General features: G+C 36.0%; 2 protein-coding genes, 1 non-coding gene and 1 pseudogene across 5 annotated transcripts; 2 read left to right on the forward strand and 2 right to left on the reverse strand.

The window, feature by feature from the left end:
• The first annotated feature begins 23006 nt into the window (after positions 1-23006).
• On the forward strand, positions 23007-26876 carry LOC130968393 (probable serine/threonine-protein kinase PBL17). Its single transcript, XM_057893635.1, has 6 exons — positions 23007-23530; positions 23600-23874; positions 24412-24547; positions 24980-25116; positions 25952-26075; positions 26153-26876. The coding sequence occupies exons 1-6, from the start codon at positions 23455-23457 to the stop codon at positions 26680-26682; spliced, it is 1278 nt and encodes a 425-aa protein (XP_057749618.1). The 5' UTR covers positions 23007-23454; the 3' UTR covers positions 26683-26876.
• Positions 26877-28408: 1532 nt separating this feature from the next.
• Positions 28409-33576, reverse strand: LOC130970530 (26S proteasome regulatory subunit RPN13). 3 transcript variants are annotated; one of them, XM_057896643.1, is made up of 14 exons: positions 33449-33576; positions 33180-33246; positions 32063-32155; positions 31867-31926; positions 31639-31677; positions 31459-31533; positions 31294-31360; positions 30842-30923; positions 29833-29948; positions 29721-29741; positions 29180-29274; positions 29011-29088; positions 28873-28927; positions 28409-28783 (listed from the first exon to the last, which is right to left on the reverse strand). In XM_057896643.1, exons 2-14 carry the CDS (start codon positions 33216-33218, stop codon positions 28656-28658), a joined length of 948 nt encoding a protein of 315 aa, XP_057752626.1. In that variant the 5' UTR covers positions 33219-33246; positions 33449-33576; the 3' UTR covers positions 28409-28655. The 3 variants fall into 3 exon arrangements, with proteins under 3 accessions (XP_057752626.1, XP_057752625.1, XP_057752627.1); XM_057896642.1 differs by having other exon boundaries at positions 33180-33243; positions 33449-33574; XM_057896644.1 differs by having other exon boundaries at positions 28409-28780; positions 33180-33243; positions 33449-33562.
• Positions 33577-37571: 3995 nt separating this feature from the next.
• On the forward strand, positions 37572-39851 carry LOC130966516 (uncharacterized; annotated as a pseudogene).
• A 10278-nt stretch (positions 39852-50129) lies between these two features.
• LOC130971494 (small nucleolar RNA R71) lies at positions 50130-50237 on the reverse strand. The gene has a single exon (XR_009082710.1). It is a non-coding gene; the product is annotated as a small nucleolar RNA R71 (small nucleolar RNA).
• Between the last annotated feature and the right edge of the window lie 21852 nt (positions 50238-72089).

The raw sequence follows: 72089 nt of genomic DNA on the forward strand, positions 1-72089 counted from the left end.
AGCCAAGCCTTAGCAAATCACTGCTCCAAAAGCAAGATTGATACGAAATCAACAAGCTCTTGTGGTGATAAGTTGAAACCTCGGTCCAATCAGATTAGACATGGCTTCTCAGCCAGCCAGATTTCAACAAATCATCATGAAACTCTAGAATTCATCTTCAAGAATTTCGAAAAAAAATACCTAATCTAAGCAACAAGATGAACCGTCAGTTGTCCAGCCTAAACAATCCCGGGCAATAACACCAAAAATTTGATGTTGTTGCCGGATCTTGGCACTGATGTTACCAAAGGCTTGCTCAAAACTAGAACAATCCCCGGCAACGGCGCCAAAAACTTGGTGCGCGAAATTGTGAACTATACTTTTTCACAACTCTCATAATCCCTGGTAATGGCTCCAAAACTTGGTGCGCCCAATACCATGGCATTACACAACTTCGCACAACTAACCAGCAAGTGCACTGGGTCGTCCAAGTAATAAACCTTACGTGAGTAAGGGTCGATCCCACGGAGATTGTTAGTATTGAAGCAAGCTATGGTCATCTTGTAAATCTTAGTCAGGCAGACTCAGATATATATGGTGATGAACGAAAATAACATAAAAGATAAAGATAGTGATACTTATGTACTCATTGGTAGGAACTTCAGATAAGCGCATGAAGATGCCTTCCCTTCCGTCTCTCTGCTTTCCTACTGTCTTCATCCAACCCTTCTTACTCCTTTCCATGGCAAGCTCGTATAGGGTCTCACTGTTGTCAGCAGCTACCTCCCATCCTTGCAGTGAAAGCTAATGCTCAATACTCTGTCACAGTACGGCCAATCACCGGTTCGGTTCCCTCCCCTACCGGAATAGAATAACTCTTTTGCGTCTGTCACTAACGCCCAGTAGGTTACAGGTTTGAAGCACGTCACGTCATTCAGTCATTGAATCCTACTCAGAATACCACAGACAAGGTTAGACCTTCCGGATTCTCTTGAATGCTGCCATCAGTTCTTGCCTATACCACGAAGACTCTGATCTCACGGAATGGCTGGCTCGTTTGTCAGGCGAGCACTCGGTTGTCAGGCGATCAACCATGCATCGTGCAATCAGGAATCCAAGAGATATTCACCAAGCCTCAGATGCTTGTAGAACAAGAATGGTTGTCAGTCACCTTGTTCATGGGTGAGAATGGTGATGGGCGTCAATCATCACCTTCATCATGTTGAAGAACAAGTGATATCTTGGACAAAGAACAAGCGGAATTGAATGGAAGAACAATAGTAATTGCATTAATACTCGAGGTACAGCAGAGCTCCACACCTTAATCTATGGTGTGTAGAAACTCCACCGTTGAAAATACATAAGCATAAGGTCTAGGCATGGCCGAATGGCCAGCCTCCCAATGATCTAAGAACTAAAATGTTCAAAGATGATCTAGAGATCTAAAAGTGATCAAAAGATTTCTATACAATAGTAAAAGGTCCTACTTATAAGAAACTAGTAGCCTAGGGTGTACAGAAATGAGTAAATGACATAAAAATCCTCTTCCGGGCCCACTTGGTGTGTGCTTGGGCTGATCAATGAAGCAATTTCGTGTAGAGACTCTTCTTGGAGTTAAACGCCAGCTTTGGTGCCAGTTTGGGCGTTTAACTCCCATTTAGGTGCCAGTTCCAGCGTTTAACGCTGGGATTTCTTGAGGTGAATTTGAACGCCGGTTTGGGCCATCAAATCTTGGGCAAAGTATGGACTATTATATATTGCTGGAAAGCCCAGGATGTCTACTTTCCAACACCGTTGAGAGCGCGCCAATTGGGCTTCTGTAGCTCCAGAAAATCCACTTCGAGTGCAGGGAGGTCAGAATCCAACAGCATCTGCAGTCCTTTTGAGTCTCTGGATCAGATTTTTGCTCAGGTCCCTCAATTTCAGCCAGAAAATACCTGAAATCACAGAAAAACACACAAACTCATAGTAAAGTCCAGAAAAGTGAATTTTAACTAAAAACTAATAAAAATATACTAAAAACTAACTATATCATATCAAAAACATACTAAAAGCAATGCCAAAAAGTATACAAATTATCCGCTCATCAAGCAACTATGACAAATCTTATATCGTTTCGAAGCCCCGGATGTTAGCTTTTCAACCCAACTGAAACCGCATCATTTGGACCTTTGTAGCTCAAGTTATGGCTGATTAAGTGCGAAGAGGTCGGCTTGACAGCTTTTGCGATTCCTTCATTTCTTCATGAGTTCTCCATTTTTGCATGCTTTTCCTTTATTCCCTTTATCCAATCTTTGCCTCCTAAATCTGAAATCACTTAACAAACATATCAAGGCATCTACTGGAATCAAGGTAAATTACATTTAGCTATTTTAAGACCTAAAAAGCATGTTTTCACTCTTAAGCACAATTAAAGGAGAATATACAAAACCATGCTATTTCATTGAATAAATGTGGGTAAAAGGTGATAAAATCCCCAAAAATCAATACAAGATAAACCCTACAAATGGGGTTTATCAACAAGGTTGATAAAACCCAATTTGACGGTTTATCTTGTATTGAATTTAGAGTATTTTGTAGACCTTATCTCACATTTACCCAATGAATTAGCATGGTTTTGTATATTCTCCAATTCCTTTCCATTTGGATTCTATCCGTTTGTTTTGTTGCAAATTCAAATTTGACCCGGTTGAAGCGTAATGATCATACGTCTGGATTCTCTTATATAACACAACACATTATATTTCTTTTGATACAAAATTTCTAAGAAATTAAGTGGAGCGTTCCGCCTTAGAGGAAAGGACCCGCGAGAGCAGTGGTGGACGAAGCGGAAGCGAGAATAATTGTGCTTAAGAGTGAAAACATGCTTTTTAGGTCTTAAAATAAATAAATTTAATTCACCTTGATTTCATTAGATGCCTTGATATGTTTGTTAAGTGATTTAAGGTTTAGGAAGCAAAGATTGGATCAAAGGAATGAAGAAAGAAAGCATGAAAAATTGGAGAACTCAAGAAGAAATGAAAGAACTGGAAAGCTGTCAAGCCGACCTCTTTGCACTTTCCATTTGTAGGGTTTATCTTGTATTGATTTTTGGGAATTTTATCATATTTTACCCACATTTATTCAATGAAATAGCATGGTTTTGTATATTCTCCTTTAATTGTGCTTAAAAGTGAAAACATGATTTTTAGGTTTTAAAATAGCTAAATGTAATTTACCTTGATTCAAGTAGATGCCTTGATATGTTTGTTAAGTGATTTCAGATTTAGGAGGCAAAGATTGGATAAAGGGAATAAAGGAATAGCATGTAAAAATGGAGAACTCATGAAGAAATGAAGGAATCGCAAAAGCTGTCAAGCCGACCTCTTCGCACTTAATCAGCCATAACTTGAGCTACAGAGGTCCAAATAATGTGGTTTTAGTTGGGTTGGAAAGCTAACATCCGGGGCTTCGAAAAGATATAAGATTTGCTATGGTTGAACTGCGCATGGTGACGCGTACGCGCATAGTACGCGCACACGCCGTTACTGCCACCTGGTTCACTTAAAGCAAAACGTGGCCAGCGAATTCTAAAGCATTGTGGGCCCAATCCAACTCATTTCTGATGCTATTTAATCCAAGGAATGAAGAGGGAAACACAAGTTAGTTACCATTAGTTTAGTTTAGCTTAGTTTAGTAGTTAGAGTTAGTTTCTAGAAAGAGAAGCTCTCACTTCTCTCTAGGATTAGGATTAGGATTAGGCTTAGTTCTTAGATCTAGATTTTAATTCACCTTCTTCTACTTCTATCTTCTCAATTCCTTGTTGTTAGATTCACCATTCTTCCATTCTTTTGTTGTAATTTCCTTTATGTTGTTCTTATGTTTTGTTGTAGATCTACTATTGTTCCTTCCATTTTCTTTCAATTCAATAAGAGGTAATTCATGTAGATCTTGTTTCCTTTAATTGTTGTTGTTAATTCTTTACATTTGATTGTTGTTAGAATTAATTCTTGTTGTTGATTTACGATGCTTTTCTTTTGTGCCTTCCAAGTGTTTGATGAAATGCTTGGTTGGATTTTAGAATAGAATTTTATACTCTTGGCTTGGAAAGGTAACTTAGGACCTCTTGAGTTACTAATGTCCAAGTGATTGATGATTGGGAGCCATTGACTCTAGTTCTCACTAATTGAATTAGTGGAGAGTTAGGACCTATAGACTTGGATTGATATATCTTATTCAACTTTCCTTTACCATTAGTTAGAGGATGATTTAGTGAGATTAATCCTTGCCAATTCTCATATTGTGGTTAGTAATTAGGATAGAGATTCTTGACCACCAACCCTTGCCAAGACCTTTTTAGCCATTAGTTTACTTTTTAGCATTTAACTTCCATGTTTCTTATCAAAACTCCAAAAATAACTCATAACCAATAACAAGACACTTTATTGTAATTCCTAGGGAGAACGACCCAAGGTTCAATACTTCGGTTTTTAAATTTCAGGGGTTTGTACTAGTGACAAACAATTTTGTGTATGAAAGGATTATTGATTGGTTTAGGAACTATACTTGCAACGAGAATTTATTTGTGAAATTCTATACCATCAAAAATTCAATCATCAAAATGGCGCCGTTGCCGGGGAATTGCAATGGTGTTTTGTTATTGGTTATTGTATATATGTGAATATTGTGAATATGTTTGCTTTTTGCTTCTTTGTTAGTTTTTAGTTTGTTCTCTTTATTTGTTACTATTTTTCGTTTTTGCCCTCTCTTGCTATCATGAATTCTCACTTTGGCTATGAGTGTAGTTACAACTATGTTGTAGGTGATGAGAATTATAATGAGAATGTGTATCAAGAATGGGATAATCAAAGGTGGGAAGAGCCATATGCTTATGATCAATCCTCATGGCAACAACCCCCACCAATGCACTATGAAGAAGAGCCATTCTATGATGCATACCAATCAAATGGCTATGGTGAATCTCCTTGTGACTTTCAAGAACCACCACCATATGCCTATGAATCATATCCTCAACATGATCATCAACTATACTCACAAGCCTCTTTTCACCAAATACCTCCATATGACTCTAATCCTTATCCACCATACCAACTACCTTTTGAACCATATGAGCCATACATGAAACCACAATTCCAAGATTACTACTCCCAAGAACCACCTCAATACACACCACCACCTTACCAAGAAGAACCACCTTCCTATAATGAACCCTTTCTCCAAGACAATGAACCCTTTTATCCACCCCAATCCTCAATGGATGAAATCCTTAGCCTTATACTTCAAGGGCAAGGAGAAATGCAAAGGGAGACACTAGAATTTATGGCTACCTTGGCCAAGGTAGTAAGCATTTTATCCTCCCAATGCTTGAGCACTCAAAGCACTCCCATGGTCATATGTGGAGAATCAATTAAAGAGCATAGCATGAAGGAGACATTGGGAACTCCGGTGGAAAATGAGGAATGCCACTTTGTATTAGAACAATTGGAGAAGCCTATGATTATTGAAGAAAAGGAAGAAGTGGTTGAAGACTTAGGAGATGCGGAACTTCCATGGGAAGCTAAAATCAAAGAAAATCCCTCCAAGAAGAGTAAATTTGATGTTGAGGAGGAATGTGCACAACCTCCGAGGCATATTCTATATGAAGACTTGGAGAGAATGAAGTAAGAATTGAGTTTCCTTGGAGATGAAAATCAAGCATCAAACCTTCTTGGTGGTGAATCCTTTGAATTTGAAGAACCTTCTCCCAATAAATTTGAAAGTGATGTGGAGGTAGATTTTTCTCGTCCTCCAATTTATGACTTGAGTGATGGAGAAGAAGTAGACAAAATTGATGAACAAAGGATTGAAATTGAAGAAAGTTGTCAAGAGGTGGAGATTGACAAGGAAGAAAACAAGGGAGTAAATCTTGCTAGCACATTGGGAATACCTCTCCCCAAGCCACCACCATCCATCCTTTCATTCAAGTGGGTAAATTCTTTATACTTAAGTTTTATTATTCCCCTTGAATATGGTTTGATTGAAACAGATGGTCAACTTAGACATGTTTGTGGCTTTAAGAGTAAAAAGGAGATGTTTAGTGGTTGGAAACATCATTCTAGGTTCATTATGGTTGCATGTTCAAAGCTCAGTTGCAAGGTTTGGTATAGAGCTAGATTGCTTGGGTCTAGGATGATGTTTGGTTGCTTAAATGAGAATTCCAAGATTATGCCACCCAAGTGGAATAATGATAATCAACTCAAAGATGGGTGTAGAAACAAGATATGGGATCCCGAAATACATGAGGATTGCCTTTGGGAGCTCATAGCTTGTGAGGAACTCCACCCATGCTTGAAGTTATTAATCTTGAATGATGGAGCTTATTGGAAGACCAAGCATTGGTGGATGTTCCAAGATGAGTACAAGCACAAGCCACCTTGATAAGAAGCTCCCCATAAGTCCAACTTAAGGACAATAAATAAAAGTGCTAGGTGGGAGACACCCCACCATGGTAAACTCTTTCCATACTCTTTTAGTTTTGTTAATAAGTGAATTGAGTTGCCATTGTAGGTAGATCCTCATTTTCATTTTTATCTTTTGTAAATATTGGTAGAATTAGTTTAATTTCTTGTTTTTATTGTTTTATTAAGTTTAGTTAGTAGTATAGTATGTTGAATAAGGTTCTAGGGTGTTTTGGTAGCTGTTTGGAGGTTTGGAAGGCTTGAATAGGTGCAAGAACTTGAAAAAAAAAATTGAAAAATAGAGCACCAATCCACGCACACGCGCACTGTACGTGTACACGTGGATGCAAACTTTTACCTCCAGCCAGAAAACCCGAGAGTTAGGCCTGCATTGTGCGAACATTGGGCCTAAGGCATAAGTCTGTGCACGCGTGTGCGCACCTGGCGCGTACGCGCACATGATCTTAAATTTGCAATGCACGCGCACGCACACTGTGCGCGCGCGCGTCGATTGCACAATCTGCACCCCCGGTACTTTTACCCGAGAGTTGTGCCACTTTTGGGCCAACATTATGCCTCTCGCCTAACTCGACGCACGCGTGCGCGCACCTGGCGCGTACACGTCCTTAGGCCAATATGCACATCGACGCGTAAGCACGCATGACGCGTACGCGTCGGTAAAAAAAAAAAATTCTCCCCTTCCATTTTTTTTTGCTTATCACATTCGCATACTTCTACTCTTCCCATTTTCATTTAGTTTTTGTAGCATGTTTTCATTTTTTTTTAAGTCTTTTTAATAATGGTGTTGCATCTTCCTACTCAATTGTTGAGGATTCCTTGCATTACTTTGGTGCCTCTTGACTTGTTTCATATTGTTGGGTGATGTTTCTCTTCAAATCAATGCTCAATTTTTTATGCACTTGTGTTCTTTGTGCATTGATATGACCTTATATTGTCTTTCATGGCTGACAAACCCCGATTTGACGGTTTATCTTGTATTGATTTTAGGGGATTTTATAACCTTTTATCCACATTTATCCATTGAAATAGCATGGTTTTGTATATTCTCCTTTAATTGTGCTTAAGAGGGAAAACATGCTTTTTAGGACTTAAAATAGCTAAATTTAATTCTCCTTGATTCCATTAGATGCCTTGATATGTTTGCTAAGTGATTTCAGATTTAGAAGGCAAAGATTGGATCAAGGGAATGAAGAAAGAAGCATGGAAAGTTGGAGAACTCATGAAGAAATGAAAGAACCGGAAAGCTGTCAAGCCGACCTCTTCACACTTAAACGACCATAACTTGAGCTACAGAGGTCCAAATGATGTGGTTCCAGTTGGGTTAGAAAGCTAACATCCGGGGCTTCAAAACGATATAAGATTTGCCATAGTTGCTACACGTATGGTGGCGCGCACGCGCAAAGTACGCGCACGCGCCGTTGCTGCCACCTAGTTCACTTAAAGCAACATGTGGCCAGCGATTTTAGAAGCCTTGTGGGCCCAATCCAACTCATTTCTGATGCTATTTAAGCCAAGGATTGAAGGGGAATCAACATACTTTCATACTTTAGAAGTTAGTAACCATTAGTTTAGTTTAGTAGTTAGAGTTAGTTTCTAGAGAGAGAAGCTCTCTCTTCTCTCTAGAATTAGGATTAGGATTAGGATTAGTTCTTAGATCTAGGTTTTAATCTTTGCTTTCTTCTACTTCTACCTTTCAATTCTTTGTTGTTACATTCATCTTCCTCTATTCTTTTGTTGTAATTCCCTTTATGTTGTTCTTATGCTTTGTTGTGGATCTACTTTTGTCCCTCCTATTCTCTTTCAATTCAATTAGAGGTAATTCATAATAATTGTGTGCATTTGATTTGTTGTTGTTTAATTCCTTGCAATTGAGTAGTGTAGATTTACTTTTCTTGCAATTTTACTATGCTTTCCTTTTATGCCTTCCAAGTGTTTGATGAAATGCTTGAGAGGATGTTAGAGTAGAATTTTATGCTCTTGGCTTGGAAAGGTAACTTAGGACCTCTTGAGTTACTAATGTCCAAGTAATTGATGATTGAGAGCCATTGACTCTAGTTCTCACTAATTGAATTAGTGGAGAGTTAGGACTTATGGACTAGGATTGATATAGCTCATTTGACTTTCCTTTACTACTAGTTAGAGGATGATTTAATGAGATTAATCCTTGCCAATTCTCATATTGTGGTTAGTGATTAGGATAGAGATCCTTGACCACCAACCCTTGCCAAGACCTTTTTAGCCATTAGTTTACTTTCTTACCATTTACTTTCATGCTTCTTATCCAAAACCCCAAAATACATTTCTAACCAATAACAAGACACTTTATTGTAATTCCTAGGGAGAACGACCCGAGGTTTGAATACTTCGGTTTATTAATTTTAGGGGTTTGTTTTAGTGACAAACAACTTTTTGTATGAAAGGATTATTGCTTGGTTTAGAAACTATACTTCGACGAGATTTTATTTGAGAAATTCTAAACCATCAAAAATCCAATCGTCAAAATGGCGCCGTTGCCGGGGAATTGCAATGGTGTTATGTTATTGGTTATTGTACATATGTGAATAGTGTAAATATCTTGCTCTTTGCTTTATTTGCTAGTTGTAGAATTTTATTTCTCTTGTTTCTATTATCTTTTGATTTTTGTTTTCTCTTTCCACTATGAATTCTCATATTGGCTATGAGTGTAGTTACAACTATGTTGTAGGTGATGAGAACTTCAATGAAGAGATGCATCAAGGATGGGACAACCAAAGGTGGGAGGAGCCATATGCTTATGATCAATCCTCATGGCAACAACCTCCACCAATGCACTATGAAGAAGAGTCATTCTATGATGCATACCAATCCAATGGCTATGGTGAATCTCCTTGTGACTTTCAAAAACCACCACCATATGCCTATGAACCATATCCTCAACATAACTCTCAACCATACTCACAAGCCTCTTTTCACCAACCACCTTCATATGACCCTAATCCATATCCATCCTACCAACAACCATATGAGCCATATGAACCACATATGGAGCCACCACCACCCCAACATCAACATTTTCAAGAGCCACCCCCTCCATATTATTACCAAGATGAACCACCTCCAATATATGAAAATTTTCAACCACAAGATGAATACTACTTTCCACCACAACCTCCCATGGAAGAATACTCATATCCATTGATCCAAGAGCCACATGATCCTAATCATATTATCCAAGAGGAACAAGAGTCAAGGGATCATCTCAAGGAAGCATTGGATCAATTTCAAGCAACTATGGAGTGTGTTGTGCAACAAGTGGAAAGAATGGAAAACATTGAACCACCACAACTCTACCAAGAAGAACCGCCTTCCTACTATGAACCCTTCCCCCAAAATGATGAATCCTTCCAACCACCCCAATCTCTAATGGATGAAACCCTTGGTGTTCTTGTTCAAGGGCAAGAAGAGATGAAAAGGGATGTGCAAAACTTCATGGCCGCCTTGGATGTGGTAACAAATCAATTAGCCTCCCAATGCTTGAACACTCAAGGAACTCCCACGGCTACATGTGGAGAATCAAATGAAGAACATAGCATGAAGGAGAGATTGGAAACTTCGGTGGGAAATGAGGGAAGTTGCTTTGTATTGGAACAATTGGAGGAAGCTTTAATTGTTGAAGACAAGGAAGAAGCGGTAGAAGACTTAGGAGATGCGGAGCCTCCATGGGAACATAGAATTGAAGAAAACCCCTCCAAGATGATTGAAGTTGATGCTAGGGAGGAAAGTGCACACCTTCCAAGGCATATTCCATATGAAGACTTGGATGGGATAGAGCAAGAATTGACTTCCCATGGCAATGAAGAGCAAGCATCAAGTCCTAATGGTGGAGAATCCTTTGAACTTGAAGAACCTTCTCCCGGTGCATTTGAAAATATTGTGGAGGTAAACTTCTTTCACCCTCCCAATTATAGTTTGATTGAGGGAAAAGGCTTAGATAGTATTAATGAACAAAGGATTGAATTAGAGAAATCTTGTGAAGAGGTGGAAGTCCTTAGAAATAGAAGGATGGGAGTGGAATACCTTTGTCAAGATCGTTGGAAGCATCTTTGCCTAGGTTGTCATCTACCCCTTCACTTGAGTGGGTAAAATTCATTTCTATTAGCTTTATTGTCCCACTTGAGTATGGTTTGCTTGAAACGGATGGTCAACTTAGGATGCTTTGTGGGTTGAAGCGTAAGCGAAAGATGTTTCGTGGTTGGCGTTGCAAATCAAGGCTCATTATGGTTGATGCATCAAACATGAGATATAAATGATGGAGTAGTTCTCAAATAAATGGGTCTAGAAGGATTGTTGGGCACTTCATAGAGAATTCACCTTACTCACCACCCGGTTGGACTAATAATGATGATCAACCTCAAGACGGGTGTGAAAACAAAGTGTGGGACCCCAGATCACAAGAAGAGGATCAACTTTGGGAGCCCCAAGCTTGTGAAGAACTCCATCAACACTTGGCTCAATCCATGAGGAATCTTGGGGCACAATGGAGAACCAAGCATTGGTGGGAGTTCCAAGATGAATACAAGCACAAGCCACCTTGATAAGAAGCTCCCCATAAGTCCAACTTAAGGACAATAAATAAAAGTGCTAGGTGGGAGACACCCCACCATGGTAAACTCTTTCCATACTCTTTTAGTTTGTTAATAACTGAATTGAGTTGCCATTATAGGTAGATTCTCATTTTCATTTTTATCTTTTGTAAATATTGGTAGAATTAGTTTAATTTCTTATTTTTATTGTTTTATCAAGTTTAGTTAGTAGTATAGTATGTTGAATAAGGTTCTAGGGCGTTTTGGTAGCTATTTGGAGGATTGAAAAGGCTTGGATTGGTGTAAGAACTTAGAAAAATATTTTTTGAAAAACAGAACACCATCCACGCGTGCGCGCACCTAACGCGTACGCGCACCTGAGCATTTTTCGACCACCCACGCGGACGCGCACTGTACGCGTACGCGTGGATGCAAAAAAAAAAAATTCGACTCCAGCCAAAAACCCGAGAGTTAGGCCTGCACTGTGCGAACATTGGGCCTAAGGCACCAGTCTATGCACGCGTGCGCGCACCTGGCGCGTACGCGCATATGATCTTAAATTGGCAATGCACGCACACGCACACTGTGCGCGCGCGCGTCGATTGCACAATCTGCACTCTCGGTACTTTTACCCGAGAGTTGTGCCAGACTTGGGCCGACATTATGCCTCCGGCCTAACTCAATGCACGCGTGCGCGCACCTGGCGCGTACGCGTCCTTCAATCAATATGCACATCGACGCGTAAGCACGCATGACGCGCACACGTCGGTAAAAAAAAAAGAGTTTTTTTTCTCATCTTCCATTTTCTTTTGTTCACTGCATTCGCATACTTCAACTCTTTCCATTTTCATTTTGTTTCTATAGCATGTTTTCAGTTTTCTTTCTAAGTGTCATTTCAATAATGGTGTTGGATTCTTACACTCAATTGTTGAGAAATTCTTGCATTATTTTGGTGCTTCCTGACTTGTTTGATATTGTTGGGTGATGAAACTTTTAAATCAATGCTTCCTCTTGTATGACTCTTATGTCTTTGTGCATTGATATGACCTCATATTGTCTTTCATGACCCACTTCTTCTTATGTGAACTTGATGTGCCATATGCTCTTCATGCTTCGATTTTACTCTTGCATCAAGTATTAGTTCATATGCCATTAGCTTATATTGTTTTCTCACCTACATGCGTAGCTAACATGTACTGAGAACCTTACTCTTATTTGGCATTAACCCCCGCCTATGTTCTATTTGCTTTGATACCTTTGTCATAGGCTTAATATTCCTTTCCTTTTCTATCCTTTTAGGTTGGCCACCAAGGAGGGAGAAAGGAAAAGCTTTTAAAGGGGGCAACAAACAAGTCCTCCGCACAACCTTTTGAAGGAGCTCATCAATTGTAGCAACCCATCCACCTTGCTCTTCTTTGAGTGCACCGAGGACGGTGCAAACTTTTAAGTGTGGGAAGGTCGTCCGACCGTTCGGCGATCTTGGGTGACAAGTTTCTAATCCCAACACTTTTGCATTTCATTCTAGGATTTTAGGATTTTTACTTGCACTTTCTTGTTTTTGCATATATATACACAATAAGCTTAGTCAAAATAATGAAAATTTTCAAGATTTCTATCTATAGGGCACCAATTGATTTGAGTGAAAACTTTTCATAGAACTTGCTTGAATTATATATATCGTGGATCATGTTTTTGAGCTAAGAACACAAGCAAGTGAGATTTGAGCCTAATGGTGTGGTTACATCTTATAACCACTTATTTTCCTTCTTGTGTGCATTATTCTCTTTCTATGATTGTAATCTTTGCTTTGTTTGATTCTTTATGTCCATTATTTTGTGTATACATACATTTATATGATTGAGGCCATCATTTCATTAGCTCACTTATCCAAATAGCCAACCCTTTTATATTCCTTTGTTAGCCAAATTTGAGCCTACGATTAACCCACTTGTTCTTATTTTAGCACATTACAAGCCTTAAAGCGAAAAACAATAAATGTCCTTATGTGGATCTTTGATTAGCTTAGGCTAGTGTGTGTGAGCATCATTCAAGTGTGGGAACCTTGGGACATTGGGTGAATAAAAGGGTAGTTTTGTATTTTTACTGAAATTATTGGGAATTGGGTACATGCTCGTGTATTGATCAAATGAATAGACCTTATACATTGATGCTCTTGTATAAAAAAAGAAAAAAAATGAGAAAAACAAAAGAAAAAGAAAAAAAAATAATATGAAAAAGGAAAATAAAAAAAAATAGAAAAAAAAAGAAAGAAAAAGAAGAAAAATAATAAGAAGGGGACAAAATGCCCCAAAGTGAAGCTCAATAAGATCAATGCATAAGTGTTGTGAAATGAAAAAGGAAATGCATGAGTATGTGAAAAAGTGAGAAATGGGTAGTTAGGTTAGCTTTGAAATTGTATAGGATGTCATAGGTTAGGTGGGAAGTCTAAGCTTATCAAAGATTCAAACTTCAAGCTCACTTAACCATATATGCATCCTACCTTGACCCTAACCCCATTACAACCTATGAAAAGACCTCATGATACATGTATGCATGCATGAAATATTTGTTGATTGTGAGAAGAAAAACAAATCTTAGAAAGCATGAAATAGAGGAGAATTGAGAGAATCAACCCTAAACACTTGAGCGAATAGAGTGCAAACACTACCGGTGAGGGTTTGATGCTCAATTACATGTTTTCACCTATGATCATAATTTTCATGCAAGTTTGTAAAAATATTTAATAACTTAAATCAATTGTGGATTAGACTTGTTAGTCCTTAGCCCTTGTTCATATATGCTTCTTGGGAATTAATTTATTTTGACCAAGCAATTGCATTCATCTAGATAGTTGCATATAGGTAGATTGCATTTAGTTAGTTTCCATTGAATAAATGCCATACCCTTACTTCATTCTTGGTTTAAGCATGAGGACATGCTTGGTTTAAGTGTGGGGAGGTTGACAAACCCCGATTTGACGGTTTATCTTGTATTGATTTTAGGGGATTTTATAACCTTTTATCCACATTTATCCATTGAAATAGCATGGTTTTGTATATTCTCCTTTAATTGTGCTTAAGAGGGAAAACATGCTTTTTAGGACTTAAAATAGCTAAATTTAATTCTCCTTGATTCCATTAGATGCCTTGATATGTTTGCTAAGTGATATCAGATTTAGAAGGCAAAGATTGGATCAAGGAAATGAAGAAAGAAGCATGGAAAGTTGGAGAACTCATGAAGAAATGAAAGAACCGGAAAGCTGTCAAGCCGACCTCTTCGCACTTAAACGACTATAACTTGAGCTAGAGAGGTCCAAATGATGCGGTTCCAGTTGGGTTAGAAAGCTAACATCCGGGGCTTCGAAACGATATAAGATTTGCCATAGTTGCTACACGTATGGTGGCGCGCACGCGCAAAGTACGCGCACGCGCCGTTGCTGCCACCTAGTTCACTTAAAGCAACATGTGGCCAGCGATTTTAGAAGCCTTGTGGGCCCAATCCAACTCATTTCTGATGCTATTTAAGCCAAGGATTGAAGGGGAATCAACATACTCTCATACTCTACAAGTTAGTTACCAATTAGTTTTAGTTTTAGTTTAGAAGTAGTTTCTAGAGAGAGAAGCTCTCACTTCTCTCTAGGATTAGGATTAGGATTAGTTCTTAGATCTAGGTTTTAATCTTTGCTTTCTTCTACTTCTAGATCTCAATTCCTTGTTGTTAGATTCATCTTCTTCTACTCTTTTGTTGTAATTGCCTTTATGTTGTTCTTATATTTTGTTATAGATCTAGTATTGTTCCTTCTACATTCTTCCAATTCAATAAGAGGTAATTCATAATAATTGTTCTTCTTTGCTTTTCCATTGTTAATCTCTTGCCTTTGTAGTTAGATCTCTCTTTAATTCTTGCAATTTATTTTGTTTACTTTTATTGCACTCTATGTGTTTGTTAAAATGTCTCTTTTAGTTTTAGTGTAGATTTTGTTCCTCTTGGCCTAGGTAGAGTAATTAGTGACACTTGAGTTATCTAATTCCTTTGTTGATTGATAATTGGAGAGATTGCTAATTGGTTTGGAGTGCACTAAAGCTAGTCTTTCCTTGGGAGTTGGCTAGAACTTGTGGCTCAAGTCAATTCATCCACTTGACTTTCCTTTATCTAGTAAGGGTTAACTAAGTGGTAGCAATGAACAATTCTCATCACAATTGAGAAGGATAACCAGGATAGGACTTCTAATTTTCATACCTTGCCAAGAGCCTTTTATAGTTGTTAGTTTATTTTTATTGCCATTTACTTTCATGCCTCTTATCAAAACCCCAAAACAACTCAAACCAATAACAAGACACTTTATTGTAATTCCTAGGGAGAACGACCCGAGGTTTGAATACTTTGGTTTATAAATTTAGGGGTTTGTTTTAGTGACAAACAACTTTTTGTATGAAAGGATTAGCGATTGGTTTAGAGACTATACTTGCAACGAGAATTCATTTGTGAAATTCTAAACCGTCAAAAATCCAATCGTCAATGGCCCACTCTCTCTTGTTCGAACTTGATGCTCATCATGCTCTTCATGCTTTGACCTTACTCTTGCATCAAGTATCATTGATATGCCATTTTCTCTTATTGTTTCCTCCTCTACATGTTGTAGCTACCATGTAGTAGAGAACCATAGTCCTACTTGGCATTAACCCCCGCCTATGTTCTATTTGCTTTGATATCTTTGTCATAGGCTTAATATTCCTTTCCTTTTCTATCCTTTTAGGTTGGCCACCAAGGAGGGAGAAAGGAAAAGCTTTTAAATGGGGCAACAAACAAGTCCTCCGCGCAACCTTGTGAAGAAGCTCATCAATTGTAGCAACCCGTCCACCTTGTTCTTCTTTGCATGCACCGAGGACGGTGCAATCTTCAAGTGTGGGGAGGTCGTCTGACCGATCTCCGTGGGTAACAATTTCCTTGTCCAACACCAATTCTTAGTTTTCTTTGTTAGATTAGTTATTGCATTGCATGATAGGTTGCATGTTAGTTAGAATTTGTACATATTTTTACCACTTCTTTTTTTTGTTAGGACTACTTGGTTAGGGTGATGATTTCTTTCCCAAGAAACCGTTTTAGGGCAACCTACCAATTTGAAAAATTTTTGTTGAACTTGCTTGAAAGAATGTATTTTGGAACATGATTTTTGAGCTAAGAACACAAGCTTGCGAGATTTGAGCCTAATGGTGTGGTTACATCTTATAACCACTTATTTTTCCTTCTTGTGTGCATTATTCTCTTCCTATGATTGTAATCTTTGAGTTTTTTGATTCTTTATGTCAATTATTTTGTGCATTCATGCATTTATATGATTGAGGCCATCATTTCATTAGCTCACTTACCCAAATGGCCTTACCGTTTATCTTCCTTTGTTAGCCAAATTTGAGCCTACGATTAACCCACTTTGTTCTTAATTTAGCACATTACAAGCCTTAAAGCGGAAAACAATAAAAGTCCTTATTTGGATCTTTGATTAGCTTAGGCTAGTGTATGTGAGTATCATTCAAGTGTGGGAACCTTGGGACATTGGGTGAATAAAAGGGTAGTTTTGTATTATTAGTGTAAATATTGGGAATTGGGTACATACTCATGTATTGATCGAATGTAAAACCTTATGCATTGATGCTCTTGTATAAAAAAATGAGAAAAACAAAAGAAAAAGAAAGAAATATATATATATATATATATGAATTTGAAAAAGAAAAGAAAAAAATATATAGAAAAGAAAGAAGAAAAAAAACAATAAAAAGGGGACAAAATGCCCCAAAGTGAAGCTCAAACAATAAAGAATCAATGCATATGGAATGTGAATAAAAAAGAAAATGCATGAGTATGTGAAAAAGTGAGGAATGGGTAGTTAGATTAGTACTTAATTGTATTAGGTCATTATATAGGTTACGTGGGAAAGTCTAGGTTAATCAAAGATTCAAACCCTAGTCCACTAGCCATATATGACCCTACCTTAACCCTAGCCCCATTACAACCTAAAGAAAAGATCTCATGATAATTGTATGCGTGCATTGAATAATTGTTGATTGTTAGATGAAAAACAAATCTTGGAAAGCATGATTAGGCGAGAATTGAGTGAATCAACCCCAAATACCGAGCGACTAGAGTGCAAACACTTCCGGTGAGGGTTCGATGCTCAATTCCTTGATTCCCGGCTTTCACGAGTGTTCTTCTTGCAAGTCTATGTGAACTTCATGTTTATACTTCAATTGGTAGGACTGATGAATCGTTATATGATCTTAAGCCCTACTTGTGCATGTATGTCTTGGAGATTGATTTATTTTTTAACCAAGTAGGTAGAATCATTTTGCATTTAGTTGCATGCATATAGTTTCTTTGCTTTGAATAAGTGTCATATCCCTTATTTCATTCTTGGTTTAGTATGAGGACATGCTAAGGTTTAAGTGTGGAGAGGTTGATAAAACCCAATTTGACAGTTTATCTTGTATTGAATTTAGAGTATTTTGTAGACCTTTTCTCACATTTACCTAATGAATTAGCATGGTTTTGTATATTCTCCTTTAATTGTGCTTAAGAGTGAAAACATGCTTTTTAGGTCTTAAAATAAATAAATTTAATTCACCTTGATTCCATTAGATGCCTTGATATGTTTGTTAAGTGATTTAAGGTTTAGGAGGTAAAGATTGGATCAAGGGAATGAATAAAGAAAGCATGAAAAGTTGGAGAACTCATGAAGAAATGAAAGAACTGGAAAGCTGTCAAGCCGACCTCTTCGCACTTAAATGACCATAACTTGAGCTACAGAGGTCTAAATGATGCAGTTCAAGTTGCGTGGGAAAGCTAACATCCGGGGCTTCGAAACGATATAAGATTTTCTATGGTTGAACCGCGCATGGTGATGCGTACGCGCATAGTACGCGCACGCGCCGTTGCTGCCACCTGGTTCACTTAAAGCAAAACGTGGCCAACGAATTCTAAAGCCTTGTGGGCCCAATCCAACTCATTTCTGATGCTATTTAACCCAAGGAATGAAGAAGGAAACACAAGTTAGTTACCATTAGTTTAGTTTAGCTTAGTTTAGTAGTTAGAGTTAGTTTCTAGAGAGAGAAGCTCTCACTTCTCTCGAGGATTAGGATTAGGATTAGGCTTAGTTCTTAGATCTAGATTTTAATTCACCTTCTTCTACTTCTATCTTCTCAATTCCTTGTTGTTAGATTCACCATTCTTCCATTCTTTTGTTGTAATTTCCTTTATGTTGTTCTTATGTTTTGTTGTAGATCTACTATTGTTCCTTCCATTTTCTTTCAATTCAATAAGAGGTAATTCATGTAGATCTTGTTTCCTTTAATTGTTGTTGTTAATTCTTTACATTTGATTGTTGTTAGAATTAATTCTTGTTGTTGATTTACTATGCTTTTCTTTTGTGCCTTCCAAGTGTTTGATGAAATGCTTGGTTGGATTTTAGAATAGAATTTTATACTCTTGGCTTGAAAAAGTAACTTAGGACCTCTTGAGTTACTAATGTCCAAGTGATTGATGATTGGGAGCCATTGACTCTAGTTCTCACTAATTGAATTAGTGGAGAGTTAGGACCTATGGACTTGGATTGATATATCTCATTCAACTTTCCTTTACCATTAGTTAGAGGATGATTTAGTGAGATTAATCCTTGCCCATTCTCATATTGTGGTTAGTAATTAGGATAGAGATTCTTGACCACCAACCCTTGCCAAGACCTTTTTAGCCATTAGTTTACTTTTTAGCATTTAACTTCCATGTTTCTTATCAAAATCCCAAAAATAACTCATAACCAATAACAAGACACTTTATTGTAATTCCTAGGGAGAACGACCCGAGGTTCAATACTTCGGTTTTTAAATTTCAGGGGTTTGTACTAGTGACAAACAATTTTTTGTATGAAAGGATTATTGATTAGTTTAGAAACTATACTTGCAACGAGAATTTATTTGTGAAATTCTATACCATCAAAAATTCAATCATCAGTGGTAGAATCTTTTCTATGGGGTAGACCTCTCTGTAGATGTCGACAAGGGAGACTCATAATGGGGTAAAGTCGTGCTACCTTTGAGGCTTGTTTGAGTTGTATTCTTCTTTTTTTTCTTTGATTATTTCTCTTTGTCTCAATCCTAATGTTGATCGTGTTGTATCGGGACATGCTTTTTTAATTGAACAGTTTCTTCCATGTTGATGTATTTCTCTGTTTGCTCTTGTACCTCGTACAAAGAGGTCGGATGCCTCTTTGATATGGACTGAGAGAAGGGACCTTTTCTGAGGCCGTTAACTAGTCCCATGATAACTACTTCGATAAGTAGGTTCTAAATCCCTAAGCACACCTCGATAAATCTTTTCATGTAGGGTCGTAGAGATTCTCTAACTTCTTGTTTTACTCCCGAGAGGCTTGGTGCATATTTGATCTTATCCTTTTGGATGAAAAATCGAGTAAGAAAACCTCTTGCAAGGTCATCAAAGCAGGTTACTGATCTTGGTGGCAGATTGTCGAACCACTTCATTGCAGGCTTGGTCAATATTGTCGGAAAAACTTTACAACGAGTTGCATCTGACACATTAGTCAAGTATATTTGACTTTTGGAATTACTTAAATGATATCTCAGGTCAGTCATTCTGTTGTAGAGGTCCATGTCCGGGCTTTTAAAATTTTTGGAAACTCTAGTCCGCATCTTGTCCTCTATAAATGGATTTTCACCTCCTATAGGTGTTTCTTCCCGATAAATGCAGAGTCTCCTACCCCTGAGGTCGGATTCTAGTTTCGTGAGTTTTTCTTCTAATACTCATGGTCGTCGTACTCCCTTCTCAAGTCTCTTTTGAATTCTCGTTGTTGCTTTATCTTTTACTCGAGTTGTTCCAGCAGACCTTGATGTCCATGGACAAGTCCCATTACTTCTGTGGGATCTATTGGCCCAGATCATTCAGATCAATGAACTTTTGAGCTTATCCTATGTCCTTTTGGGTTTGACTGATGTGTGTCTCTAGCAACACCTTTTCCTTTATCAATTCGGGGAGGTATGACTAACACTCGTTCATCATTATATTGCTCTTCTTCTTAAACTTCAGAATCGGAAGTCGTGTGCCCATCTTCCGGAATGTCGTCCACCACCGTACGGTGTTGATTATCAAGTCCCCAGTAACGGCACCAATATTTTGAGACTTACCTAGAACCAGGGTTGTTTGGACCTGAATGTAAGGTCCAAATGCCTTTGGGTGGAAATTCTGACATCTTCTCCTGCAAGGATGAAGCCATTCGAGTTCCTCGTGAGGAGGTAGGGGTGATACCTACAAGGCATTCCGATGCTTAAGTTAGTAAGGGTTTTGGCAGGTTTAATAGATTGGAATTCAAAGAATACCTAAGAGTGTCAGGGTATTCATAAGTATAGATGTAGAGTCAATAACCTTTGAAGTAGTTCCACATTTGATGGTAGTTTTGTTACTCTCTTTTGTTAGGAATGTTGATATCTTCTTTCTAGATGAGTAGGAGGCATTGTAGGAGTTAGCTATTGATTCAGGCAAGTAGGATTAGACTAGCGTCGTCGTGTCCGATCTCTATGAAGTCAGGTAGGTATCGATCTAGATAATATCTATTAATTAGGCTTTACTCATTTTGAATCTAACTAAAGAGTGAGTCAACATATGAATACTAATATATAATAGTATATTAATTAATTAAGATTTTCAAATATAAAAAATGTTAAGAAGGTATAGCTGAATGAAGAAGATATGATAATACCTTCAAAATCCTAATTACCTTATGCAATACCAACCTTATATGCAGATGCAAATTTAAATTATAATCTATTCATGCATGCATCAATTTTATTGGGAGAATAATTCACTAAAGTTTTGTTGATTAGTAGTTATTAATTCGGTAAGTTGTAGGATTATGGTGCATAAACACATATACGAACATGAAATATAATATGATATGTGATGTGTAGATACATAAATTTTAAATTTTTATATGAGATGGAACACGATATATATATATATATATATATATATATATATATATAAGTATTTTTTTAGATAAATTAAAATAATATTTTGATATTTTATTGATATTAAAATATAAATTAATTTTTTAATTGTTTTTAATATTTATTACTTAAATAAAATACTTAAAATATTTTTTATTTTAATAAATAATAATATATATTAATATTAAATTTATTTTAAAAATATATATTAAAAATAAGATTTGACATGACATACTAATACGTAATAGTATTTAGATGTATCTATATATACTTGATGAAAAATTTATTTTTATTAAAATACAGTTAAACATAAAAAATACATATATTAAATAAGTGATAATAGATATCATGTTTAAAATATATTCAATACGTGAATACGATAATTGGATGAAATGTTTGTGTTTTACAATACAGAATTAAAAATTTATATATTATATATTATATACCAAGTATAATTGCTCATCATCATAAGAAAAAGCCTGTAATGTTCAGAAAAAAACTTGATACATTGATTATAATAATTTTATATAATGGGTTGAATTATTGATCAATTTTCCGTGTTGACATATTGAAAGATCAATCTCCTCCAAGATGAAAAATAAATAAACTAATGAATGAACAAGTCAATTATCTAAAAGAATAAGGCTGCACACGGATTGGATCGGATCGGATATAGTCTAAAATTCTATTCGATCTGCACTACATTCATCAGATCGGATCGGATATGATATCCGCATTTTTTTAGGATGGATCCAATCCGACTTGCGGATCGGATCAGATCGGATATCGGGTATATCCGCATAATTTAAAAAAATTTATTTTAAGATTCTATTTGTTTGTTTTTACAAAAAAAAATATCCAAAAAATTCATTTTTTATCTATTTATTATCAATAATAGTTCTCTTGAATAACAAAAACAAAATAATAACATAAGATTTAACTTTAATTATTCTAAGTTGAAGTACAACATAACAAATTAAAAACAAAATATCATAAAATTAATAAAATAACACACTAAAATTCATATCACATTAAGGTTTACTTTCTTAAACTATGCTATTTATATGTGATGTGCGGATATCCAGATTTGTGGATCGGATCTGCGGACTGCCGAATCCGCAATCCGATCCTACCATAGTGCGAATCAGAACTGATCCGATCCGATGGCTTTGCAGATCGGATAATATCCGCAAAATTCGAATTAAATACGGATAATTACCGCAGATATACGGATATTATCCGATCCATGTGCAACCCTATAAAAGAACAACTAAAATTGGCAATTAATAAATCAACAAAATAGCTCATGTATACAGTTGATACATTCATTCAATTTGATACTTAGAATGGAAATCTTTCCGTAGCAAAAAAAAAATATTGATAAAAAATTATTAAAATTTATTATTTTTAACTTTATTTAATATATTTTGTAATAAATAAATATTAAATAAAATAAAATAAATTTAAATTATTTAGACAGATATTTTTTGTTTTTTTAATATTAGTGTATTTAAATACTTAAAAAATATCAAAAAAGCAGTAAACTGTCTACTTGGATTAATTTTAATATACTCACGCTAACAAAATAAATCTTTTCATTTTTTAATTATTTTATCAGATATTTTTATCATTAAATAATATTCTCTTACATATTCTTTTATCTCATTTAAACAAATATACGATAAAAGATTACACTAATAATTTAAAAAGAAAATTGATAGGATCTATTCGAGATTAACATTAACTGTATAAAGTTATGGATCCTACTCTGTTACCAGCAATCCTATATTTAGATATTCATACTGACATTTTCTTTTTCTTGTTATAGCTCTACGCGTATAGTGGAGGCTTGCTTTGCTTCTGTTTAATTTTTCGCACCGTCGTCAATTAAAAAAAATGAAAACAAATATCTGTTAAAGTGGTTATAGATAGAAGTTGCCACATTAATAAAAGTTTAAAAGCTCAAAGGGTTTCCTCTACTCTGTATTACGAGATGAGATGAGATGAGATGAGATGACTGATTAGAGAGATATTGAAGAGTTGAAAATGAGAGAGGAATGCAAAAAAGAAATGGGAAAGGAGCACAAATAGAAGAAAGTGTAGGGTTATTTTGTAAAAAGAAAGAAAAGAAAAAGGATTGGGGAGCCCTTAGTTTGGCGCTTTCGACGCTCCCCGGTGGAAGCCACTGCGAATGCCATCGAACCTTTGAATCATTCTTCACTCGTTTTTCTTTCTCTCTCTCGCTCTCAAAACTTCAAATTCAAAATTCCAATCCAAATACCTCGGGAGTCGGAAAATCAGATCCAAATCCCTCCTCCTCCGTCGAGCCATTGCCATTTCTAGAATGGAGGGGCAACCATGAATACTGAATGTGAATGCGCGTTCTCTTCTTCAATCTCCATCTAGATTCCGATTCCGATTCCGATTTTGTTATTCCGCTTCAGATTCATGGGGATTTGTTTCAGCATTGAAGATCAAAAGCATCACTCCATCTCCGATTCGAGTTCTAAGCCTCGGCCTCAAGGTAAGTTTCGCTTTGAACCGTTCCATCTGACGTGTCTATTGGCGAATCACTGACGGTAGGGTTTTTCAGGATATGAATCTGCATCGTCGACGACTCCGCTGAGTTCGATGAATATCAAAGATCTGCGGCAGAGTGCTGGATACTGCAATGTTGATATATTCACGTACGAGGAGCTGAGGCTAGCGACAAAGTACTTCCGCCCTGACTTGATTCTTGGAGAAGGTGGCTTCGGAGTGGTGTATAAAGGTGTCATTGATGATAGTGTGAGGCCAGGCTTCAAGCCCACTCAAGTCGCCATCAAGGAGCTTAATCGTGAAGGATTTCAAGGCGATAGGGAATGGCTCGTACGTAACTTACTTCTCTTTCTCTCTATTCCATTTATTGCTTTGTTTGCATGTTCATTCAATTTAAAATTTTTAATGGTGTTGTCTTATCAGATATTAACTAGCCATTAAAAGTGTTCCACTCTTACATTAACTACGTTATAAGTAGGATTTTAATTTTGAGAACTGTCGGTGAAATTAAGAGTTGTATAAGAATCTAATTGGTTGTAGATTGACAGTTGATTTTTTTTTTTTGGATAGTTTATTAAAATTAACTCATGGATCAGTTATTGCCAAAAGCCCCAAATTGGTTGTGGTTGACAATATAGTGTTTTACATAGTGCCTCAAAATTATTCTTCTAGAAATCATACCTCGATAGTTCATTGAAGTTAATCTTGTATAATTGATTGACAGCGTAAAGATATTTTTGCTTATAGTGTATCCAAGTTATCCCATGGATCATTTGTTGCCACATTTTATAATAGTTGAATTCATTGTGGCATGAAATTAGTAGTGCGTAATGAACTTAACTGCCTGGTTTTGCTCTCTCTTTGCAGGCTGAAGTTAACTACTTAGGTCAATTCAGTCACCCAAATCTTGTAAAGCTCATTGGATACTGCTGTGAGGATGAACACCGGTTATTAGTCTATGAGTACATGGCAAGTGGCAGCTTGGAGAAACATCTTTTTCGCAGTAAGCTTTCATTTGTAATTGCTGGCTACCTATGTCTTAGATCAGAGTTAGGTTCTGATCTAAGTGTGTAATGTCCATCGGAAGAGCTATTGTTGCCAATTGAGAGAGTTTAAATATATTTTTTTGTCATCCTTAACATGATGAATCATATTATGAAACAAGATGTTGGAAAAATTGTTCTAGTTCTAGATTTCCTCTTCAAAATTTACCCCTAGAATACCGAATAATCAAGGCACTTGATCTTCAATTCATGTTATCAGTATCCCATCCCGTATTTTGCCATATCTCCTTTTTAATATGGAAGCCTTGGATAAATCTTATGCTTAGTACAATTCAACTCCTGAAGACAATACTACTGAAAGAAAAAAGAAAATAGGTAAGGAAACTGCCTCTACTTTACAGTCCTAACCTTCCCATTGTTTATTGGTGTAGGAGTGGGCTCAACACTAACTTGGTCAAAAAGAATGAAGATTGCTTTACACGCTGCAAGAGGGCTTGCTTTTCTTCACGGTGCAGAGAGGCCTATCATATATCGTGATTTTAAGACATCAAATATCCTGCTAGATGCGGTATGTTGTCTTCTACTTTATACTTGAGTAAAGATATGACATTCTAAATCCTAAATGAAGTAAAAAGCATCCCTCAGTGTCTTGGAATTTAAAAATGAGAAAAGATTGGAAACCATTTTTTTTTTTTGGCTAATAATCAACCAACGTTTATCTTTGCCTTTACATTTCTCTTACCTTCCCTTAAAATTTGTTCATTGTTACTTTGTTGGCTGATTGTTGGTTAAAAAAAGTTGTTTCCTAGCAAAGCCATTTAGAAAAATAGTAAAATCTTCATCCATTTAGTAGTTAGGAGAATATTTAGAAAGATTTACTTAGAGGATGAAACATTTCTCTTTATGTCTTATTGTTCAAATTGACTTACAGATACTTCAAACTAAAAAAGAATTCTTTTGAGCATCTTTTGGTGCTCAGCTAATGGTTCCTTCTCAAGGGTTTCACTTAAAGATATTTAGAGAGATTGATGGGGTTTCACCGACAGATTTAGAAAGATTGACAAGCTTCATTTTAGTTGATATGTTCCTCACCTACTTTATGTGTTTCTGTGATTCTTTTTGGAGAATCGTTTGTCCTCAATAAATGCATTTCTTGGGTTTAATTCTCCAGTAAAATTTAGCATTTTATTTAAAACAAAATGAGAAGAGTTTCCCGCTCAATCTCATCACAAGTCTTCCAGTACCATTGGTTTGCTCCCCCTCCCCCCTTCCGTTCTTCCTCTTCATCCTCCTCTTGTTTTGGGAAGAGCAATGTAGAAGAATCAATCATCACAGGTGGTTTAACCACTTAAGAGAATTTTGTCTAGTCTTCGGCTATTTAATATCAACATATAAATTGGCAGGATTTCAACGCAAAGCTTTCAGACTTTGGTCTTGCTAAGGATGGGCCAATGGGGGACCAAACCCATGTTTCAACACGAGTGATGGGCACATACGGATATGCTGCTCCTGAGTATGTCATGACTGGTAAGTTTAGTTCTAATAAAATTGTAGGTCAATGTTTGACTCCATATGTTGGCTAAGCTGTGCATCAATATGAACAGGGCATTTGACAGCTCGAAGTGATGTGTATGGCTTTGGGGTGGTGCTACTTGAATTGCTTATTGGTAGGAGAGCGTTAGACAAGAGTAGGCCCAGCCGAGAGCATAACTTGGTTGAGTGGGCACGGCCACTGTTGAATCATAACAAGAAACTTCTAAAAATTTTAGACCCTAAAATCGAAGGGCAATATTCAAGTAAAACCGCAATAAAGGTAGCTAATTTGGCATACCAGTGTCTTAGCCAAAACCCGAAAGGCAGACCCCTGATGAGCCAGGTAGTTGAAATTCTTGAAAATTTTCAGTCAAGTGGGGAAAATGAGGAAGAACAAATGATTCAAAATGGCAGCAGCAGCCTAACCATTTATGAGGTTCCGAAGGGCGGCAATGGCAATTCACTTGAAGGCAGGAACCAAAGTCGAAATGATGAGCTTCATAGGAACGAACGAAGAATAGAAAAAAGCAAGAGTCAGCCTTCAAATCGTAATTTATCCGGTTCTTCAGATGTAATGCTCGTTGGTAAAGTCAGCTCGTAATTGGGTCTGAATAGTATGGACGTTAATGAAAATTTGTACAAAATGTTAACAAGTGCATTTGGTTAATGGTTGGTATTTCCAGATGTTTGCCTGTTGAGTAGAATTTGGCGAAGTCAATTATGTAGCTTGATCAATTTTCTTTATATTCATTTTTCCAATTTTTATCAACGAAGATGTTAATGGGATTATTTTCATGGGCTGTTGCTAACCAATTCTGCCGCTGTTTTCTTTTAGGATAAATGTCCATTACTGTCCCCAACAATTTTAATGGGCTGTTTCCAATCTTCTAGGCTTCCTTCTGTACACGAGATGATGATGATGATGATTATTATTACTATTATTATTACTATTAAACTTTAACAAAAAAAACTACTAGAACTTTTTTTTGGTATAATATACAAACATTTTTAAATGAAGTTTGCATTAATAATTTAATATTGAATTAAAATTAGGGCAATGATATCGCCCTCCTATGTTTTAGAAGGATTGAGCCATCTCTTTTTCTGAAAACACGTCTTAAAAGTATGATTATAGAACTTTTTTTTTATTTTTAGAAATATAAAAAAAATTCAATAATTTTTAGTCATATTTTTAAGATATTAAAATGTTAACAAAAGACCTTTTTTATAATACTACTACTATTCTTTTTTCATTATATACTTGCATGAATTTGTAAATATTTAACATCATCAAAGTAGGAGTATTAATATCTATCCCCTTGATATTAAATTGCAATACATTATTTTGTGAAATTTGATTTACGAATATTAATTTAGATCTTACTAAAAAATAATTTTCATTGATAGTGCTCCTCTCATGCTCAATAGGCTAATGGCTGATGATGTAAAAAGGGTTTTAATCCGTAAACCTTAGTTTTTTTTTTTTTTTCCCTTTCTTTGGGGGCTTAGGCCACGTGTAAACCAGAAACAATTTCCTGTAACTATTACAAGATATGGTACAATTAAATTGTAAATTGTTACCTAATAAGTAAAATTATGCGATGATAGAAGTTAATATATAGTTTAGTCATTTAAAGATTTTGGTGATATCAGTTTAATTATTAAAAGAATTTTTCATTAATGAGTTTGAATAAGTTAAAATATATAAACAGCTTTTCCGGACTAATAATTATTTCGACTATTACCATGCATTGGTCTAACCCAAATTAAAAGTTAAATTAACTGATGGGCTCCAACCAAAGGTTAACAAATATAACAAACTAAGTACCATTGGCAAGCATATTTTAACTATTGGTATGAAAGTTCAAAAGTAGGGAAGAGGATAAAAATAAAAATTTCATGTTATAATAAGGAAAAAAAATAATGAAAAGATAAAAGTTCTCTTTAATGGATAGTTGAATAACTATCACATGAAATACCTCATTTTATTTTTTGTTTATTTTTCAAATAAAATTAAGAATTCTTCATTCTATACATACAAAAGCTTCATTATAATATTGGCCAAAATAAAAATGCAGGACAAACCTGAATTTTTTTCACGAGAACACGGTAATGCTATCAACTTGAATGCATAAATGAGTTTCACCGCTTATCATCTAACCATTTTAAGACTTCATAGACACCTAATCTATTATGGCTCACCATAATTTTTCAAGTCCTACTCACCAAAGTGCATCCTACATCAATGCACTTCAAAAGCCATAACCTTTTATGACAGACACTAGCTAATATCTTACTTTACAGATTATAACTAGTAAAACAAAGTAGAAAGGAAAACAATGGCTAAAAATTTAATTAATTGTTGCCTTAAAAGATCCAAAGTAAATTAGTATCCTTTTTCAATGCCCTTTAATTTTTTTTTTTCTTTCATGCAGAAATGTTTATAAAAAAAAACAATGTCTTATCTTTAAACTTTAAGGGGAAGGGAAAGGGAAGGGGAGGGAAGGGGAGGGAGGGGGAGAGAAAGGAAGGGAGGGGGAAGAGAGGGGATGGGAAGACAAGGAAGAAACCTTGCTACTTAGATTCATCCATAGGGTCATGACGGTTACAAGATTGATCTTGTCTGGATTCCTCTGCCTCTGATGATTCAGAAACAGAATCTTCAAGAGCCTCAAGAAAAGACAAAACTGTGAACTTGTCTGCTAAGAAATAAAGAAATATAAGCTATATCAAAAATATTAATACTTGGGCAAGGCTAAATAAATACTATGGAAGTGGAATGACTACTTACATTTGCTTGGATTAATTCCAAACTGAGTTAAATCTATCTGTCCTGTTTTAAGTACCTATTGCAATAAAAAAATAAAATCGATAGTTACTAATCATCTTGGAAATAATGAAAGACAAGAACAATGCTCAGCGATCTCACATAAGTAAATGAATCTACTTGCTGACGGAAAGGTGGGCTCTGCAACAATTCCAATATATCTTCTGGAGACCACTTGCCCTACCCAAACAACAACAATATTACATGTATATGTAAACGGCTAAAAAAAAAAAAAAAAAAACTAAAAATCAATCATTAAATTGATACATACCTCAGGTAAGTAGGGAGCTAAACGCTGCTCCAAAGATATTGTATCCATCAACGGCATTATTAGATCTGGCTTCAATATATCACCAAGTCCCAAGCCTAATTGAGATACAAGAAAACTGTCAAACAAAAAATCATACTTATGAACATGATCTTGTCAAGAGTAACATAATATAAAAACTAACCCCTCCTATACCTGTGCTATTCCAAATCAAAATGGATAATACCAACAAAAGAATTTAGAAAGAAATAGGATACTTTATATAACCTTAAGTTAAAGGTACGCATTTGACAATTGCCCCCAATTATCATACCAATATAGTGGTGAGTGGACCCGAACATCTATAGTGATATGACTTTACATAAAAAAATATATATATCATATTTAGTTGATATTTATTTTCCTCTCATCATTGCAACAAAATTGCACTTCACTTCAGTATGAGCAGTCCTCTAATTTGATATTTGAATCTAATAGCATGCAATATTATCTGTTTTCACATATCTTTGATGCCAAGGAATGGATTAGAAGATCACATCATTACCTCCGTCAAGATCAAGAATATCTGCAAACATCTCATCAGAAGAATAATATGTTAGGTCTCAACAGTTAACAGTGCACAACAGAACATCTCTCTTTCATATAAGCTTGTATACCTGCAGGTCCAATGTTACTCAATATTCTTTGGAGATCTGCCAATTTAACTGGACCAGAAGATGTTACATCACTAGTTGCTTCCATACCCAAGTTTGGGACAACCAGGTTTGCAGCTCTATTAATTTAATGAAAAAATACACACGTTTAGTATCCAGTTGAGTAATATGATAAAAGTAGCTAAGTTAGCCACTAAATTCTTGATAAATCTAAACTTCAACTGTTATAAGCAGATCAAACTAAGGAAAACTCATAACCCACCACAGACGTTAAATAACACCGATTCATTTTAAAAATTAAAAGTAAATCTATTTGTCGACGACATGAATAAAGAAACCATGTGTCATTTGGTATTTATTACATTGGCTGGCAACAATAAAGCAATTGGTGGTGAAAAGCTTTCAGTTAAAATATATCTGTTTAGACCCTTATTTCTTTTTTTTTTTTTCCAGTGAAGAAAATATTTGCTATAAAAGCAAATATATCACATCAACATCAGATTTAAACAATCATGATTCTGGTTTAAACAGAGGAACTGAACTTGCAAAAGACAATGCTACCACATTTGTAGCCTCGCTCTCATATTCTATTTTAAATAAATCAATTTAGCACAAAAGGCATATAAATCCATCTAAAGTTGGAAGGATATCCACCAATTTCTGCAAACAAAGTGGAATCATTATATAGTTGGCCAGTGAACCATCTCCAACAGATTTTCACACAAGCAAGATTAGACAATTGGTCTCTATTTGGTGTAGAACTGATGGATCTAATCAGAGGACTTTTGCTATCAAAAATGTTGAGAAAGCTACCCTTCATTGTTAAGTCTTTCGTTTATTTTTGCACTCGTTGTGTGCATCATTTCTATTTTAGTTATGACTTGTACGAACTGGCTTGAAACAGTATTCATCGCAGTAATTGCAAATTACTACTCAGATTGCATGAAACCAAACTCAAATTTTGCATGTCCAAACATTCGCAAATATTTGAATAACCAAATTGCATTGGTACCTAGATGAGATATCATCCTCAATCATATCTTCAGAAACTTGAAGAGGAAGGGATCCATCAGCCTCTTCTTCACCAAGGAACTCTGTTAAATAGTAAATATCCCCATAAGACAATAACATGCACACTGAAGAAAGTATTTACATAGATTACGAGCTATTTTGAACGTGTTCATTTATGGCTTTATATAAACTTCTGTCAATAAAAGAGTATTAACTGAAACTACCTTTATTTTCTTCTTTTTTTTTTTTGTGGTGTTTTGGGGGAAGGGGGGGGGGGGGAGTTATTTACTTTCTAAAGTTTCCCCTTGGTTCTTAAAAGAATAACTAAAACTTGATATGGATATTATTTCACAATGCATATAACAAGAGTAGGATGCCAAAAGATATTAAGTTTAACCTTGCAAAACGAAGCTTGGAATTTCTTATTTAGAGAAAAAGGAAAGTTAATTATACCTATTGGTGTGTTAAGGTAATCATTCACTGAGCTACAGAGTTGTGAATCACCATCAGCATTTGGTTCCTAGATAAAATTCAGGGACATATAGAAAGGTAAGAACCAATTATATTGCCGAAGCACCTAGAAAGGAAGACAAGAGGGTAATTAGTAAACATATCAACCTGCATCCAGAAGAAAAACTTTCTATCATCACCATTAAACTTCAATATGTAAATCCTTCCAGAAGCTTGGTTAACCTAATCAAAGAAGAACCAGAGTAGTCAAAATCATCACCAAGTAGGCAACTCAATAATGAATGGTCTAAACCCTAAACCAAAACAATCATGAGCAAGCAGAAGAACCTTCTCAAAAATTGCTTCATTTGGAAATATTATTTGATCCTGTGTTAGCTTAGGTCAAGAAAAATCAAGATAAATCCAGCAGAAAGAAATAACACTGAGGAATAAATTATTAATCAACTTCATTCTTAAAATATATATATAGAATAAACATGATGAATGAGCAGGAACATAAGCTTGGAAAACATCAAAATAAGAATGACAATAAGTGGGGTGGGAAATAAAGGATACATCCTCAACCACATTTTGTGTCCGATCAAGCCACTGAAAATGGACTAATCCCTCCTCTCCCTGAGTCAAAAGCAATCACTTTAACAAAATCACTGATGGTCATGAGTGCAAAACATGAGGAAATGATGGACAGTCTTCAAACATACATCATCAAAATCATATTTAAAACAAAGACTGATATTCAAGAAAACCGTACCCTAGCAATACGAACAAGTCCTTTTCGTGCATCGGGGACAACCCTTTTTCCCTCGAATAACATTTTACCAGCACGGAATTCAAGCATAATTTCCTGCCAATAGATACATATCCAATGAAAAACAAGATGAAAATTACAACACCAGTGCTAACACACCTATCACATATCTCATTAACTACATTAAAATGAATTTATCCATCACATTTCAGATCATGATGGTACCCGACATTGATGACAAACTGCAACTATATCAAGCATACACATTATCATCATCCCATATTTCATGTCTTAACATGTTTTGGGTTGTGGATCACATCACATGATGCAGCCACAATAATCAATACCGTTATTACAGCCACCGCTGCAACTGCACTACACCAAGCAGAATTGCATGAACTCTCAATCACAGAAATCAGCCCCAGCTCAATTTCCATGTGGCCGCAATAGATGTAGGACATAATAGGTACTATGTCAGGTTGTAAACTCACACTGATCTCACCCAGAAGGCCAGAAGCGGCCACATTGTGCACTCTGACAGTTACAATACCACACAGGTGGCCAACGCCGTAATTCAAAAAATGAAAAGGAAACGCTCCATTCATTAAAAAAAGCAAGAGAGTCTAATAATGTTTTTTTTTTCCCTTCATTAAAAATTGTTCCAAAATACAAAAGAGGTCAATCACAACATATATATAATATAAACATAAGACTATATTAAACAGAAAACATTATCAACGTAAATTATATATTTTATATTTCACAAAAATAATAATATAGCCGTAACCGTAAATATGAATCCTAGAGTTTCTCTGATATAACAAATAAGAAAAGACTTCAGCTCAATCCAACTTCAGCCTAGCTTATTAAGTTACGTTAATGAATCTAGGCTATCTAGCCATGAGACAATGTTATTGAGTTATGTTAACTAAAATCCGTACTATGATGCACTTGTCCTTGGCTAAACATCGAGAAAATCAACAGAGTGAACTGGCTAAGTTACTGATGTTATATTACATTATTTTTTGTTCCAGAGAGATTAAAGTAAATTGTTAGGGTTTGTTAATTGAAAAAAAAAAAGTAACAGCTAGATTGAAAGTAAAATACAAAGAGACATTACCTGAATTGCTGGAAAAGGATCCGCGGAAGACGAACTCATCCCTCCAGTAGATTGCAATAAAGAGCTGCTTAAAATCAATCAATAAATTAATTAACTAATTGTAAACAAATATAGACATTCAAGAAAACGTAACAAATCAAGTAGCTTCACAATGAAGAAGTTATAGTGAAATTTACAGTGTCACAAAAGAAAGAGAGAAAAGAAAAGAAAAGCAACATTCGAAGAAAACCTAGAAGATGGAGAAGAAGGATGAAGAGACACGAACTTACAAGAACTCAGTGTTAGTACTAATAATATTACTCCTCAACTCAACGAAAAGCTAAAGGGAAAAACGAGAGCGGAGCGCACCAGAAACGAATTGAGGGTTCCGCATATTTATTTTTCGCACTAGTAATAGTTTTCTCTAGCTAGCTATCCAACCTCACCGCCCTTTATCCAATTCAACCCTCGTCTTCAATGAAACCACGAAAATGCCATCCACCTTTATTTATGTTTATTTAATTTTATTAAATATATTAAATTAAATATTTGAATTAGTATAACACTAGTACTTTTACTAGAATTACGAGAATATAAATCTTTTAAATTATGTCGGTTTTATTCTGACATTATAGATTATAGCACAAAAAATTTATAGAATCAAACTATTTTTATAAAAAGATCGTAAGGGACAAAAGTTTCCGTTAGCTAAGAATACTAGGATCTTCGTAGATAAAAAATCAAATAATAAGATTTTTAGTTATTATTTTCATGTGAAAGAGTTTGATTTATTACTAATAATTAATTTTAATATTCGTTATCTAAAATTTAAAACGATTTAATTTGTATACTTTTGATTAGATGTTAAGTTTGTTGCACAAATAAATTTTTATGTTTGCTATTTAAAAATAATATTTTTTCTCTATGTATATAAAAATATAATTAGATATTAGTATGAAAAAATTATATTTATAGTTATAAAATTAACTCAAAATTAATTTTTTTAAATAATTGAATCTTGATTTTAACTTTTAATCATAACATTAGTGTTCTCTCTAAATTATATTTAATAAATATTTGAAAGAAGAAAATGAAAATGTAGATTAGAAAGATAAATAGTAAAAATTTAAAATTAAATAAAAAAATTAAAAAAATATGCATATAATAACAATAATATTTTTTTAATTATATTATTTTATTAATTTTATTTTTTGTAGAGCAAAAAGATAAAAAAAATAGAAAATGAGAGAAAACAGAGAGAAAGATAAAGATGAAAACTAAGAGATGGAGTTTGTTAATTTTGAAAGAAAAATTTTTATTTTAATTATAATAAAAAAATATCTGATGACACATTTTGATTTGTCAAATTAGAAATTACTAATATAAAATATAAATTATAAATTATATATAAAGTGAGAAGAGTAGAGAGAAATAGAAAAAGGGAGAGAGATAGATGAGAGAATTTAAGAATGAAATTTATTAATTTTGGAAGAAAATATTTTTTCTCAATTTGAATAAGAAAATGTCATGTGGCACATTTGGTTATTAAATTAGATATTAGATAATAATATATAAATATATATTAGAATTATATACAGAGTGAGAAAGGTAGAGAGAAATAGAAAAGAGAGGAAGAGGTAGATAAGAAAATTGAGGGAGTTTATTAATTTTAGAGAAAAATATTTTCTCTCAAATCTAATAAAAGTGTCATGTGACACATTTTGTTATTAAATTAGATAATATAATATAATATAATATAATATAATATAATATATAGCTATATTTTAATTTCAATTTAAATATTTTTATTTTAATTTTAATATAATTAAAAATATCATGTTGCACATTTTGATTGTCAAATTTATAATTATTCATTGATAATGATATATAAAAAAAATAGAGTGGTTAAAGGAATGAGAGGGATAAATAAAGAGAGAGGGAGGAGGAGAGAACTCTTTAATTTTAGAGGTAAAGATTTGATTTCAATTGTAATAAGAGAATGACATGTGACACATTTTGGTTATAAAATTAGTATGGATGAGGAAAGAACTCTTTAATTTTGGAGGGAAAGATTTGATTTTAGTTATAATGAGGGAGTCATATGTGGCACATTTTAGTTATAACTTATAAAATTAGTAAGAAGGAGGATAAAACTCTTTAATTTTGGAGGAAAAAATTTAATTTTAATTGCAAATGGGGAGCTCATATACAAATGGGGAGCTCATATACTGACGTGGCGCTCATACATTGAGTTTGGGAGTTTATTTGCTTAGGTGTCGTCGCTAGAAATTTTTAGAATTATATTTATAAAAGATAAATTATTATTTGCTTAGGTTGTTATTTTCAAATTTTAAATTATTTGTTTGAGTTGTTTACTTAGGTTGTTATTTTTTAAATTTTAAATTATTTTATTTACGTTATTGTTTTTTAAATTTTAGATTATTTTACTTAAGTGGTTATTTTTTAAATTTTAAATTGTTTTATTTAGGTTGTTATTTTTTTAGTTTTAGCACTATTTTTTTAAAATTTGTTGATTCTTTTTAGCACTATTTTTAAAATTTTGTTGATTTTTTTAAAAATTACAACTACGTACGTTAATATTGTAGTTAGGTTAATTTAGAATTTTAAAAATTGTTTTTATTTATTTTATCTACAAATTTAATTTAAATTTAAATTAAAGTCAATCAAATTTAAAAAATTTTAGCTATGAGTCAACTATAAAAGTATAAGTTATGAGACATGTATAGCACCACAATTCAAAGTACATCATTCCCTTTCTTTACATATATCCCAAAATCGGCTCTAAGAGAAAAAATATCTTACCAAATAAGATATTTTGGTGTTGGACTCAATGAGGATAACTTCAAAACTACACATCATGAGTATGTGGTTAATTTAAATCAATGTATCGATGTGCACATACTTCCAGAATCGTTAAGTATCCCACGATATGAATTTAAATTTTGTGAGTTTTGAGACTCTCAATGCTCCTGGGTATGATTACACCTATTTAGTTATAAGTGTACTTTCTATTAAAATTAATTCATTTTTTGTTTTCTTGGTCATTAGTAGTATCTAATTTATAAATAATAATTAATAACTAATTGTAATTTCATAATATTGACTACACCATTGGTTTGCTTTCAACTTCAAATGCATCTTCAATCATTGAAGGAAAGGAAGTAGAAGGTGCCAAGTTATTTGTTCAAAAAATGAATTTTTTGTTTGTTTGTTTTCTCAAAGTTAGAGCTTAATTTTATTCAAAAAATATTATTAAGATAAAATCAAAGGTGAGAAGGATGTCTTTGATTTAACATAGTATATTTTGCAGAATTTGTTGCTTGAATTTTTCAATGAAGTTGCGGACCATGGTGAATCCAAAGTGTTAGAAAATGCTATTACACCAACCAAGCGACTATCCTTGGAATCGGAAGATTCGGAGATGGAAGGAGATACCTCAACTTGCAAGAAGTCAAGATTGAGAATGAAAATTAAGAATTTGGATGCAAATGTGTTGGAATTCCTTTTTAGAGTCTATCTAATAGAATAATACCAAACATATGTTTGTTTTGGTGGAAACATTATTTTTTCTTGAGTTGTTATTTTTTTTTTAGTTCTTTTCGATTTTTATGTTTGGAATTTAGAATTTTTTTAAATATAAATTGAAGTTATTTATTTTTTACTTGTGGTTTTATTTTTCAATTCGATTCACACCGTTGATATTTTGTTAATTTTTGTTTTAATATTTAATGTCATAAAGTTATAAATTTCTCATATGAATTATTTTTGATATAGTTAAGTTAATTATTAATTTTTAATGTGTACTTATTTAAAATAAATCTAATTCTAATTTTTAATTAAAGTACTATGTTTAAAATTTAAAATTTAAATTTAAAATATATATTTTTTTGAGTTTTTAAGTAAGCAAATGGATTTGAGAATATTCTTTAAAAATTTATATAATTTATAGGCAAATATATTAACTACAACAGATTATATTAAATTAAATAGAATTACCAATTTTATTAAAATATGAGAATATTTATACTATTTAAAAGAAAAATTTAATTTAATTTTGTTATTAATGTTGTTCCGACAAAACTGAATTAATTTAGTATTTCGAAAAAAATTTAAATATTTTTTCTAAATTTACGTAATGTATAAGTAGTTGGAGTTACAAAGGAAGCTTCCAATGGAGAGGATGCTCAGGTTATTGATGAGATCAAACAATTTTATGATTGCAGGTATTTGTCAGCATGTGAGATTATGTAGAGAACTATAGCTTATGATATTCATTAGAGGTGGTCTTTAGTGATGAGATTAACCTTTCATTTGTCTGGAGAGTAAAATATCATCTTTAAAGATGATGACGCTCTTTAGAAAATCGTGGAAGAAGAAAAAGGAAAATGTACGATGTTCTTAACATGGACAGAGGCCAATAAAAAATTTGAAGCAGGTCAAACTTTGACGTATGTTGAGTTTCTAAATCAATTTGTTTATGATAAAGAAGCAAGGGAATGACATCCGCACAAAAGAGGGTATTCTATCGAGAGGTTAAACTATGTTTCACCGGGTACAGGTGATATCTATTATATGAGAATTTTGTTACCTGTTCAGAAAGGTTGCACAACATATAAGTCTATTAGGATAATTAATAGGATTACATATTCTAACTTCCAAGATGCTTGCTATTCCATGGGACTATTGTGTGATGATAGGGAATTTATTGCAGCTATTAATGAGGTAGTTGAACTTGCATCAGATCATCAATTGAGAAAACTATTTGCGATGCTACTGATATCTAATGGCATTAGTAAACCAGAGCGTGTTTGGAATGCAACATGAATATTATTAGTTGACGGAATACTATATGAGAGGAGAAAAGCATTGAAAAACCAAGGTATTTTACTATGTCTTTTTTTATATCAAAATTATATTCTCTTATTACTTTTATTTTTATTAATAATATTAATGGTTTTATTTTGGAATTACTTATTAAATATTTCATAAAACCATCATGTGCTTTTGCTAGGACTAAACATGACTGATGACGAATTGAAAAACCTCTGTCTTATTGAGATAGAGAAGATACTCAATAGCAATGTGAGATCTTTAAGAGACTATCAATCAATGCCATATACTAAGATGTCTGATGTTCGCCTTTTTTAAAATAAGCTAATAGAGGAGGAGTTAGCATATGACACAAATGAGTTGACTCATACAAATTTATATACGGAACAAAAGATGACTCATGAGCAAAGGTTAGTATTCGATGAGATATTCATTGCTGTTATTATAGACTCTGGTGGTTTCTATTTCGTTTATGGGTATGGTGGATGTGGTAAGACATTTATTTGGAATGGACTTTCTTCTGCTTTTCGGTTTAGAGGAAATATTGTTTTAAATGTAGCATCCAGTAGAACTGCGTCTATACTCCTACCTGGTCACAGAACGGCTCATTTTAGATTTTCAATACCCATTACAATTACTGATGAATCTACTTGCAACATCAAGTATGGCAGTTTCAAGGCTAAACTGCTTATCCAAAGTAGCTTAATAATTTGGAAAGCTCTAATGCTCAATAAAATGTGCTTTGAAGCACTTGATCGGACGCTCAGGGACCTTATATCAGTTACCAATCAACATAAGACACATCAACCATTTGGTGGTAAGGTTGTTGTTCTAGGATGTGATTTCAGACAGATACTTCTGGCAATTGCGAAAGGGAGTAAACACGATATATTGTCATCAGCTATTAACTCATCCCATATGTGGTCATTTTGTAAGGTTCTGAAACTGCATACTACGAACATGAGGCTTCTAATGTCTTCTTCGGATCAAGATGAAAGTGAAATGAAGAGATTTGCTAATTGGATACTTGACGTTGGAAATGGAAATATTGGTTCTGTTGTTGGTGATGAATCAGAAGTTGAAATTCCTGATGATTTATTGATTACAACTACTAATGACCCTTTCTCTTATTTGGTAGACTTTGCATATCCAAATTTATTGCAAAACATAACAGATTACAGGTATTTTCAGAGTAGGGCAATTCTTGCACCCGCTCTTGAGAGTGTCGAGAAGGTAAACGATTTCATCTTGGCTATCTTTTCAGGGATGGAAAAGGAGTATTTGAGTTCTGACATAACATGTCAAGTTGATGAGAATGAAGATGTACAACAAAAGTAGTTCACACCAGAGTTTCTAAATGACATCAAATGTTCGGGACTACCCAATCACAAGTTGACTTTGAAGCCAGGAGTCGGTGTAATGCTACTGCGAAACATAGACCAGACTTCAGGTTTATGCAACGGGACAAGATTAATAGTTAACGAACTTGGCAACAACGTAATTAGAGCGACGATAGTGACCAGTAAAAATATTGGAGATAAAGTGTACATTCCAATAATGAACTTGATCCCTTCAGATTCAGGATTACTATTTAAGTTTCAACGGAGACAACTTTCATTAACAATATGCTTTGCAATGACCATTAACAAGAGTCAGGGTCAATCATTATCACATGTAGGACTTTACTTGCCAAAATCAGTGTTCACCCATGGACAACTTTATGCTGATTTGTCAAGAGTTAAGAGTCGTAGTGGCCTCAGAGTTTTAATACTGGACGAAGACGGCAATCCAAAGTCATTAATAACAAATGTCGTGTTTAAAGAAGTTTTTAATAATATTTAGGTAAGAATAATATTATTTTCATTTTAATAGCATGTTATGGTTTACACTTTTGTACAAATATTTACTGTAAATATAACTAATTTATTTATAACTTTGTTTTCATATTTGAGATGAAATGTGTAACAAGGAGCACAACATCATATCCAATTGCTTTTCTAATGAAGTTAGTAAGATACTAGGTTATCGATAAATTTTTATTAACCTTTTGATATAAAGTTTAGTGTAAAATTAACATGCTATTATTATAGTTATATATGTTCTTATTTTTTCATGTTTCCCTCCTTATGGTTCAAGAATATTAGACTTCAAATTCTTCCATTTACATTTTACTTTGAATAAAGATAAACATCATATTCAGTACGTTTATTATATAATAACGATGATAGTGTTATACTAAACTAAAAAAAGTTATGATTATAAAATATTATTTTTGATATAACATGTCAAATTTAAATATAAACCTGTGCATCACACAAGTTTAATACTAGTATATATATAATAAATATGATACATAATATAGGTATATTTCAATTTCAATTTTAATATTTTAATTTTAATTTTAATGCAATTAAAGAATGTCATATTGTACATTTTGATTGTCAAATTAGTAATTAGTCATTAATATTGATAATGATATATAAAATAGATAGAGTAGTTAAAGGAATGAAAGAGATAAAGAAAGGAAGAAGGAGGAGGGGAGAACTCTTTAATTTTAGAGAGAAAGATTTGATTTCAATTACAATGAGAGAGTTACATGTGGCACATTTTGGTTGTAAAATTAGTAAGGAGGAGGAAAGAACTCTTTAATTTTGAAGGGAAGGATTTAATTTCAATTACAATGAGAGAGTGATTTTGGTTGTAAAATTAGTAAGTAGGAAAGAAGAATTTCTTAATTTTGGAGGAAAATATTTGATTCCAATTACAATGAAAAGGTGACATATGGCACATTTTGCCTCTAAAATTAGAGATATATAATAGAATAATAGATTTTTTTTTAGATTTGCATTCTCTAAATTTTAAATTTTATTTTAGACAATAATTTTTTATTATTTATTTTATAAATAAAACAAAAAAAACATAAAAAATATTCAAAAATAAAAAATAACATTTTATCCTCTTAGATAAAAATATAAAATTTAAAAGATTCAAATTATTTTTTTTTTTTGTAATAAATGAAAGAATTATAAAATTTTATATAGAAATTAATTTTCTCTCCGCCAACGATGGCTTTCAATTTTCTCTATCGAAGTTGAATAAAAGAAGCAAATATTTGGAAATAGATCCTCCCAATTTTTTTAACATTTAAGGGAATAAAGTGTAATCTCTCACCATTAATTTTATAAGTGGGACCAAAAATAAATATGAGAGAGAAAGCAATGCAGGATGAGATTAAACAATTGACACTATCCAGTTTTTTCTCCACTGAAGAGGATCCACTCCCCAAATATTTGTGAATGCTTCTCAATTATAAATAAAATAAATATGGATAAAGTATATATTTTATTTTTAAAATTTTTAAAAAATTTAAAAATATTTTTAATATTTAATTTATTTGTATTTTTTTCATAATGTTTCGTATATTTTCAATTAGAGATATTTTTTAAAAGATCATTAGGTAAATTTAATTATTAAAAAAACTTATGATATTAAAATTAGGATAATTCACACAAACAAATCAAATGAAAAATAATATTACACTAATGTCTTAAAACAAAAAAAACTTACATGCATGTCCTAAAGTAAATCTATATAAATCAAAGAATAAATCTCTATAATAATCTTGAGATTCACGCAATTATCCGATTTGATTTTCGAGATCCTAATTTTTTCATAGTAGTCCTCTAGATACACAGCTTCGGAATCATAGTAGTCGTTGTTCTCGTTTCTGGTGATGAGTCAGTAGTCACGACACTGACGTGTCATGACTTGCCATGCTGGAGTGAGCTAAAACGTTGTCATTCTGATTTGACATCCACTTTGACAAAAATGACACCGTTCAAGTCAAATAAAGCATGTAAAACACTTTTGATCAAACACCATCACTTCACTTGTCTTCTTCACTTTCACCCTTTATACTCTTCTTCTTCTTCTTCCTCTCCTCATCAATGGCACTCCCGTAAGGTTCTGTTAGAGGAGTTTGATGACTTGCATCATCTGTTTATATTTTTATAAGGTTTCTGTCATGAATAAGCAAATTTTCAAATAAATGGTGCAATATTAATGTATATGTCATGAATTTTAAGAAACATTAGTTTGAATATTTGCCTTGCTTGAATTACAGGAAAAAGGAAAAGCAAAGAAGTTGAAAAGAAGAAAAGAGGCAGGGTGTGCCAGCAGCGTGACACGCTGGGCCAGAAAGGCAGAGAACATCATGGGTGGACAAAAGCTGGCATGCCCCTGGACGTGTCCCAAACTTGGCACGCCCACTCTCTAATATGGGCGTGTCCCTAGCGTGGCATGTCAGGCCAAGATTACAGGGGAGGCACCTGAAGTGAACTATTGTGGGCGTGCCACTCGGCATGTTGTATGGCATGGCACGCCAGGTTTGTAATTGAGGTCGTGTCAAGGGCATGCTCAAACGAGTGGCACGCCAACCCTTTACATCGGGCATGTATTCAGGTGTGCCAAGGGCGTGGCACGCTCGGCCAAGTCTCTAGAAGAGATTTCTATGTCCAGCAACAAGGGCGTGCTCCTAGGCGTGCCAAGGGCATGGCACGCATGCCTCCCAACAAGAGCGTGTTCACGGGCGTGCCAAGGGTGTGGCACGCTAGGCCAAAATTTTAGAAGCTTTCTCAGACCTCTCTACAAGGGCGTGCGACCTGGCGTACAATATGGCGTGGCACGCCAAGACTATATGAATGTGTGTGCTAATGGGCGTACTCGAAGAAATGGCACGCCAACTCATTACACTGGGCGTGTGGTAGGCATGCTAGTAGGTGTGGCACGTTGGGCATCCAGGCCAGAGGACTTCCGAATTGGGCATGCCACCAGGGGTGTTTGTGGTGTGGCACGCTGGGCATACTTTCCAAAGAGTACTCCAAAGGCCATCAACATGGGCGTGCGTATGGCATGCGAGAGGGCGTAGCACTCCAGTTCTTAACCTTAAGCGTGGATATAGACATGATTTCTTAAAGTGGCATGCCAACTCTCAGCCCGGGTGTGTCACTGGGCATGCCTTGGCATGGCACGCCAGGCCAGACTTCCAGAGGACAGCTTAAAAGTTCCCAAAACGGGCATGTAACTTGGTTTACTCGAACAAGTGGTACGCTAACCCTTTATACTGGCGTGCCAATGGGCGTGTTATGAGCGTGGCATGCCAGGCAAAATTTTCAAAGAGATACTAAAAGGGTCACAACAATGGGCGTGCTCGAACAAGTGGCACGCCAACTTTCTTGCACTAACGTGTTCATGGGTGTGTAATATAGTGTGACACACCAGGCAACAATTCCATAACGTAGGTCATGGGCATTCTTGATGAGCGGATATTTTATACGCTTTTTGGGGGTAATTTCATGTAGTTTTTAGTATGTTTTAGTTAGTTTTAGTATATTTTTATTAGTTTTTAGGCAAAATTCATATTTCTGGACTTTACTATGAATTTGTGTGTTTTTCTGTGATTTCAGATATTTTTTGGCTGAAATTGAGGGAGCTGAGCAAAAATCTGATTCAGGCTGAAAAAAGACTGCTGATGTTGTTGGATTCTGACCTCCCTGCACTCATAATGGATTTTTTGGAGCTACAGGAGTCCAATTGGCACGCTCTTAATTGGGTTGGAAAGTAGACATCCAGGGCTTTCCAGCAATATATAATAGTTCATACTTTGCTTGAAGATAAATGACGTAAATTGCCGTTTAACGCCAGAAACAGGTTGCAAGATGGAGTTAAACACCAGAAACAGGTTACAACCTGACGTTTAACTCCAGAAACAGCCCAGGCACATGAGAAGCTCAAGTATCAGCCCCAGCACACACCAAGTGGGCCCAGAAGTGGATTTCTGCACTATCCATCTTAGTTTACTCATTTTCTGTAAACCTAGGATTACTAGTTTAGTATTTAAAAACTTTTAGAGACTTATTTTGTATCTCATGACATTTTAGATCTGAACTTTGTACTCTTTGACGGCATGAGTCTCTAAACTCCATTGTTGGGTGTGAGGAGCTCTGCAGCGTCTCGATGAATTAATGCAATTATTTCTGTTTTCTATTCAAACACGCTTGTTTCTATCTAAGATATTCATTCGCACTTCAATATGAAGAAGATGATGATTCGTGACCCTCATCACCATTCTGAACCTATGAACGCGTGCCTGACAACCACCTCCATTCTACATTAGATTGAATGAGTACCTCTTGGATTCCTTAATCAGAGTCTTCATGGTATAAGCTAGAATCCATTGGCAGCATCCTTGAGAATCCGAAAAGTCTAAACCTTGTCTGTGGTATTCCGAGTAGGATTCAGGGATTGGATGACTGTGACGAGGTTCAAACTCGCGAGTGTTGGGCGTAGTGACAGACGCAAAAGGATCAATAGATCCTATTCCAGCATGAGTGAGAACCGACAGATGATTAGCCGTGCGGTGACAGCGCACCTGGACCATTTTCACTGAGAGGACGGATGGTAGCCATTGACAAGGTGATCCACCAAGACACAACTTGCCATAGAAGGAATCTTGCGTGCGTGAAGAAGATGACAGTAGGAAAGCAGAGATTCAGAAGACAAAGCATTTCCAAAACTCCAACATATTCTCCATTACTGCGTAACAATTACTAATTTCATGCTCTTTTACTTTTTACAATTGAAACTAAAGAACCCTATTGGTATCCTAACTAAGAATAATAAGATAACCATAGCTTGCTTCAAGCCAACAATCTCCGTGGGATCGACCCTTACTCACGTAAGGTATTACTTGGACAACCCAGTGCACTTGCTGGTTAGTTGTGCGGAATTACATAGTGTGAGTGTAATTTTCGTGCACCAAGTTTTTGGCGCCGTTGCCGGGGATTGTTTGAGTTTGAACAACTGACGGTGAATCTTGTTGCTTAGATTAGGAAAATTTTGTCTTTTGGGTCAGAGTCTTTTATTTTCTTTTCAAAAATATTATTTTTCTTTATTAATTTTTAGTTTTTATGTGAGTTTAGTGTCATGTTTTAAGTTTGGTGTCAATTGCATGTTTTTCTTTGTCTTTCAATTTTCGAATTGCATGTTCTTTGTTCATCTTTGACCTTCAAGTTGTTCTTGTCTATTTTCCTTGTTTGATCTTTAGTTTTTCTTGTTCTGTATCTTTTCTTGTTTTTTTTTGTGCTTTTTCAAAATATTAGTTTTCAAAATTTTTTTTATTTACTAAAAATACCTCTTTAAAACACGTTACATTTATAGCTCAATTGGCTAGAGCATTGTGTTTGTGTTCTTGGTAATTGGGTGTCTTCCTTTTAAAACTTTTTCAAAAATAATTTTTCTTTGATTAAATCTTATGCCAAAATTTAAGTTCGGTGTTCTCTTGTTAATTTTCTTTAGTTTTCGAAAAATTTAATTGGGTTTTCTAAAAATTTTAAGTTTGGTGTTCTTTCTTTTGTTCTTGGTGTTCTTGTGAGTCTTCAAGGTGTTCTTGAGGCTTCTTTGTGTTTTGATCTTAAAATTTTTAAGTTTGGTATGCCTTGGTGTTTTTCCTCCAAAATTTTCGAAAACAAGGAGCATTGGATTTAAAAATTTTAAGTCTTGTGTCTTTTGTGTGTTCTTATCTTTCATAATAAAATTCAAAAAATTTTTTTATCTTTTCTAACTATTTTAAGCAATTACTTCGAATTTGTTTCATAAAAATTCAGATTTCAATTTCAAAAGTTTTCAAATCTTATCCTTTTAAAATTTTAAAAAAATCATATCTTTTTCAAAAATATCCTAACCACTTTCTCTCTCCTCACTTTTTCGAAAATTTTTAAAATATTTTTTACATTTTATTTTAGTTTTTATTTTATTTTATTTTATTATTTCGAAAATTATTTATTTTATATAATAAAATAAATAAAATAAATCCACATCATCTCCCTTTCTCCATCATGGACCTAAGTGGAAATGAACAGTCCAGAAGGACTCTGGGGTCATATGCTAACCACACTACTGCTTCATATAGGAGTAGTATATGTATACCCTCCATCGGAGTTAGTAGTTTTGAGTTGAATCCTTAGCTCATTATCATGGTGCAGCAAAGTTGCCAGTATTTCGGTCTTTCACAGGAAGAACCTACAGAGTTTCTGTCACAATTTTTACAAATTGCTGACACAGTACATGATTAGGAAGTAAATCAGGATGTCTACAGATTATTACTGTTTTCATTTGCTGTAAAAGACCAAGCTAAGAGGTGGTTAAATAACCAACCTAAGGCTAGCATAAGGACATGGAAACAGCTGTCAGAAAAATTTCTGAATCAATATTTCCCTCCAAAACGGATGACACAGCTAAGGCTAAACATCCAAGGCTTTAAACAAGGAGATAATGAATCTCTTTATGATGCCTGGGAGAGATACAGAGAGATGCTAAGAAAATGCCCCTCTGAAATGTTTTTAGAGTGGGTGCCGTTAGACATCTTCTATTATGGGCTTACAGAGAAAGCTCAGATGTCTTTGGACCACTCAGCTGGTAGATCTATACACATGAGAAAGACAATTGAAGAAGCTCAAGAGCTCATTGATACAGTTGCCAGAAATAAGCATCTGTACCTAAGTAGTGAACCTTCCATGAAAGAAGAGGCTGAAACAGTAACTGCTGAACTAAGTCCTGCAGAACAAGTTACTGAATTCAATCAGCAATTAGATTTTCTAACAAAACAGCTAGCCGAATTCAAGGAGATACTACAAGAGACAAGAATGGCTAATATGAATATGGAAGTGCAGCTAAAGCAAACAGAACAGCAGTTATTGAAATAAATAACAGAAGAGTGCCAAGCAGTTCAATTAAGAAGTGGGAAAACATTAGTGGATTTCTGCACTAAGACTTATTTCTGTAAACCCTAGTAACTAGTCTAGTATAAATAGGACTTTTTTACTATTGTATTTGGAGATCTTGGGATGAGCTTTTGGAACATCTTTGATTATTGTTAGTCCTTAGACATTAGGGGCTGGCCTCACGGCCATGCCTACCTTATTTGCACTTATGTATTTTCAACGGTGGAGTTTCTACACACCATAGATTAAGGTGTGGAGCTCTACTGTTCCTCGAGTATTAATGTAATTACTATTATTCTTCTATTCAATTCATACTTATTCTTATTCTAAGATATTCATTCGCACTTCAACATGATGAATGTGATGATCTGTGACACTCATCGCCATTCTCACTTATGAACGCGTGTCTGACAAACACTTCCGTTCTACCTGCGAAAGCTAGAGTGTGTATCTCTTGGATTCCTGACCCATGATGCATGGTTGCCTCGCCTGACAACCGAGCCTCCCATTCCGTGAGATTAGAGTCTTTGTGGTATAAGCTAGAATTATTGGTGGCCATTCCAAAGATCCGGAAAGTCTAAATCTTGTCTGTGGTATTCCGGGTAGGATCTGAGATGGGATGACTGTGACGAGCTTCAAACTCGCGAGTGTTGGCGTAGTGACAGACGCAAAAGAATCACTGGATTCTATTCCAACATGATCGAGAACCGACAGATGATTAGCCGTGCTGTGACAGCACATTTGGACCATTTTCATTGAGAGGACGGAAGGTAGCCATTGACAATGGTGAAACCCAACATACAGCTTGCCATAGAAAGGAGTAAGAATGATTGGATGAAAGCAGTAGGAAAGCAGAGATTCAGAAGGAACACAGTATCTTCATGCGCTTATTTGAAATTCACACTAATGAACTACATAAGTATCTCTATCTCTATTTTATGCTTTATTTATCTTTATATTTGAAAACCATTATAACCATTAGAATCCGCCTGACTGAGGTTTACAAGATGACCATAGCTTGCTTCATACCAACAATCTCCGTGGGATCGACCCTTACTCACGTAAGGTTTATTACTTGGACGACCCAGTGCACTTGCTGGTTAGTTGTGTGAAGTTGTGAAAAAGAGTGATATTACAATAGTGTGTACCAAGTTGTTGGCGCCATTGAGATCACAATTTTGTGCACAAAGTTTTTGGCGCCGTTGCCGGGGATTGTTTGAGTTTGGACAACTGGCGGTTCATCTTGTTGCTCAGATTAGGTAATTTTTATTTTATTTTCAAAAAGTTTTCAAAAATATTTCAAATTTTTTCTTCTTTATTCGTTTTTTCTAAAAATAATTTTCAAAAAATCCAAAAAAATTTATAAAATCATAAAATAAAAGATATTTTGTGTTTCTTGTTTGAGTCTAGCGTCAATTTTTAAGTTTGGTGTCAATTGCATGTTTTTTTTAAATTTGTGCATTTTTCGAAAAACTCATGCATGGTGTTCTTCATGATCTTCAAGTTGTTCTTGATAAGTCTTCTTGTTTGATCTTCATATTTTTTTGTTTTGTGTCTTTTGTTATTTTTCATATGCATTTTTTAATCCATAGTGTCTAAACATTGAAAATTTTTAAGTTTGGTGTCTTGCATGTTTTCCTCTCTTGAAAATTTTTCAAAAATAAGTTCTTGATGTTCATCATGATCTTCAAAGTGTTCTTGGTGTTCATCTTGACATTCATAGTGTTCTTGCATGCATAATTGGTTTTTATCTAAAATTTTCATATTTTGAGTCATTTTAGTTGTTTTTCTCTCTCCTCATTAAAATTCAAAATTAAAAAAATATCTTTTCCTTATTTTACTCAAAATTTTCAAAATCTTTGGGTTGACTTAGTCAAAATTTTTTAAAATAAGTTGTTTCTTGTTAGTCCAAGATTTCAATTTCAAAAATTTATCTTTTCAAAATCTTTTTCAAAATCAAATCTTTTTCATTTTTCTTTCATGTTTTTCGAAAATTTTATAAATTGATTTTCAAAATCTTTTTCTTAATTTTATTTCATAATTTTCAAAAACTTTACTAACAATTAATGTGATTGATTCAAAAATTTGAAGTTTGTTACTTTCTTGTTAAGAAAGGTTCAATCTTTAAATTCTAGAATCATATCTTTTAGTTTCTTGTTAGACAAGTAATCAATTTTAATTTTAAAAATCAAATCTTTTTAATTTCCTTTACAAATTTTTTTCAAAATAAATTTCAATCATATCTTTTTTTATCATATCTTTTCAATCATATCTTTTCAAACATATCTTTTTCAAATCATATCTTTTTCAAAACCAATTTCAAAATCTTTTCTAACTCCTTATCTTTTCAAGATTGACTTTCAAATCTTTTTCAACTAACTAATTGACTTTTTGTTTGTTTTACTATTTCTTATCTTTTTCAAAACCACCTAACTACTTTCCTCTCTCTAATTTTCGAAAATCACCTCCCTCTTTTCCAAAAATCTTTTTATTTAACTAATTGTTTTAAATTTTAATTTTATTCCTTTTTATAAATTCGAATTTTAACTTTAATTTAAAATAAAAATAAAAATATTTTTCTTTAATTTTAGTTAATTTTCGAAAACTCCTCCCTCTCATCTTCTTCTATTTATTTATTTATCTACTAACACTTCTCTTCTACTCAAAAATTCGAACCCTCTTCTCCCCTCTACCTGTGTTCGTATTTTCTTCTTATATTCTTCCACTCACATAAAGGAATCTCTCTACTGTGGTAAAGAGGATCCCTATTATTATTTTCTGTTCCCTTCTTTTTCATATGAGCAGGAGCAAGGACAAGAACATTTTTGTTGAAGCAGATCCTGAACTTGAAAGGACTCTGAAGCAGAAACTAAGAGAAGATAAAATACAACAATCCAGAGAAAACCTTACAGAAATTTTTGAAAAAGAAGAGGAGATGGCAGCCGAAAATAATGACAACAACAATAATGCAAAGAGGATGCTTGGTGATTATACTACACCTACTTCCAACTTTTATGGAAGAAGCATCTCAATCCCTGCCATTGGAGCAAACAATTTTGAGCTGAAGCCTCAACTAGTTGCTCTAATGCAACAGAACTACAAGTTTCATGGACTTCCATCAGAAGATCCCTATCAATTTTTAACTGAGTTCTTGCAGATCTGTGATACTGTTAAGACTAATGGAGTAAATCCTGAAGTCTACAGGCTTATGCTTTTCCCTTTTGCTATAAGAGACAGGGCTAGAACATGGTTGGACTCACAACCTAAAGATAGCCTGGACTATTGGGATAAGCTGGTCACGGCCTTCTTGGCCAAGTTCTTTTCTCCTCAAAAGCTGAGCAAGCTTAGAGTGGATGTTTAGACCTTCAAGCAAAAAGATGGTGAATCCCTCTATGAAGCTTGGGAAAGATACAAGCAATTGACCAAAAAGTGTCCTTCTGACATGCTTTCAGAGTGGACCATTTTGGATATATTCTATGATGGTCTATCTGAGTTTTCTAAGATGTCACTGGACTATTCTGCAGGTGGATCCATTCACCTAAAGAAAACACCTGTAGAAGCTCAAGAACTCATTGACATGGTTGCAAATAACCAATTCATGTACACCTCTGAGAGGAATCCTGTGAGTAATGGGACGCCTCAGAGGAAGGGAGTTCTTGAAATTGATACTCTGAATGCCATATTGGCTCAGAACAAAATGTTGACTCAGTAAGTCAACATGATTTCTCAGAGTTTGAATGGATGGCAAAATGCATCCAACAGTACTAAAGAGGCATCTTCTGAAGAAGAAGCTTATGATCCTGAGAACCCTGCAATGGCAGAGGTGAATTACATGGGTGAAACCTATGGAAACACCTATAATCCCTCATGGAAAAATCATCCAAATTTCTCATGAAAGGATCAACAAAAGCCTCAACAAGGCTTTAATAATGGTGGAAGAAACAGGCTTAGCAATAGCAAGCCTTTTCCATCATATTCTCAGCAACAGACAGAGAATTCTGAGCAAAGCCCCTCTAGCTTAGCAAACAGAGTCTTTGATCTATCTAAGGCCACTTTAAGTTTCATGAATAAAACAAGGTCCTCCATTAGAAACTTGGAGGCACAAGTAGGTCAGCTGAGTAAGAAAATCACTGAAACTCCTCATAGTACTCTCCCAAGCAATATAGAAGAGAATCCAAAAAGAGAGTGCAAGGCCATTGATATTATCTAAATGGCCGAATCCAAGGAGAAAAGGGAAGACGTGAATCCCAATGAGGAAGACCTCATGGGACATCCCCCAGACAGAAAGGAGTTCCCTATTGAGGACCTAAAGGAATCTGAGGCTCATATAGAGACCATAGAGATTCCATTAAACTTCTTTCTGCCATTCATGAGCTCTGAGAACTATTCTTCCTCTGAAGAGGATGAAGATGTAACTAAAGAGCAAGTTGCTCAATATCTAGGAGCCATCATGAAGCTGAATGCCAAGTTGTTTGGTAATGAGACTTGGGAAGATGAACCTCCCTTGCTCATTAGTGAACTAAATACATGGGTTCAGCAAACTTTGCCTCAAAAGTAACAAGATCCTAGTAAATTCTTAATACCATGTACCATAGGCACCATGACCTTTGAGAAGGCTCTATATGACCTAGGGTCAGGTATAAATCTTATGCCACTCTCTGTAATGGAGAAACTGAGGATCTTTGAGGTACAAGCTGCAAGAATCTCATTAGAGATGGCAGACAAGTCAATAAAACAAGCTTATGGATTGGTAGAAGATGTGTTAGTGAAGGTTAAAGCCCTTTACATCCCTGCTGATTTCATAATCCTAGACACTGGGAAGGATGAGGATGAATACATCATCTTTGGAAGACCCTTCCTAGCCACAACAGGAGCCGTGATTGATGTTGATAGAGGAGAGCTAGTCCTTTAATTGAATGGGGACTACCTTGTGTTTAAAGCTCAAGGATCTTCCTCTGCAACCATGGAGAGGAAGCATGAAAAGATTATCTCAATACAGAGTTAAACAAAGCCCCCATAATCAAACTCTAAGTTTGGTGTTGGGAGGTCCCAACAATGCTCTGAACATCTATGAAGCTCCATGAGAGCTCACTGTTAAGCTATTGACATTAAAGAAGCGCTTATTGGGAGGCAACCCAATTTTTATTTATCTATATTTCTATTGTTCTTTTATGTTTTATTAGGTTTATGATCATGTGGAGTCACAAAATAATTGCAAAAATTAAAAACAAAATAAAAAACAGCAGAAGAAAAAGCACACCCTTGAGGAAGAGCTGTCTGGCATTTAAACGCCAGAAACAAGCATCAGGCTAGCGTTAAACGCCAGAAATAAGCTACCTTTATGCGTTTAACGCCAGAAACAAGCTGTAGTCTGGCGTTAAACGCCAGGATTGCATACAGAGGGCGTTTTACACGCCTAAAAGGTGCAGGGATGAGAAATCCTTGACATCTCAAGATCTGTTGACCTCACAGGATCACCTCAGGATCTGTGGACCCCACAGGATCCCTACCTACCCCGCTTCTCTCTTCTTCACACAATCCAATAACACTATACCCTTCACCAATCACCTCAATCTCTCTTTCCCATTACCCCTTCACCAATCACATTCATCTACTCTTCCCCATAAACCCCACCTACCTTCAAATTCAAAATCTCTTTCCCATCCAAACCCACCCTAAATGACCGAACCCACACCTCTCTCCCTCCACTATATAAACCCCTCCATCCTTCTTCATTTTCACACAACACAACCCCCTCTTCTCCCCCTTGGCCGAAACCCACACCTCTCTCCCTCTCCTCCATATCTTCTTCTTCTTCTTCTTCTATTCTTTCTTCTTCGTTTGCTCGAGGGCGAGCAACATTCTAAGTTTGGTGTGGTAAAAGCATAGCTTTTTTATTTTTTCCATAACCATTGATGGCACCTAAGGCCAGAGAAACCTCAAGAAAGAGGAAAGGGAAGGCAATTGCTTCCACCTCTGAGTCAAGGGAGATGGAGAGATTCATCTCAAAGGTTTATCAAGACCACTTCTATGAAGTTATGGCCAAGAAGAAGGTGATCCCTGAGGTCCCTTTCATGCTCAAGAAAAACAAATATCCAGAGATCTGACAAGAGATTAGAAGAAGAGGATGGGAAGTTCTCTCTAATCCCATTCAACAAGTCGGAATCTTAACAGTTCAAGAGTTCTATGCAAATGCATGGATCACTAGGAACCATGATCAAAGCATGAACCCAAATCCAAAGAATTGGCTTATAATGGTTCGGGGGAAATATTTAGATTTCAGTCTGGAGAACGTAAGGTTGGCGTTCAACTTACCTATGATGCAAGAAGACGCATGCCCCTACACTAGAAGGGTCAACTTTGATCAAAGGTTAGACCAAGTCCTCATGGACATATGTGTGGAAGGAGCTCAATGGAAAAGAGACTCAAAAGGCAAGCCGGTTCAATTGAGAAGACTGGACCTTAAGCCTGTGGTTAGAGGATGGTTGGAGTTCATCCAACGCTCTATCATCCCCACTAGCAACCAATCCGAAGTAACTGTGGATCGGGCCATCATGATCCATAGCATCATGCTTGGAGAGGAAGTAGAAGTTCATAAAGTCATCTCTCTAGAACTCTACAAAGTAGCCAAAAAGCCCTCCACCTTGGCAAGGCTAGCTTTTCCTCATCTCATTTGCCATCAATGCAACTTAGTTGGAGTTGTCATAGAAGGAGACATTCCCATTGAAGAGGACAAGCCCGTCCCTAAGAAGATGATGGAGCAAACAAGAGAGCCCATTCATGGATCTCAAGAGACGCATAAGGAAGCTCATCATCAAGAAATCCCTGAGATGCCTCAAGGGATGCATTTTCCTCCAGACAACTATTGGGAACAACTCAACACTTCTCTAGAAGGATTGAGTCATAACATGAACCAATTAAGGGTGGAACACCAAGAGCACTCCATCATTCTCAATGAGATTAGAGAAGATCAAAGAGCTATGAGGGAGGAGCAACAAAGGCAAGGAAGAGACATAGAGGAGCTCAAAGACACCATTGGTTCTTCAAGAAGAAGGCACCACCCTCACTAAGGTGGACTCATTCCTTAACTTCCTTGTTCTTATCTCTCTGTTTTTCGGTTTTTGAGCTTCATGTTTGTCTATGTTTGTGTCTTTATTACATGATCATTAGTATTTAGTGACTATGTCTTAAGGCTATGAATAATTCCATGAATCCTTCACCTTTCTTAAATGAAAAATGTTTTTTAATACAAAAGAACAAGAAGTACATGAGTTTCGAATTCATCCTTAAAATTAGTTTAATTATATTGATGTGGTGACAATACTTTTTATTTTCTGAATGAATGCTTGAACAGTGCATATTTTTTTATCTTGTTGTTTATAAATGTTAAAATTGTTGGCTCTTGAAAGAATGATGAAAAAGAGAAATGTTATTGATGATCTGAAAAATCATAAAATTGATTCTTGAAGCAAGAAAAAGCAGTGAATAACAAAAGCTTGCGAAAAAAAAATAATAATGACAAAAAAAAAAAGAAAAAGAAAAAGAAAAAGCAATCAGAAAAAGCCAATATCCCTTAAAATCAAAAGGCAAGGGTAAAAAGGATCCAAGGCTTTGAGCATCAATGGATAGGAGGGCCCAAGGAAATAAAATCCAGGCCTAAGCGGCTAAATCAAGCTGTCCCTAACCATGTTCTTATGGCATGCAGGTCCAAGTGAAAAGCTTGAGACTGAGTGGTTAAAGTCGTGATCCAAAGCAAAAAGAGTGTGCTTAAGAGCTCTAGACACCTCTAATTGGGGACTTTAGCAAAGCTGAGTCAGAATCTGAAAAGGTTCACCCAGTCATGTGTCTGTGGCATTTATGTATCCAGTGGCAATACTGAAAAACAAAGTGCTTAGGGCCACGGCCAAGACTCATAAAAGTAGCTGTGTTTAAGAATCAACATACTTAACTAGGAGAATCAATAACACTATCTGAACTCTGAGTTCCTATGGATGCCAATCATTCTAAACTTCTAAGGATAAAGTGAGATGCCAAAACTGTTCAGAAGCAAAAAGCTACAAGTCCCGCTCATCTAATTAAAACTAATATTCACTGATATTTTAGGATTTATAGTATATTCTATTCTTTTTATCCTATTTGACTTTCACTTGCTTGGGGGCAAGCAACAATTTAAGTTTGGTGTTGTGATGAGCGGATAATTTATATGCTTTTTGGCATTATTTTTATGTAGTTTTTAGTAAGATCTAGCTACTTTTAGGGATGTTTTTATTAGTTTTTATGCAAAATTCACATTTTTGGAGCTACAGAACTCCAAATGGCGCGCTCTCAATTGCGTTGGAAAGTATACATCCAGGGCTTTCCAGCAATATATAATAGTCCATACTTTATTCGAGTTTAGACGACACAAACTGGCGTTCAACGCCAGCTCCATGCTGCATTCTGGAGTAAAACACCAGAAACACATCACAAACCAGAGTTAAACGCCAAAAACACGTTACAACTTGGCGTTTAACCCCAAGAGAAGCCTCTGCACGTGTAAAGCTCAAGCTCAGCCCAAGCACACACCAAAGTGAGCCCCGGAAGTGGATTTCTGTACTAAGACTTATTTCTGTAAATCCTAGTAACTAGTCTAGTATAAATAGGACTTTTTACTATTGTATTTGGAGATCTTTGGATGAGCTTTTGGAACATCTTTGATTATTGTTAGTCCTTAGACATTGGGGGCTGGCCTCACGGCCATGCCTACCTTATTCGCACTTATGTATTTTCAACGGTGGAGTTTCTACACACCATAGATTAAGGTGTAGAGCTCTGCTGTTCCTCGAGTATTAATGCAATTACTATTATTCTTCTATTCAATTCATACTTATTCTTATTCTAAGATATTCATTCGCACTTCAACATGATGAATGTGATGTGATGTGTGGAAAACGATCCAACACAAAACTCACCGGCAAGTGTACCGGGTCGCATCAAGTAATAAAACTCACGGGAGTGAGGTCGATCCCACAGGGATTGAAGGATTGAGCAATTTTAGTTCAGTGGTTGATTTAGTCAAGCGAATCAAGTATTGGTTGAGTGATTTTGTATCCAACAGTAAGTAAATAGCAGAGAATGTAAAGGGAGAGGGATGAATTGCAGAAATTAAAGAGAATTGAAAGTAAAGGTGCTGAATCTTAAAGAACAAGAAATTAAATGACTGAAACTTAAAATGCAAGAAATGTAAATTGCAGTAACTTAAAGTGCAAGAAATATAAATTGCTTGAATGGAAAAGGGATTTGAGGACTGGGATTTCAGAGTTTAAGCAAGGGAAATTAAATTGCAGTAATTAATAAAGCAAGAGATGAATTGAAAGTAACTAGAATTCAAACAGAAAGTGAAAATGTAATTTCAGCAGTGGTTCAACAGAAGAACCAAAAGGAAAATTGGATCTCAGGACTCCAGAGACTAGATAGCAGAGTCTAGATCTCAATTGCCTTCCCAGATACAAGTTCACAAATCAATTAAAGAGAAATTAAAGGTTGTAGCAGTAGAGGAAATGGAATTGAACTCAATTATGCAGAAGGGAAATTAAAGAGATCTTGAATGGAGATTGAGACAGAAATTCCTCAATTCTTCACACCCAAGACTCAAATAAGAAAAGTAAAGAGTGCTCAAGCAAGAACGAGGAAGAAGAGAGATCAATTCTCCTTCCCAATTCTCTAAAATCTCAGTTCCAAGCTCTCAAAGAAAAATCCAAGTCTAAAGATGTGAAAATTCCAAAATAAAAAAGAAGGTCCTAATTACATCAAACTATCTTCTATTTATACACTTTCTATTCTTGGATTTTTGGAATTTGGATGGGCTTTTGATTTGGTGAAGAAATGAATTAAATTGGATTTTTAATCCAATTTTCAGCCCATGAGAAAGTAGCTTCCAGGAGGCTGCCCTGCCCTTGTGGAGGGCAGAGCAGGAATTGGTGCATGCGGCCTCATTGCGTGCGTGCTTGGTGCGTGTGATGCGTCAGGATGCTACCCTGTCCTTATGGAGGGCAGGGCAGTGTTGCCATGGTGCGCTTGCCTTGCTGCCCGTGCGTGCTTGCTGTGCACCAAGCTCATGCCCGTGCCAATTTTGTGCGCTGGCCATGCACCACAAAATGCTGCTCTGCCCTTGTGGATGGCAGGGCAATGCTGCCACTTGGTGAAGTCCCAAGTTCGAAACTTGGTGGAGGCACACGCTGCTCCTTTTTCCTTGGTTTTCTTGGCACCAAAGTAACGCCTAGTTCCTTGCTTCCTCATGGTGCCGTGTTCGATTCTTGGAGATTGAAAGCAAGCCAATTTTTGCTTGTTTTCCTTGTGTTTGAGCGCTACTCCTTTCCTCCTTGTTCTTGGGTTCGAAACCCATAGGAAACACTAGGAAGCAATTTCCTTTGAATTATTTTTCATGAAAGCCCGATATTGCTCTTGAGGAGGGCAGGGTAGAGTTTTTGCTTCCTTTGGTCCTTGGCATAGAATTGTGCTCTGCTCTTGTTGTGGGCAGGGCAGTGATGCTTTTAAAGGCTTGGTTCATTATGCTGCTCTCCTGGAGTGCAGTGTGCTCTCGTGGAGGGCAGTGTTTGCTTCCTCCTTCTATGTTGCACCACACTTCTCCTCTCTTGGCCACACTTCTTAAGCCACGTTTTTCTTCTTTTCTTCCTTTCTTCACCTACAAGAAACCAAAGCAACCAATCAAAGTATCTCTAAACTCATAAGGTTTATATTTCATTAAAAATCAATAAATTTTAGCTCAAACCTCATGATTTAGCATCAATTTAATGGTGGTTGATTTAAAGAAGTTATGCATTTTTATTCCAAATCACTTACTTAGGATGCAAGAAAGTGCATAAAGACTAATGAAATAAGTGAATTTAGCTTGAAAAATGGGTATATGATGACTTGTCATCACAACACCAAACTTAAATCTTGCTTGTCTCCAAGCAAGCATCAAAACTAAGAGAAAATGAAATGAACAAGAAGAGCAAACATATCCTTATTAGACATATAGCAGAACTTGATTCATGGAGTTTTTATGCAGACAATGATAACTCAGTTATTGTTTACTGTTACATAATATACACTTTTCCTCAAAGGCTTACTAAACTTGCTGTTATAAGGTTTACTCTTTACTTGCTTCCTTGCTAATTTTTCTTTTCTCATTTTACTTAACAAGCTTATTATTCTTTGAAGGCTTGGTGTCAAATGCTGTAGTAGCCTTTGGCTTTATTTTTACTCAACATCTCTCCACCACAGACACATGGCTCACTATTTCCTCCTAGGATCATTGATGCCTGATGTTAGGATTTTTGCCAGTAAAGAATGTCATAAAAAACAGTCGCGTTGTAGATATAGTCTCTAAACCGACAAAAATCCCTTCGTACAAATGTTTTGGGTGTCACAAGTAACAAACCCCTTTAGAAATTGTTAACCGAGTATTCAAACCTCGGGTCATCTTTTCAAGGAACTGCGAGGAAGTATGTTCTTATTATTGGTTACAAAGGTTGTAATCGGGGTTTAGAAGGTGAGAAGCAAGTGATTTAAATGACAAGTAAAATAAATGGCAATTAAAAATAAATAAATAACTGTAAAACAACTTTTGGCAAGATAAGGGAATTTAGAGGTCTAACTTAGTTATCTCTCTCAACTATAATAAAAGTCGAATCTAAACTCCACTTGGTCAACCTTTACCAGGGCAAAGGAAAGTCAAGGGACTAATTAAATTGACCTTTGAATCCTAATTATTTCCTAAGAAAAGGTTGGGATTATTTAGGTTCAGCTCAATTAGCAAGATAACGATTATTAATTACGTTGAGTTCAATAACTGTTGAATTACTAAATTCTTAATCAGAACCAAAAGGGGAAAAAGTAAAATTGCTGGGATAATAAAAATATTCTCAAATCGTAAACAAAGATAACCATAAATTAACAAGAGCAATAATAAACTAAAAAATGCCTCAATACCATTAATTCAAATAATTATCTGTAACATGGAATAATTCATAAATTAAATTATAAAAGTAAATGATCAATTCAAATGCTGGAGTAAATAATTATAGAGCTAAAATAAAAGAACATTTAAAATCTGGATCCAGAGTTACTCTTGAAACAAGAAGAAATCCTAAATCCTAAATCCTAAAAGAGAGAGAGAGAACCTCTCTCCAAACTAGATCTAAATCATTGAAAACTAAAATTATGCCCCCTGCTCAATGGATGCATTCCCTCACTTCATAACCTCTGGTCTATGCTTTCTGGACTTGGATTTGGGCCAAAAAGGGCTTTAGAACTCGCTGGGGCGTGTTCTGTAATTTTCTGGTGCGTGGCCTCTGTCACGCGTCCGCGTGGGTCACGCGGTCGCGTCATTCGGAACTTTTCCTTGCCACATGGTCGCGTCAGTCATGCGACCGCGTCATGTGCGTTCTGCTTAAGGCACGCCGTCGCGTCAGTCATGCGACCGCGTCGCTGAATCTTCGCTTATGTCACGCGATCGCGTCGTCCATGCGATCGCGTGGATACCAGCTTCCTTAAAGCTCCGTTTTGCTTTCTCCTTTCCTTTTAGTATGTTTCCTTTTTCATCCTTTAAGTCATTCTGCCTTAGAAAATCTGAAACTACTCAACACACTAATCACGGCATCGAATGGAAATAAAGGTAATTAAAATAATTAATTCTCAAAGCTTAGGAAACATGTTTTTCACAATATGACATAATAAGGAAGGCAAAGTAAAACTATGCAATTAATGTGAATAAGTAGGTGAAGGATTATATAAATCACTCAAATTAAGCACAAAAGAACTCATGAAATATGGGTTTATCAACCTCCCCACACTTAAACACTAGCATGTCCTCATGCTAAATCCAAGGTAAATAATTGAGGTTAAAGTGATGGAATGCAATGCAACCTAAATTAAATGCAACTACCTAAATGAATGATGCATCATGCAACTCTAATTTATTCACTCATATATAAAGCTTACATGTAGCTAAGTTAATTCACATTCTGAAGGAGTTATGTATATACATATAGATATATAGCCAACCCTTAAATAATAAAGCAATTTAGCAAATGAGATGGGGAAAGAAAATATTGTACAAACTTGCAAAACAATTAGTAAATTTCAAGCACAGATATATGTTGATGAGTTATTGAACCCTCACTGGATTTTGTGTTTACTCTCTAGTTACTCATTGTTTATTGGGTTTATTCACTCTATTTTTCTTTTTATTCTTACTTTCTTATAGCTTTGTTTTTCATCTAACCAATCAACAATTATAAAATATAGTTATACCAAAAAGTCATGAGGTCTTTAATTAAGGTTGTAATGGGGCCAAGGTAAAGGTAAGGATTTATGTATATGGTCAAGTGAGCTAATAAGTGAATCCTTAATTAGACTAAGATCTCACCTAACATACATATTTAGCAAGATAAAACTTCTTTACCTAGTTTCCCATATTTCCCACTTATTGTTACATGCTCATGTTTCACTTTTTATTTATTTATTTATTTTTTTTATCCCATGTGCATTGTTTTCATTGGGGAATTTCTTTTTGTATCCCCTTTTATTTAAATGCTGAAATTATATATATATATATATATATATTTTGATGCACATGGTAATTGAATCACTTTGATTTTCTCATGAGCATGCTTCCCAAATTTATTTTTTTATTTCCTTTTGATCTTCCTAACCCTTTGTTTCTATCACTCATGTTCCCACAAGGTTTTCCACTTTTAACTCTATTTATGATTTTCTATCTTAAGCTAACCAAGGATTCACTTGGGGTTTTCTTTTGTTTTTCTGCTTAAGGCTAGTAATTTGGCTAAATAGAATAAAGGGGTTTTAAAAAGGCTCAAGGGGGTTAACAAGGGTGATGTAAAAGGTAGGCTAATTTGGGGTAAGTGAGCTAAAATCAAATAATGGCCTCAATCATTCTCTTGGTATGTATCTATTCTATGTTCTATAATTGGACATATAGATTAAAGCAAAGGAAAGAACATCAGAATAAAAAGAAATGTAACACACAGAAATAAAATTATGGTTTGAATGCAACCATACAATTTAAGCTCAAGATTCACAGGCTATGTGTTCTCTAACTCAAGCATCATATATCATTTATATATTGTATGCAGGTTTAGTTAAAATTTCCCATTATTCTCATAAAAAAATTATTTAGGGTAGCTTTTAAAGTTTTAATGTTCCTTCTTGATGAAATGCTGTCAGCTTAACTACATCATGTAATGCTATATATAAGGTTTATGGATTTAAATCTGATATGTTCAATTTCCTAGCTTACTTCCTTTTTATATTTTTCTATTTAAACTATACTATCTTATGCTAAAAAGGGGTAAACTATACTAATTAATCCACTAATAAATCAGAATTGCAAACTAAACTAAATAACTAAAATAAACTAAATGGCTAAAATATGAACTGAAGATGCAAAATGCAGAAAATAGAGTAAAAATACATAAAAGCAATGTATAACTACTCAGAAAATAACAGTAAAAGAAAAAATATAGAAAAATATCCAAAATAAAAAGAAAAAGTATGTAGTGGTTCACCAAAATAAACGCCAGAGATGGCGACCTCCCCTCACTTAAAATGAAGCATCGTCCCCGATGCTCAATCAAGCCGGGTGTGAAGGGGTGTCATCACTGGTAGGGATGGCAGCTGGAGTCTCAGTGGTGGTGGGCTGGGAGTCTGGCTGCTGTAGAGGTGGGACTGACTGGAGTGGGATCTCCGGATCGGCAACCTCTATCTGGGGCATAACCTCCTGATGCGGGGCAGCCTGCTCTGTGGCTGCCTGCTGATGAATCTCCTCCTGGAAATGAGTCTTCTCCTCGTGCTCATCCTCCTCCTCCTCTGATGGCTCTGATGGAGTGTCGGGCTCGGAGGGGATGTCGGCGCCCTGTCTGATCATCAGCTTCAGATGGGAATAGCGTCGCCTACTGCGGCGCTCCAATCTCTCATACCGGCGCCGGTTACGGTGCTCCATCTGATCAAGCTGGCGGAATAGGCGGTGCACGAGGCGGTATACGGGCTCAGAGGTAGGTGGAGGTGCAGTAGTAGTGGCAGGAGCAGCAGTGGCAGCTGTGGATGAGGAGGGTCCAGCAGACGGTGGGGCTGTCTCATCAATAGTAGTGAAGGGTGGTGGTCTGTAGCCCAAAGCTAGGAAGTTCCTGCTGTGAGGAATGATCTTCCTACAATCCGCTGCTGGTGGTCTCTCATCGGCATCCTCCCATGGCACGTCAGCCCGACGGCCAAGCTGTGTAACCAGATATGGAAAAGGGAGGGTGCCTCGGATGTGGACCCTGGCCATATAGTGCCGGATGAAACGAGGCAAGTACAGGTCCTTACCCTCCAGCACACACCAGAGGAGGGTAAGCATGGCAACCGGGATTTCAGTCTCATGAGTGCTCGACATCACATAGTTGCTCAAGATCTGATGCCATAGCCGAGCTTCATCATTCAAGTATACTCTCTTGATCCCTCGAGGCATGGTAGTGTCCTGACCCATCTCCCAAGAAACTGTTGGGTCGAGAGCTATCCGTGCCTTCATGGCATCCCAGTCAAACTGCATCTGACTCATGTCCTCCTCAGCCTTTGAAAAACCATCAGGATGATCGGATTTGGCTGGGAGCTGGAGGATATCCTCTAAGGCCTCTTCAGTGACCAGAATTTGCTTTCCCCTCAGGTTTACTGCATCAAGGGTAGTAAGGTAGTAGTTGCAATAGAATTCCCGGACCCAAGATGCATTGACCTCTGTAAGTGTTCTTTCCAGAAAGAACCAGCCCCTTTGCTTGATTTGCTCAGTGGTGTACTGCTGGAGGGCTTCTGGAATTTTCAGAGTTCGTTCAAGGTATAGATTTCTGGAGTCTGCAAAAGTCGGGTACTTCAGTTCACAGTACCGGTTTGCAAATTTAATAGGATCAGTCGAAGGGAGCAGCTGGTCAGCTTTTTCCTGCTATGTGAAGTTCTTCTCCCGCCATGAAGAATCGTGCATTAGAGCAATGATGGACTGGGAGGAAGCTCCTCTCTTGCGCTTGCCAGTAGCCTTGCCTTTGCCTTTCCTTTGGGAGGCAGACATCCTGAAAAACAGAAAACCAGGATATCGATAAAATAAGAAAGCAAGTAGGCAATTGAAACAAATGAAACTCAAAGTGCTAAGGGAGAAATAAAAGAAGGAAAATGAGTAATTGAAATGTGACTGAATGAATGTTAAATGGAAAGAAAAAAAAATCAATATGCCATAGTGAGAAGGTTAGAGGAAAGTGAAAAGAACCAGAAAAGAGATCAAAAGGGTTAGTACGGTTAGGATTTGAAAAAGAAATTAGTAAATTAAAATTAGTGAGTTAGTAAAGTGCGGGTGAAAGTAAGTAGCATAGAAAAATTCCAAATAACAGTGATTCACAGGTAAGAATAGAAGTACTCATAATTGAACAAGCAGTTTATGAACCAGGAAATCAAAAAGGATAAGAAAGTCTGCCATAGCATTCATGAAATGGTCTGGGTGAAGCAGAGTGAAACAGATTTCAGAAATGCCAAACCAAAACATGAATGAAAAAATTTCAAAAAAAATTGGGCAGCATTCCGGTGAAAATTGGATTGTCCTGGAAAATAAACAGCTATCATATCAGTTCATATGAATTAAAAAAAACAAGCTGCATGTACATAGATATAAAATAAACATAAAATGCAATGTAAACAGCAGCGATATACAAGAAAGCAGCATATGAATCAAGAATATAGCAGCAGCAGAATTGCACATAGGATAGAACAGTGCAAGTAAACAGACCTATATCCACTAACCACAGCCTAAGCTACCTAACAACCTAAAAATCCACTACAACATGCAAGTCTAGCTATCCTAATTATGAACAGAAACGGAAAAAAATTACAGAAAATGACGAACGGATAAAAATGGTTGCGTGTTGCGGAACCTGGTAAGCGGAAGGGGTGGAACAGGGAAGAAGTGGCTGTGGCGGCGTCCGGCGCGGTGGTGGTGCACGGCGACGCGGTGGCGGCTGAGGGGGTAGTGGTGGCTAGGGTTTGGGTTGGTGATAGAAGAAGGGGGCGCGGTCGGGTGGCGGAGAGAGAGGCGGCGCGGTGGTGGGCGGCGCTCGCGGTGGTAGTGGCGGAGAGGGAAGGGAAAGAGGAGGAAGAAGGAGGAAGAGAGAAGGGGAGGGGGGATGGGTGTAGGGCGGCGGCGTACGGGGTGGCGGCGGCGTCTGGGTGGTCGGCGGTGGCGGCTGGGTGGTGGTTGGAGGGAGAGGGAGCGGAGAGGGAGAAGAGGATTGGGGGTGGGGGGGCTGCGCAAATGATAGGGTTCGCGTGGCTGGGGGGGTTATGCTTTTGAATCCACGCGGCCGCATGGGGCACGCGGTTGCGTGGTTGGGGTGAAAATGGGAGTGACGCGATCGCGTGGGGTGCGCGATCGCATGAGAGGGGGGAAAGAAGGTTGACGCGATTGCGTGGGTCTCGCGATTGCGTTGCTGAAATTCGTGCTAAACGCACGACTCCAGCGCCGTTTCAGTGCAACTCTCTGTCTCCTTTTGGGGTGATGTACAATCCATGCGACGCGATCGCGTCGCTCACGCCGTCGCGTGAGATTGTTATTGGGTAAGTGATGCGATCGCGTGAGGCATGTGATCGCGTGGACCAATTTGTGCGAAGCGCACAAGGACCGCACGATTCCAGCCTAACTTTCTGTTCGTTGGATCCTTACGCCGATATATATCACGTGGCCGCATGGGTCACGCGGTCGCATGAGTGGTGTTTTTCGCGATATGACGCGATCGCATAGGGCATGCGGTCGCGTCGTGCAACCCTTTTTTTTTATGCATGAAAAATGCAGAATGCAGTGACTATCATAAATGCTTATGCATGATTCCAGGTTTAATAAATTAAAATGAAAAAGGAAAAATGAAAGCAATTAACAAGAAATAATTTGAAAAAAAAGCGACCATACCATGGTGGGTTGTCTCCCACTTAGCACTTTTAGTTAAAGCCTTAAGTTGGACATTGGAGGAGTATCCTGTTATGGTGGTTTATGTTTAAATTCGTCCAAAAACCTCCACCAGTGCTTGGAATGCCAATAGCCTCCGGGGTCCCAAACTAGGCATGTGAAGCTTCTGAGCAGCTTTAAAGATAATGTTCGGCTCCCGGGACGACAAATGTCAGAATAAACTCCAGGATTCCAAGCCATGCTTTTAAATCCGCCTCCGTCCTAATCTACATGTTTCCATCCGGGCAGTTTAAAAAGTAGAATCTCACCGTGGTGACCAAACATTCTCCGTGATCCATGCAATTGAGTATGATACCAATCCGTGTACTTCGAGGTGAAGCGTGGAACCTTATTGAACCTTGTGCACCAGCTCTGAGTACGAGCCATTTTCCTTTTACTCTTAAAGCCGCAGAGAGCTTTAAGCTGGCCATCTGTTTCAAGTAAACCATATTCAAGATAATAAGTAAAATTGTAAGTTAAGGATTGTACCCACTTGAAGCTTGTATTAGGTGGTAGTGGCCTTGGAAGGTGTTTCTGGTGGTTCTGTAAGTTTTACTCCCTTATGCTCTTCTGTGAATTCCTCCACATCCTTGCAAGAGTCCTCAATTATATCCGTGTCCAAGTCAAATTCTTCTGTGTCTTCCTCGTCACTCGAGTCATAGATTGGAGGTTGAGAGAAATCTACCTCTGCATCATTTTCGTATTCACTTGGGGAAGATTCTTCGATTTCAAGGAATTCACTTGCAGATACAAGTTCATCACTGAGAGAATAGGACTCGTGATCATCATCATCAAGAAAAATTGCTTCTTGGATTACTCCGTCTGATTCTTCGTAAACGACTTGCCTTGGAGACTGTACTGTATCCTCCTTAGCATCAACTGTGACATCTTGGACGGAGTTTTCCTCAATTCTGGATTCCCAAGGAAGTTCAGCATCGCCTAGATCTTCAACCAACTCTTCTTCTTGAACAATGACAGCTTCTTCTAATTGTTCTAGTACAAATTCATTCTTTGCCTTGTCCACTGGAGTCTCTAGTATTTCTTTCATGCTACGCTCTTCATCGGGTTGTCCACATGGAGCTGTGGTTGATCCTTGTATATTTGAGCGTTTAGTGGCCCATTGGATTAGTGCATGCTCCAGTTGTTGAATGGTTGTTTGAAATTTAGTTATTGTTTCTTTTAGGCGATCCTCTACTTCGCGGTTTGCTGGACTTAGACATGATACATAGGGAAGTAGTGATGATTGGGAACGATTGGATTGGTATTGGGGTAAGGAAGGATCATATGATGGCAAATGGTGAAGAGAAGCTTGTGAGTGTGATGGTTCGAGGTTATGTTGAAAGGACGGTTCGTATGCACGGGGTGGGGCTTATTGGTAGTTACAAGGTTGTCCACCATGTTTTTCAACTGGGTATGCGCGGTAGAATGGTCTTTGTCCAGGATATCTCGGAGGGTGTTGCTGCCAAAAGGGTTGATTAGATCCTCTTGGTTCCATCCATCCTTGATTGGTCTGACCTTGATGCACATTCCTGCCGTAACTTCTATTTCCTTTAACAATATTAGAACCAAACTCAAAGCGAGAGGGGTGAGAGTTCATAGTAGCAAATAAAGATAAAAAGGAAAAACGAAAATAAATAAACAAGCAAAAGAAAAATATTTACAATAACCAATAATAAGGCACACGTTAGCAGTTCCCCGACAACGGCGCCATTTTTTGACGTTAGGATTTTTGCCAGTAAAGAATGTCATAAAAAACAGTCGCGTTGTAGATATAGTCTCTAAACCGACAAAAATCCCTTCGTACAAACGTTTTGGGTGTCACAAGTAACAAACCCCTTTAGAAATTGTTAACTGAGTATTCAAGAGTCGTCTTTGATGATTGGATTTTTGACGGTTTATCTTGTATTGAATTTAGGGGATTTTATCACCTTTTACCCACATTTATTCAATGAAATAGCATGGTTTTGCATATTCTCCTTTAATTGTGCTTAAGAGTGAAAACATGTTTTTTAGGTCTTAAAATAGCTAAATCTAATTCTCCTTGATTCCATTAGATGCCTTGATATGTTTGTTAAGTGATGTAAAGTTTAGGAGGCAAAGATTGGATCAAGGGAATGAAGAAAGAAGCATGAAAAGTTGGAGAACTCATGAAGAAATGAAAGAACCGGAAAGCTGTCAAGCCGACCTCTTTGCACTTAAACGACCATAACTTGAGCTACAGAGGTCCAAATGATGCGGTTTTAGTTGGGTTAGAAAGCTAACATCCGGGGCTTCAAAACGATATAAGATTTGCCATAGTTGCTACACGTATGGTGGTGCGCACGCGCAAAGTACGCGCACGCGCCGTTGCTGCCACCTAGTTCACTTAAAGCAACATGTGGCCAGCGATTTTAGAAGCCTTGTGGGCCCAATCCAACTCATTTCTGATGCTATTTAAGCCAAGGATTGAAGGAGAATCAACATACTCTCATACTTTACATGTTAGTTACCATTAGTTTAGGATTAGTTTAGAAGTAGTTTCTAGAGAGAGAAGCTCTCACTTCTCTCTAGGATTAGGATTAGGATGAGTTCTTAGATCTAGGTTTTAATCTTTGCTTCTACTTCTATCCTCTTAATTCCTTGTTGTTACATTCATCTTCCTCTATTCTTTTGTTGTAATTTCCTTTATGTTGTTCTTATACTTTGTTGTAGATCCACTTTTGTTCCTTCCTTTCTCTTTCAATTCAATTCAAGGAAAATCATAATAATTGTGTTCCTTTTGATTTGTGTTGTTAATTCCTTTCAATAATTGTTGTTAGATTTTGTTCTTGTTGTTGATTTACTATGTTTTCCTTTTATGCCTTCCAAGTGTTTGATGAAATGCTTGGTTGCATTTTAGAGTAGGATTTTATACTCTTGGCTTGGAAAGGTAACTTAGGACCTCTTGAGTTACTAATGTCCAAGTGATTGATGATTGGGAGCCATTGACTCTAGTTCTCACTAATTGAATTAGTGGAGAGTTAGGACTTATGGACTAGGATTGATATAGCTCATTTGACTTTCCTTTACTACTAGTTAGAGGATGATTTAATGAGATTAATCCTTGCCAATTCTCATATTTTGGTTAGTGATTAGGATAGAGATCCTTGACCACCAACCCTTGCCAAGACCTTTTTAGCCATTAGTTTACTTTCTTGCCATTTATCTTTCATGTTTCTTATCAAAACCCCAAAAAGTAACTCATAACCAATAGCAAGACACTTCATTGTAATTCCTAGGGAGAACGACCCGAGGTTCAATACTTCGGTTTATAAATTTAGGGGTTTGTTACTTGTGACAAACAATCTTTTGTATGAAAGGATTATTGTTGGTTTAGAAACTATACTTGCAACGAGACTTCAATAGTAAAATTCTATACCATCAAAAATCCAATCGTCAGTCTTCTCAAGGAACTACGAGGAAGTATGTTCTTATTATTGGTTACAAAGGTTGTAATCGGGGTTTAGAAGGTGAGAAGCAAGTGATTTAAATGACAAGTAAAATAAATGGCAATTAAAAATAAATAAATAACTGTAAAACAACTTTTGGCAAGATAAGGGAATTTAGAGGTCTAACTTAGTTATCTCTCTCAACTATAATAAAAGTCGAATCTAAACTCCACTTGGTCAACCTTTACCAGGGCAAAGGAAAGTCAAGGGACTAATTAAATTGACCTTTGAATCCTAATTATTTCCTAAGAAAAGGTTGGGGTTATTTAGGTTCAACTCAATTAGCAAGATAACGATTATTAATTACGTTGAGTTCAACAACTGTTGAATTACTAAATTCTTAATCAGAACCAAAAGGGGAAAAAGTAAAATTGCTGGGATAATAAAAATATTCTCAAATCGTAAACAAAGATAACCATAAATTAACAAGAGCAATAATAAACTAAAAAATGCCTCAATACCATTAATTCAAATAATTATCTGTAACATGGAATAATTCATAAATTAAATTATAAAAGTAAATGATCAATTCAAATGCTGGAGTAAATAATTATAGAGCTAAAATAAAAGAACATTTAAAACCTGGATCCAGAGTTACTCTTGAAACAAGAAGAAATCCTAAATCCTAAATCCTAAAAGAGAGAGAGAGAACCTCTCTCCAAACTAGATCTAAATCATTGAAAACTAAAATTATGCCCCCTGCTCAATGGATGCATTCCCTCACTTCATAACCTCTGGTCTATGCTTTCTGGACTTGGATTTGGGCCAAAAAGGGCTTTAGAACTCGCTGGGGCGTGTTCTGTAATTTTCTGGTGCGTGGCCTCTGTCACGCGTCCGCGTGGGTCACGCGGTCGCGTTATTCGGAACTTTTCCTTGCCACGCGGTCGCGTCAGTCATGCGACCGCGTCAGTCATGCGACCGCGTCACTGAATCTTCGCTTATGTCACGCGATCACGTCGTCCATGCGATCGCGTGGATACCAGCTTCCTTAAAGCTCCGTTTTGCTTTCTCCTTTCCTTTTAGTATGTTTCCTTTTTCATCCTTTAAGTCATTCTGCCTTAGAAAATCTGAAACTACTCAACACACTAATCACGGCATCGAATGGAAATAAAGGTAATTAAAATAATTAATTCTCAAAGCTTAGGAAACATGTTTTTCACAATATGACATAATAAGGAAGGGAAAGTAAAACCATGCAATTAATGTGAATAAGTAGGTGAAGGATTATATAAATCACTCAAATTAAGCACAAAAGAACTCATGAAATATGGGTTTATCAATGCCCAGCATCTCTTTGGATAACTAAATGTTCTGTATCTAGGTTGCTCTTTATTGTGGACTTTCAATTGGCCATCCCAAATCAGTTGATCTAAGTGACCGGGTTTTAAAATACCCCTCAGAATTTACTTGTCCAAGCATATCCTAGTACAAGAACACCACAGGCATGTGTCCTAGGGTCCAAGCTATTGGTGTCCAGCCTTTATTCTTTGTTTTTTTCTTGTCACATTGGCTTTTTCTTCTTCCTTTTCTTTCTGTTTTATTTTTGTTCTCAAGGGCTTTTTCTTTACTGATAAGAACCTTTATAACAGCAAGCTAGCTCACACTTCAATGAAAATGACACTATGCAGCAATTATTTCATGAGTTATACATTTGATCAAACACATTCACCACCATTAACTTCCATTCTAACTTATGCAACATTGGATATTTACTTTCTAATTCAAACAATTCTCTTTTATTCAAGCATATGGGAAACAAAACAAAATTCAGCTAGGTGATGAATGACAAGCATCATGCAGATCAGCATTCTTATCAAACAATTTCACTTGCAACTAGATAAACACTTTAACAGGACATACAATGGTTCCCAGATTCAAAACACTTCACAGCAGCAAGGATTAAGTTTAGATACAACCTTTGAAGTTGCAGCCCTTTGATTTTTCCTTCTGTTGTGTCCTCTTTGAGTTAAGATGCACAATATCTTCAATGGCTGGCTATTGTCCTGCATAGTTCTCAAAGGTTGCTTGCTTCTCAAGCCTTTGTGCAATTGGTTAGTCTAAAAATGATTATGGCTTTTTGAACTTACTTTGGTGTATAAACACCAAACTTAGTCCCTTGCCACTAGTTTTCATGCATCAACTTAACCATATGTGAAACCTTGTGTCCTTGCTAAAGGTTATGGAATTAAAACTAGAAAGCATTTAAATAGTTAGATAATTTGTTTGATTGCTTGGAGCTAGCATTATGCAAGAGGTGAGAATGTGTTTTTAAATGAGATTTTTGGTGGAACACCAAACTTAGAATCTTTCATTCTCCCTTAAATTGTTTTGGTGTGCAACACCAAACTTAGCTCCTTGCAATGCATACCAATTATTCAACATTTCATTGGAAAAGCTATGAAAAGAAAACTACCACAGGTTGGGTTGCCTCCCAACAAGCGCTTCTTTATTGTCACTAGCTTGACATCTTCTATTTTTACTTCAAGAAGGATTTAGGTTCTGAACCTCTTTTTCCTTGTCCCATTGTCCTCCTAGGTACAGCTTTGCTCTGTGACCATTTGCTGTGAATCGACTCTTTGTTACTTCGTCTAGCAATTCAATACTCCCATAAGGAAAGACCTTAGTTACCAAATATGGACCAGTCCACTTAGATTTAAGCTTGCCAGGGAATATCTTGAGTCGTGAGTTGTACAAGAGTACTTGTTGCCCAGGTTTGAATTCTTTCTTCAAGATCTTCCTGTCATGCCACTTCTTGGCTTTTTCCTTGTATATCTTGGTATTTTCATAGGCTTCTAGTCTAAATTCATCCAGCTCATTTAGCTGCAACAACCTTTTCTCCCTTGCTGCTTCAGAGTCAAGGTTTAGGAGTTTAGTAGCCCAAAAGACTTTGTGTTCAAGCTCTACAGGGAGGTGACAAGATTTGCCATATAATAGCTGAAAGGGGGACTTCCTAATGGGAGTTTTGAAAGCTGTCCTGTACGACCAGAGTGCATCTTCCAACTTCCTAGCCCAATCCTTTCTTGTGCTTCCTACTGTTTTCTCTAGGATTTTCTTCAATTCTCTGTTTGCTAATTCAGCCTGCCCATTAGTCTGAGGGTGATATGGTGTGGCTACTTTATGAATAACTCCATATTTATGAAGAAGTTTCTCCATTTGTTTGTTACAAAAATGACCACCACCATCACTAATAAGACCCTTGGGTACTCCATATCTAGTGAAAATGTGCTTCTTGAGGAATTGAAGGACAATTTGTGCATCACAGGTAGTTGTGGCTATGGCTTCCACCCACTTTGAGACATACTCCACTGCTACCAAGATATATCTGAAAGAATAGGAAGGGGGAAAAGGTCCCATGAAATCAATGCCCATAGATCAAATAATTCTAATTCCAAAATGAAATTTGCGGCATCTCATTCCTTCTTGTCAATCCTCCTGCTCTCTGGCATTCATTACATTGGTGGACAAACTCTCTGGCATTTGAAAATAGTGGCCAATAGAAACCACTTTGCAATATCTTTGCAGTTGTTCTTTCTGGACCAAAATGTCCACCATAAGCTGAGCCATGGCAATGCCACAATATATCTCTTATTTCACTCTCAGGGACACATCTCCTAATCACTCCATCAGAACATCTCTTGAACAGAAAAGGTTCATCCCACAAGAACTTCCTTGCTTCATTGATTAGCTTCTTCACTTGTTGCTTAGTGAATTCTTGAGGTATCTTCCTCCCCACTTTGTAGTTTGCTATGTCAGCAAACCAAGGTGTTTGTTGGACCTGCAATAGGTGTTCATCTGGGAAGCTTTCATTCACAGGTTG

This window comes from Arachis stenosperma, chromosome 3, assembly GCF_014773155.1.
Source record: "Arachis stenosperma cultivar V10309 chromosome 3, arast.V10309.gnm1.PFL2, whole genome shotgun sequence".
Taxonomy (NCBI): Eukaryota; Viridiplantae; Streptophyta; class Magnoliopsida; order Fabales; family Fabaceae; genus Arachis; species Arachis stenosperma.

Excerpts from the sequence above, each read along its gene's own strand:
- LOC130968393 (XM_057893635.1), top strand. The coding sequence starts at position 23,455 with ATGGGGATTTGTTTCAGCATTGAAGATCAAAAGCATCACTCCATCTCC. Across the intron at positions 23,875-24,411 it reads AAGGCGATAGGGAATGGCTC|GCTGAAGTTAACTACTTAGG; the intron begins GTACGTAACTTA and ends CTCTCTTTGCAG. Across the intron at positions 24,548-24,979 it reads GGAGAAACATCTTTTTCGCA|GAGTGGGCTCAACACTAACT; the intron begins GTAAGCTTTCAT and ends TTATTGGTGTAG.
- LOC130970530 (XM_057896643.1), bottom strand. The coding sequence starts at position 33,218 with ATGAGTTCGTCTTCCGCGGATCCTTTTCCAGCAATTCAG. Across the intron at positions 31,534-31,638 it reads ATGAAGCAATTTTTGAGAAG|GTTAACCAAGCTTCTGGAAG; the intron begins GTTCTTCTGCTT and ends TTCTTTGATTAG. Across the intron at positions 29,949-30,841 it reads GAGGATGATATCTCATCTAG|AGCTGCAAACCTGGTTGTCC; the intron begins GTACCAATGCAA and ends TTAAATTAATAG.